This window comes from Rhamphochromis longiceps, linkage group LG23, assembly GCF_057381845.1.
Source record: "Rhamphochromis longiceps isolate RC_006_pf linkage group LG23, R_longiceps_female_GT1.1, whole genome shotgun sequence".
Taxonomy (NCBI): domain Eukaryota; kingdom Metazoa; phylum Chordata; class Actinopteri; order Cichliformes; family Cichlidae; genus Rhamphochromis; species Rhamphochromis longiceps.
The window spans coordinates 45,260,133-45,332,221 of NC_140578.1; the positions used below are offsets into that span (position 1 = coordinate 45,260,133).

General features: G+C 37.4%; 1 protein-coding gene and 1 long non-coding RNA gene across 2 annotated transcripts in view; one reads left to right on the forward strand and one right to left on the reverse strand.

Annotated features, from left to right (window-relative positions):
- Nucleotides 1–7,635: 7,635 nt before the first annotated feature.
- LOC146642823 (uncharacterized) lies at nucleotides 7,636–16,153 on the reverse strand. The gene is made up of 5 exons (XR_014909671.1): nucleotides 15,685–16,153; nucleotides 14,060–14,091; nucleotides 13,038–13,069; nucleotides 11,247–11,273; nucleotides 7,636–8,649 (listed from the first exon to the last, which is right to left on the reverse strand). It is a non-coding gene; the product is annotated as an uncharacterized LOC146642823 (long non-coding RNA).
- Nucleotides 16,154–65,200: 49,047 nt separating this feature from the next.
- The window catches only part of LOC146642824 (ribonuclease inhibitor-like), a 17,583-nt gene continuing 10,694 nt past the window's right edge, over nucleotides 65,201–72,089 (forward strand). Inside the window, exons 1-2 of the mRNA XM_085399326.1 lie at nucleotides 65,201–65,214; nucleotides 66,661–66,840. Of these exons, the coding sequence (XP_085255452.1) occupies nucleotides 65,201–65,214; nucleotides 66,661–66,840 (194 nt within the window). The remainder of the gene's footprint in view (nucleotides 65,215–66,660; nucleotides 66,841–72,089) is intronic.

Sequence of the window (72,089 nt, forward strand, 5' to 3'; positions counted from 1 at the left end):
CATTTCTGTGGCTGAGAAATAAAAATGAGGTCAAGCAGGGTGTTCTTGTCTGTAGTGCCAGAAGTGATCAGCTGTGAATACCCTCTCGACTGAAACTGCTCCAGAATCTGTTTTCTTCCACTCTGCAACTGGTTCTCATTAAAATCTCCACACACAATTATTGGGTGACAGTCCATTATTTCAAGTGAATCTAAAAGACTTACCAGGTTTTGCATGAATGGTGTCAAACTGTAGTCAGGGGGTCTGTACACAACAGCAATGAGTGCAGGGAATGGAGCCTGAACCTTCAACACTAAAAACTCAAGATCAGTGACATTATGCAGATACTGTTTTACCTGAACCTGAAAATGATTCCTCAAATACACAACAACTCCACCACCACTTCTGCTGGCCATGTGAGGAAAGTTTGTGTAGGACACATGTCTGTTGCGTTTGAACATGGTGTAGCCATCCAAATGAAGACTGTCTGCAACAAAGGAGCCTTGAAGGTGAGACTCAGTGAGACACAAAACATCTGCTAAACACATTTCATGATGACTCTTGATGTCACTGATGTGAGATGGCAAACCCTCTGTATTGTGATGGATCAGTGTAAGAGTGTCAAGTCTGCTGGCTGTTTCTCTGACCTGAAGAAGAGGCATCATTTCCTCAACACTGGCTTGTCTCATGGTTTGGAGCGCTGCAGTTACCTCGGGATTGGCGTAAATCTTTTTCTCATCCAAGTCCTGCAAATAGAGTCCACTGAGAGACGTCACCCTGCTGAGAGCAACGTAAGCCATACCTGGTTCAAAAATGTTCTTCATTGAAACTACAGCTGTCTGTGTTGTAAGACCCTGAGTTTTGTGAATTGTGCAAGCGAATGCTAGCTTTACAGGAAACTGTCTGCGTACTGCTCCTTTAAACTTCAGACTCTCCTCTGCTCTCTCAATGTAAACCAGATCATCAGAAGCTGCATTAGCACTGCGGTTGTGTCTCATAGGCTGCCGGTTGTCCATCCTGAGCCCCAGTTTAATTATGTGTCCATCATTTTCAGATCTCACCACCTTTACCAGTATACCAAAAGCACCGTTGACCAAACCGTTTAGTGTGTCCAAGTTTCTGGTCAGCATGACTCGAGCTCCTTCAGCAACATTCAGAGTGTCAGGTAAATCATTTCTCCCACCTGTAAATGGTTTGTCTCTTCGTTCCATTCTGCCTGTACATTTATCCTTCTGGAAATCGTCTGCATTGATGATTATGATGTTTGAATGAAGCTTCTTCAGGGTATCTGCGTTATGGGATTCCACATTCTTGTTGGTGGCATAAATGTGTAAGACCTCAGTTGGACATTCTTCTGGTGCAGTCACAGCCTGTGACAACAAATCTCTGTCGCACTGAGAAAGCTCATCTGTCTTTTCTTTGACTCTAATCCTGTTCAGCATCTCTGCAAAGGCCACATCATCTTTCTGACGCATGATCTCGGTTAGAGTGATCATCTGAAAATGTTCCTGCCATAGGTCAATCTGTTCTGGATCGTAAACACAGAGAGGTTTAGACTGTCGCACTGGTGGCAGCTGGTAAAAATCTCCAACAGCTAAAACTGACATTCCACCAAAAGGTCTCTGAGTGCCTTTGATTTGTTTCAGTCTTGCATCCACATAAGCAAAAAGGGGTTTTGAAACCATTGAAATCTCATCAATAACAATAATTTCAGCATTCATCAGCTCAGATCTGACTTCATCCAGTTGGTTACCAAGTCCTTGAATGGGTGGTTTCAGACTCCTGGGTAGTTTCAGTAGAGAATGTAATGTAGAGCCATTGATAGAAAAAGCTGCTGTACCGGTAAATGAAGTCAGTAAAACAGTTGGATTTGATATGTCAGCTTCTTCTGCATTAGCAGGCAGTCTGCTCAGGATCTTTGATGCTTCAGAGTGAATACACTTAATCAGATGTGACTTTCCAGTTCCTGCACCACCATTGATATAGAAGAAAAATGGATCTGGGTTCAAACCACAAACTCGCTGAATACACCAGTCTCTTATGGCATAGAACACGCAGGCCTGCTTCTGGTTCAGATTCTGATACATTACACGTACCACGGCTGGATCTACTGCAGGTTGTTCTCTGACGGCTCTGATCTTTGTTACAGCATCAGACTGACGACTGTAGTCGGGGACATTCTCCTGTTCGTTCTCATCATCAGAATGTCTCTCAGGAAGATTCTCATCACATTGCAGCCTCACAACTTCAGATTCAGGAGCAAGATTACACCATTCATCAATCACAACATCCCTATTTTGTTCAAACTCTTCCAGTGCACTCTCAATATCCTCAGAGTTCTTCTCATACTTGTCTTTATTTCTTTTCACAACCCTTTTCACAGACTCACTGTGGTCTGAACATGGAAGTCGTACAAAACCTGAGTTGTAGAAGGACTGATAGGTTTGGAACCCTTGTGGTTTCAGTTCCTGCTCTGATCTGTGTGGAAGGTAAAGTCTCAACAGTCGACCATAATATTGCTCAGGATCTTTTTCCTGTGAACAGTGGTAATATCTGATTATAGCTGGTTTATCATTCTTTCGCCTTTGTACAAATCCAAGCTGGTTTAGAAGAGGAAACACATCTTTTCCTTCATTTGGACCACTCACCAACCTGCACAAGGCAGCAAAATCAGCCAGTGACATTTCCTCATATTCTGGGGTCTCAGGTCTGCATTTGTATTTATCACTCAAACTTGTCATCCAAATATTACAACTGTCGTGTGTTGTGCTTTCCAGGAAGCTCATGGGCCGACTCATTTTTACTGGGTTATCATCTGTTGGTACAAATACAACACTGCGGGAACATTTTTTCATTTTTAGGCCACAGACTCGAGTCACACACTCCTGTGCGCTGATTTCTCTCTTTTTTGAGTAAGCCTGCATCACAGCTCTCATTTCATCACACTCATTGACGGTGTTCTTATCAGAGTTGTCAATAACTGTCTTCAGGTATTCAGAGAGGCCAGATTCTTTCTTTGTTATATATTTACAAAGGTATTCTATACATGAATAGGCATTCAAAATGAATGAGACATCTAAATTAGAGTTCCAGGCTTCAAGCAGGTCTGGGTTGTAATTGTTGATCCAACACTCATTTGGGTCACGTTTCAGAATCAGAGCTGTTTTCTTGTTTATGTCTTGGAGGCATTGTTCATACTCATTCATTGTCAAGTTGCATCGTGACAAAATCTGCTCTATGGTGAGGGAAGCAGCTTCAGGTTCCTTCAGCAGGTTCAACAAAGGTCTGAGTTTGGCTTTTGCAGCTTCAGTGTCTGAATCCTCATCCTGTCTCACAATCATTGTTCTTGTGGCTGGTGGTTTGGGAAACCCAAATCTACAACCAGAGTTCACACTCTTAAAGCATGTCTTTGTGTGGTTTTTGCTGTGCTTTTGTAGCTCAGTGACTTTTTTGTGCAGTTCAGGTTGTTTTTCTGGATCAGGGAGTTGAGCTGAGATGTATCTGTCAACAAAGTCACAGACAGTTTGGTCGTCATCCACATCTGCTTCTACCTTTTCTCGAATCCACAGCAACATGTGTATATGTGGACTACCTCTGTGCTGGAACTCAACTCTGTAAAAGTAATCAATGATCTCACCAAGGGGCTGTGCAGGAGAAAAAAGCAAATCTCTGAACAAAGCCTCAACACGTTTATCAAACATTCGCATGGTGGTTACTGGATTTGATCTTAGAATTTCACACTTTTCTGACCAGTCCAGGGCTTCAAAATCAACCTCTTCACCTTGCTGTCTCTTTATTGCTTGAATCACTTCAGGCCATCTCATCTCAGCAGCAGAGAAAGTGACAAAGAACTGAGGTGTTCCTATTTGGCGAACCATGCTGAATAGATCTCTGGTAGTTTTCTGCCAGTAAGCTGGAGTTCCTCTGAGTGGCTGCATAAATCTGATTGCATCTTTATTTCTTACCAGCTTCTCTACTTCTGTCTTACTTTGTAACATTCCTGATGTGATTTTGCGTCCATCTTTGGTCATAGTTTTACCTTTCCTTAGCTGTATTGTCATGCTGGAATTAGCCAAGTGTATTTCAGTGACAAACTGTGAGAAAAACAGGTAATTTGTGTCTTTAGCAAATCTTGCATCAATGTTGAAAAGCCTTGACTTGAAGTAAGCACTTGGTGTGAGTTTAAGACGTCTCTTTTCATCCAGTGTATTCTGACCAGTAGGAAACTGCACAGGAAATGCCATGGCTTCCAAATGAGGAGTTCTGAAGAAGCTAACAGGATTGTTTCTTTCTGCAGGAGCCACACAATATGTGTTATCAGTGAAACAGAGAATCTCTTCTGAAATGTCTACAGGCTGCAGACAACTTTCTAGAGCAAAACCTCCATTGTTCAAATCACTTTCTGGTTCATCTGGATTTTGTTCCTCTGGTTGTTCATCACAGGATTGCATATTAATATCTTGGTCACTTTGAGACTCACTTTCACACAAAAGGGCATCTTTTTCATAGTTGTCAATTTCCATTAAATCTGCTTCATTATAATCATCACTTGCCATGCTGGCTTCATCACTGCTGTCATCATCAGGTAACGTTGGATCACAAAGCAATGCATCATCTCTGATAATAATATCTGTGTACTGTGGATGAATTTGTTTCAGTTTACGCAGAGCTTGAATGAGTTTAGACCAGGTGACAGTCTGGAACAGCTGATGGCCTTTGTAGCACAGTCGTCTTTTCAGCTTTATCCTCATGATCTGTGATTGGCTTCTGATCCTCGGTAAACTGTCAACTGTTTGTTGGACCTCAGATGGTACACACACCACATTACCACGTATGAGTCTCTGTCTCCCCTTTGGAAGAGGAATAATCTTAGCAAATGGTATGCATTTGGCAATCAGATGTCTCTCCAGAATGTTGAGATCACAAAGTTCAGCTGGAATATCCTGCAGTTCTAAACCATTAACAGCAGCAAGCCTGGGCATGCATCCACTTTTGAGGGAACTGTGACACGTGTGACAGATATACTCTTTTTTTCTCTCAACAGGAAAGCTGCAGTGATCATGACATGCTTCATCACACACATGAACAAATTTACCAGTTAGGCACTGATGAGCTACAGTCTGGTGTTTTGAGTAATTTTCTCTTTTGCAGATTTTCACCTGATTAGGAAAAGAAGCTTTTAGACAAACAGTACAAACATAAGATGGTGCTGACTTAATGTTTGATCTGAAACGAGATATGGCCTCATTCATTAAAGTGTTCTCTGGATGACACTGTAAAGTCTCAGCTGGTCGATGCATCTGGCGATATTTCCGTTTTATATTCATTGCACATCTGATATTATGCATCTGTCTGAAAGAAAAACCGTTCCAATATTTTACTCTCATTCGTTCTCTCATATTGTCCTTGTGTTGTTGCTGAAATTGTTTTTCTTCTCCATAACGCTTAGTCAGATAAGATCGTTTTTTCTGTTTAAAATCTTCGCTTTTTTTATATAGGTTATATACATATGACCTCATGTAAGCTTTATGTTTTTCTCTGAATTCAGCACAAGTTCTGTAATTTCTTCTTATACGTTCCTTCTGCTGTTCTCTAAACATAGGAAATTGTCTATAAGATTCTTTATATGTTTTTCTCATACGTTCCTTCTGCTTTTCTCGGAACACGGGAGATTCTCTATATGTTCTTGTTATCTGTTCCTTCTGCTTTTCTCTGAATAAAGAATCGTCTTTATACATCCTTATGACACATTCTCTTTTTTTCTCTCTTATTTTAGCACTTTCTCTATAGGTTCTTCTGAAATGTTCTCTCTGTTTCTCTCTATATGTAGCATTTAGTTTATACAGATATTTTTTGTACACACTCTTCTTCTGTCTGTGATCAGGATCATTAGACTTTCTACTACAACCTTTTTTCTTTGCCTTAAAACTTTCATCAAAAGTGTACATCTGCCTTTCTTTCTTTTTCTGATTTTCCTTTCTCTGTGGTAGTTTTTCTTGGGCTAATAATCTTCTCCTCATTTTTTGCCTTTCCTGTTTATTACGTTTCAGCAGTTTATCTGAGAGTTCCTCTGTTGTCTTAGTTAAACAGGAGGCACTGTTTGAATCATTCTGAGGAACAGAATCTGATGTTACCTGCGTTTCTCTCACAGAAGATGCAGATGTTTCTTTTTCTAAATACTCAGAAGGAAGATGGTTGTTTTCAGTAGCAGCTGTCTCATTTGAATAATCCACTCTGGATGATGTCACTTCAGTCGTTAAAGTGTCTCTCACAGTCTTCTGTGTCTGGTCAGTAGATGTTTGGGAGTTTATTTCATGAACAACTTCATTAAAAGCTGGTGCTGTAACAGTTGTAGCTGTTTGTCTGTATTCGGTGGTTTGATTAGCATCTCTTTGGTCAGCAGCGTTTTCACTGTGAAACTCGATGGGCTGTAGCTCATAAGTGCAGCTTGGTGCGATGCTGAACATTCTGTACAAACGTTTGATCCTGTCAATCATGTCATTAAGACGTGTGAACTTCAACATAACTGCAGTTCCACCACTTACACTTGGCGATAATGGCATACCAGTAGACTTACGTGGGTGAGGGTCAAAATATGCATATTCACCTGAAGTCAGCCTGCTAACAGCGATGACTGTTCCTCCCATGACTAGCAAAGCATAGCGAACGTCTGAAGCCAAACACTGTAATCCCTGTTCAAGGCTCGGAAAGTGATCTGTACCATCAAATGTGCCGTAATGAGCAAACTGAGACATGTCGACTTGATACTCGTGTCTGCGGCTGGTAACAACTGAAGGAAGTTCATCGCAGGCTAGAAACACACTGTTCACAAACCTCAGTCTGGCATCTGAATAGACAGCATGGCCTTTGTCCAACACACGGTTTAGATCTGCTCTGGTAATAAATTCATCCTCGTGTAAGAATGACAGGAAAACCAAACTGTTAGCCATGCATTGCTGATTTCGGTACTTTCCATACCTAGGAGCGGCCTGGCTTCGGGAAGCACAGACGCTACTCACTCGTGGACGACTTTCACTGTTTGTAACCTGTACATGAGACTGTACTGGAGCGTGTCCATCATGCTGTGTTTGTACAGTTAGCTGGGGTTCAGTCTGGATTAGCTGCATAACTTCAGGCTCTGGGACAGACACTGAGGGAACACCTCTCTTTACCACATCTGCATAAGACACTGTGGCTGTCTCTTCATCATGCTGTGTTTGTACAGTTAGCTGGGGTTCAGTCTGGATTAGCTGCATAACTTCAGGCTCTGGGACAGACACTGAGGGAACACCTTTCTTTACCACATCTGCATAAGACACTGTGGCTGTCTGAACACTGCTCTGCACTTCAGTGCTGGGAAAAGTTGAAACACACACCTTTACCTGCTCACTGCTCTGAGAAACATTCAGCTGTTCTTTCTCCTTCTGACGTCTAAGCTTCTGAGACTGAGACCTTTGACCTTTTCTTGGCATTTTGCTGAAGTACAACCTGGAGCTTATATGTGGTTATACACAAATGTAAACAAAACTGAACCTTGAAACACAGAAAAACGTATAACTCCTCAAATTACTGTTAAATCTGAGAAATGTACTATTATATATAAAAAGCTGATTTTCTACTCCAAACTCAAAATAAAGGAAATTCAAAGTTCTCTGGAAACAATTTGATCCGTTTTATTGTAGCTCTTTTTGAAACTGTATAATTTTACTTATATTTTTTTAACCAGACTGGTAAATAATTACAACTTCTGTAAAATGATATGCAGAATAAATCTCAACAATCAACAGGCTATATTAAAAGTCTTAGCTCTTAGGGGAGTTTATGTAAATCTTTCAGATATCTAAAATTGAAATCAAATATATGGAGCTTTGGTGGTGTGGTGATAAGATGACTGGTGATGAGGATTCTCCAGCTGGATTTTCTGCAGCAGTCAGGAAACAGGAAGTCCTCAGGCGCTTCTCGATGACAATACTAACTGAATACTTACACTGAGTGACAAAATGGGTTTGTCCTTAAATAATAGTACTATAAACTTGCAGTCAAATGTTATAGCCAATGAAACAGACTAACAGACTGGATCTAATTTATTATTTATCTGAATGTATGTATTACAAAATAACCAGATTATCTTATTACAAATAAACTTATAAAAAGGTGATATTTTATACAATTGATCAAAGTAAGCCAAACTAGCAGTCCAAACTAAAGTCTAATGCAAAATTAAAATGACAAATGTAGGGCTGTGTAAGTAGTTTCTACTAAAAGTTCTACTGTACTGTAATTCTACTACTGTATATTCAACTTGTAATTTCCAGCAAAATGACTGAATGTGAGAGAGTTTAAAGACAGGAAAGAAAGAGCAGTGAGAGCAGAGATCTCTCAGAATTCTGTAACAGATAGATTGGATTCTGAAAAGGATTTCTGAAAACTTGGATTCTCAAATTAGATAGAGCAGTAGAGATAGAGGGATACAAGATGGAATGGCTTTCAAATTAGATAGAGCGGTAGAGAGAGGGATACAAGATAGAATGGCTTTCAAATTAGATAGAGCGGTAGAGAGAGGGATACAAGATAGAATGGCTTTCAAATTAGATAGAGTTGGGAGAGTGATAGGATAGACAGAATTGCTTATAATGATAGAGAGAGAGAGGATCTTCTGCAGCAGGTCACCTGTAAGACACAAAAGGCCTGGAATTAGTCATATTTCCAACATGCTTGGATTTACCATATTCTTCAGACTATAGTGCACACCTAAAATCCTGTCATTATCTCAAAAATATACAATGTGCCTAGCGTATCGATTCTGGTTATGCTTACTGACCTCAAACGGGATTTCTGTGGTACACAGCGCTCAAAATTCTGTCAAATATTTTAGTAATACTTCGGTAAGCTACAAAGCTGCGCTGCTTGATGTATTGTCAGAGCATTATGGCTACCATAGTCAGGACCCTCGCAGAGTAATTCGTACGGTGCTTCAACATAACATTATGGTGTGTGTACAAGGACCTGGCACGTGCTAAGAGACATGCTTATGAAGCAGATTTCAAACTGATCAACCCATGAAGAGTTTGATGAATTTGTGGATGAGGAATGAACTGAAAAAGTGAGTGTATTGTTCTGTATTTTATGTGTTACAACTGAACAGTGTTGAGAGTTGTTTATGAATGACTTGAATAAAGTTTGACTTATCTGACTGTTTGTTTGGCTTAATCTGCCTTAAAAACAGGCTTGTTTATTGACATTATGCCTTATAATCTCAAAAATACAGTACATGTAGGGCTTTAAATACTAAAGACTTCTACAGTAAATTATTGGAGTGAACAGAATGACAATGTTTAACAAATGATGGTGGAACTGTTATAAGGACATTTTTACATTCTATTAAAACAATAAACTAAGTCTATAAACTCAAACTAAGACGTGCTGCTACAGTAACTTACTGTAAATATTATATGGTCCAACAAAACCAACACACTGAGGTTACAGCAGACAGTTTCAGGCCACTCTGTATGAATTTTGGCAAAATGAGAAATTTGGAGACAGCTAGTTTCTACACAGCAGTTTCTACATATTTCAGTCACATTTGGGGCATGTTTGATACACAGCAATAAGCACTACACTAAATCTATAATAAACGTATCATAGCTGATAAAGGCCTAATTAGCAAAATTTAGTATGATGATAATTTCTTTGTAGATCATTTCATGATAAAAAAAAGAACAGAAGTGAGTGCTGTATCTGAGCTGTTGCATGTAAGATCTTTGCTGGAGATTCCCACATTTCTTAAACAAACAAACAAACAAACAAACAAACATGACTTTCAGACACAGTTCATCTTTTGTAAATTAGGGCAGGATTATTTTCAAAAAACAGCCTTGATAAAAATATCAGGCCACTATAAAATGTCTTATGTTTATGTTTTCATCCCACCTATACTTTGCAAGTCATTATGACAAATTACAAAAAGCAGTTTCTAGGCAGTGATTTAAGGGAAGAAGCTTTTGAAATCCACAATGCCCTACCACCAGTGGTCTCAAACTCTGGTCCTTAAGGCCTGGTGTCCAGAAACTTTTCTATGTGTCCCTGTTGCAACACACCTGAATAACATTAGTAGGTCATTAGCAAAACTCTACAGAACCTGACTGCATGCTGAGGTGGTAATTCAGCCATTTGATTCATGTTATAGCAGCTCATGAGTGAATGAACATGATGCAATGAAAGTACTTTTAGAAGTACATTTTTCCAAACACTTAAATTACTTAAATTTGAACAGTCTTAGGGGATGCCACTTCAGCACACAGTGAAATTCTATCCTCTCACTAATGACCTACAAATGTTATTCAGGTGTTTTGTAACAGGGACGCATGGAAAAGCTTCAGGACACCGGCCCTTGAAGAGTGGAGTTTGAGACCCCTGTCCTATGTGAATATTTAATTGTCCCTAAACTGCTAGTCGTGAGCTGCTCTAATGTGAAACAAACACATATAGTTCTGTAAAGGTTTACAAAGAGATTTCTAAGGATCTGGAGACCCCAGAAAACAGAAACCCTCCCAGACGTTGTAGCTGAACAGGCAAAAACAAGTTGCCTAATAATATCTCGATGATAACCAAGAGCTGTGCTGACTAACTGCACTAAACTGAATCATCTATAGTGAGAGAAAAACACCAGCATTAAAGTCAAACATGGTGCTGTTACTGTGATGTCCCAGAGTTCCTTTACTACTTCAGGACCTACATCAACTCATCAGGTCCTGGGCTTAAGTTTAATCACACTTAGGATCTGAAGCACACAAACAAGTCCAATTGAATGAATGAAACAAAACACTTGGTGTAAACGAATCAGTCTGGACTTTAATGAAATTAAGATTCTTGGTATGACTTGAAAACCCTATATTGGGCCTTAATTAAGACTTTTTTCTTTTCTTTTTTTGCCTGTCCTGTTTGGATCTAATTATGACAATTCTGAAATTATAGTGGACCAAAATCAACCAGTGATGTAAACCAGTCATTACCAGTTACTGTAAATGCTTGATGGTAATTGTTGCTATCAGGGCATCCACAGCTGGGTATTAGAGACCAACATGTTTTTACATTAGACCAGGTTGTTCTGGTTCAAAAATGAAATCATCACTTTAAAACAGCTTTTTGTATTTATCCAGGTCATCCTTGTTAGATGATTTGAAACGTGAAAAAAGCATAAACAAAATAAATCTGGAAGGAAGAAAGACCTTTCTCAGCACTGTACCGCAGACAAAACCTTTACTTACCAGACTTGAGACGATCAGATCAGTATCCTAGAGAAAGGAAACAACACATCAGATCACTGTTTAATGACTTAGACTGTTGAACCTCTTCGCACACAATCCAATTTACTGTGACATGAAATAACTAGTAAAATCCTCAATTTCTCCAAGCCTTTATGAACTCACTGTAGTCTGAAGAGGACAAACTTCAGTTACAGAGTCTCACATGGTGATAACATGTGTAATAAAGGCATGCATACTACAGAAGTGCAAAGAAGAGGCACCAATATTTGTTGGTACAGATTATGGCTTTTTAGCTCCATCATTTTCTATCACAAGTCAGTGCTTAATAAAGTGTGAAAAAACCACAACTGTTAGAATCAACGGAAAACCTCATTAGGTTTTAGTTCTGATCTGAATATGTAAATCCTAAAATACATGTAAATTCTGACATGTTATAGTAACAACAGTGGCACACCATTTTGCAATTACAAAAATTATAATAAAGAGTCCTTCCATTGTACCTGTTGGCAGGAATCTTTTTGTATTTTGCAATATTTCCCTTTTATATAAAATTTTAAACACATTGTATCAAGCAAATTATTAAGAAACTGATTTAAACTTATTGTATATAAATTACACACAGGCTTTAACATACACAACATTGCCTACTCACAACTCTGGTTCTCTGAGTTTTTTTATTATTGCTTAACCCTCCTGCCATCCTTTAAAAAACTCACACCCATCACCCTAGGGACCATTCTCAGCCACGCCATAAAAAGACCATATATCCATATTTTATTCCACTTTAAATTAGCCAACCTTGTAAAACTACTTCTCCCTGAAATATTCATGTAAAGTTTTAATTATATTTTCGTTGTTTTAACCCTTCAAATCCCAGTGTTATTACATGAGCGCCCTGTGTTATAAGCCCCAAAAACCAAAAAACGAAACTAAATATTTCCACAAAAAACCAGTTGAAGTAATATGTGATTGTCATTATAAGTAGGCCTTTAGATGGACCAAAGATTGGCACCAACATACATTTTGACCTGCCATTATTTTTTTTGCATTTTTTTTGCAATTTAAAAATTAAAACTTCAAGGCCCTGAGTCTTCATTGACATCCAAGAAAAGAAGAAAAAATAAAATCATATGATGATAATTTGGGGTTGAAAAATAGCGTTTATAATGGAAGTCAATGGGCAGAAAATGGTCCCCAGGGTGATGGGTGTGGGGATTTCTGCTGCTCAGGCATTTTAGGCTGATTTAAGGAATTCACACTGGAATATTAACATTGACAGGTAAAAACTATCCTGTGGCAAGTTTGGTTATATTCCACTGAACACAGTGGAAATGGCAGCCATTTAACACATAGCAGTGGCACAAAAAGGTCCCAAGAAGGCAGGAGGGTTAAATGTTTAACCTACCACTTCTGTTCACTCAGGCAAAAATACTTCTATAGTGGTCTGACTTTAATGTAATACATAAGCAGAATATGAGTGAAGATATAAATCAACAACTGTGGTGCTCTGCTACGTAAATCCACAAACAAACGGAGAACACAAACAACTGTATAAAAACAGTTGTTTGTGTTCAAACATAAAAATCAGACACAAATGGCCTGTTAAACTTCAGGGACAGTCAGAGGTCATGTGTGGGGCCTTTGCTGCTACAAGGTATAAATTCTGACCATTTGATTTTGCCCATCAATAAATGGTAATGTCACAAAAACCAAACTACGTTAGGTAAGTTGCTAAACATGTTACACAGTGACAATGTCATATTACTGCAGTTACAATTGCTGCTTACTTACCAGCAAACGCAAAACCAAAGTTCTGTTTCACTCTGTAACAAAAGAACAAAAATACAGAATCAGACAACTGAAATCAGCATCAGAGTCAATACTGCATCACAATCTGTAGTGAAAAAAAAAATCTGTTAAATTCTTTGTTTACAACAGCTTTACTATAAACACCCGATCTTCTCTTTCTGCACCTTATTAAAGATTTCTGTCTTTATTAAGGTGATGTGTCGTTTTATCAATCTGCAATAAGCCACAGAAATTCCTCATTAACGTAAAGCTCTAATACTTTGGTGCTATTACATAACACAGCAGATACCACAAGCAATGATTTGCTCGCATTGCACACTTGATCAAATGATAACATCACAGTTTCAAAGCATGCAACAATCACAAATAATACTTGATACTATAAATGCTTGATGGTAGTTCTTCGTATCAGGGCTTCCACAACTGGGTATTAGAGACCAGCATGTTCTCACATTAGAACAGATAGCTCTGGTTTGGTTTTCTCTGCTTCATACGTGAAATCATCACTTTAAAATGCTTTTTTGTATTTATCATATCATCCCTGTTAGATGATTTGAAACATGTGACAAAAAAGCATGAACAAAATAAATCTGCAAGGAAAAAAAAGAATTTTCCCAGCACTTTACCTCAGACAAAATGAACTCACTTTAGTCTAAAGAGGGCAAAATTTAATTGCAGAGTCTCAAATGGCCTTAACATGTGTAATAAAAACAATAATTACTAGAGAAATGCTTTGATAAGCCTTTAAAATTAAAATTAGACATAAATGGCCTATTAAACTTCAGGGACATTTTTAGGGACACTCAGAGATCTAGTCGGGGTGGGGGCGGGGGGGGGGGGGGGGGGGGGGGGGGGGGCTTTACTGATTATAAATCCTAAATGTGTTTTTGCCCATGAGCAAATGGCAAGATATCACAGAAAGCCAAACTATTGTATATAAATTGCTAAACATGTTACACAATCCCAATTTCATATTGCTTCAGTTACAATCACTGTTTACTTACCAGCAAAGGCAAAACCAAGCTTCTAGTTCACTCTGTGTAACAAAAGACAAAGAACAAAAGTACAGGATCAGAAAACGCAAATCAGCATCAATACTGCATCACTCTCTGTTGTCAAAAAGATTCACTAAACTTCTTTGTTTACTACAGCTGGAATACAAACAACAACTCTCCTCTGTTTTCTTTGGTCTACATCTCATTTAAGATTGCAAAACACTCATACATGAAAAACTGCACGATGTATATTTTTAAGGCTTTAATATTTGAGGTGGTCTGCATTCAAATTCTACTTCCTAAAATATTACCAACTGCACATAGTATCATTAAATATGCTGTAGTTTTAAAATAAATATCTATGTACCATACTACTAATAATATACTGCCATATTTTATTTATGTGAAGGTGGGCTGTTGTTTATTTCATTAATTTTCCACAAAGTGAGAATTTAAACTGTGCTGCAGATTTAGGTTGGCACAAACAAGCCTTGTTAAACAGTTCTTAAAAATTAAAGTCTACAAATTAGGAGTTCTTAATATTCTTGGGCTATGTCCACACGTACTTTTGAAAATGGAGATTTTTCTATCCGTTTGCACCTTTCGTCCACACTTAAACGGCGTTTTCGGTCACTGAAAAACTAAAAACGCTTGCCAGGATATTTTTGAAAACTCCGTTTTTGCATTTATGTGTGGACAGGGACACGGAGAAAACGCAGCGCCTTTTTTGACGTCACACTGTGCGCCACGTTATTGTTTCAATGAAATGCATTTCTACAATACGGTTACTGTTAATTGTTCTCTCTGCAGTGTTTAAATGCTTACATATACGCACACAGTTACTGTCCCCCCACACATATGACTCTGTTCTGCTTTTATGCCCCATCTTTGTTTGCTATTTCCCACCGAGGCTTCTAGACTTCTGATTGGCCAACATTTCTACACTTTAGGAATATATCGCCACCTGTTGCTTTGGTAGGTTCCTAGCAGAGTTTTCCTTCATTTCTGCGTTTATGTGTGGACGGGATTGTTTTTTAAAACGAAAACGTAAAGTCTCAGTTTTCAAAAATACCCGTGTATGTGGGGACATAGCCTATGTTTAATCCTCAGTTTCTCCCCCCCTCCTTTCTCTTAATTAATCCACAAGACCTGGACAAACGTGACTCTTTTTCTCCCGTGTTCGGTCAGAGGCGGTAAAATGGCTCCTTTGATCTTGCCGACAGCTGACACTGAATCTAAGATGGCGGTTCGTTAAAATCTTTACAGCATAAAGAATGAGGCTGTTTTAACCAACTGATTTGTGAAGAGAACTAACTGCACCTTATGTAACAGACTGACAAACACACCAAATGTAATTAATAAAACAACACATCAACCGTGGTTCACAGTCAAATTTTCATTTCACACTGGGCTCAAAGGAGCGCTAGGCATTAGCATCGGGTTGTTAGCTCATCAAACACTCCTTTTACATACAAAAATGACAAAGTTTCACTAAGAAAAAGCAACCACTGTGTTACTCTAATATGAGTTATACCTCGGTTGGCTTTATAAATCACTAAAAGAACTCGTTAAATCGCACAAACAGACTATAAACATTTAGGAGAAAAGAAGAGAAGCAGAGCAGCGGCACTCACCCAGAGCGGACTCAGCGAAGTGTGCGGAAAGGCGGATGTCCGGCAGTCAGGTAAAAGATGAGGCGTTCACGGGTAGTAGGAAATTCCAGTATTACACACAATGGGCATTGTAAACATCAAAAATGTAGGTGATTTTAAATATTCTATACAATATTTATTTGCTTCAGAAAAAACTCGCAGAACTTTAAATCTATAACTTGAATAAATATTATTAGAAGGCTCTACTCCTGAACACCAACACCAAAGAGCTGAGTTCACCAGACCTGAAAAAAAAACAACAACAACCAGTCCAGGACAGTCAGTCTGCAAAGATGTTTTAAAGACAAATATATATATATAAACATTATCCATTAAGGATTCCCCTCAAAACAAATGACTATAATTTCCTAACCGTAAGGGCTAGAACGGTCACTGCACCGTTTTGTTCAGAAGAGATGGGGGAATCTTCAAGTGTTGACAATTTATCATTAAAATGTGAATTTTTAGAGATATATGACATGGATGACTTGTTGACTTAGAAGCCACGAATTCCCCAATATGCAAATAGTATGATTAAGCATAAATACTACATTTAGTAGAAATACTATGTTTTAGCACAAATAGTATAAAAAGCAGAAATACTGTAATTTAGCAGAAATACTATATTAGGCACAAATTCTATGAAAAGCAGAAATAGTATGATTTAGCAGAATAGTAATATATAGAAATAGTATGATTAAGCATAAATACTACATTTAGTAGAAATACTATGTTTTAGCACAAATCCTATAAAAAGCAGAAATACTATAATTTAGCAGAAATACTATATTAAAATTAAAAATGCAAAAGACAATAAATGTCCCTAAGGACCTCTGAAGGTTAAACACAAATCCTATAAAAAGCAGAAATACTATATTAGGCACAAACAGTATAAAAAGCAGAAATACTATAATTTAGCAGAAATACTATGTTAGGCACAAATAGTATAAAAAGCAGAAATACAATTATATAGCAGAAATGCTGTATTTAGAAAGAAAAATATAACATAGTAGAAATAGTATGATTTGGCAGAAATACTATATTTAGCACATATACTGTAACATGACAGAAATTCCTCCAATTAGTAGTAATACTTTAACATAACACAAATGTTATGATTTGGCACAAAAATCATGATTTGGCAAAAATACTATGATTTAGCAGAAATACTATGATTGAGCAGAAGTACTAAGATGTAGTAAAAGTACTTTGATTGAACAGAAATACAATTATGGAGGAGTAATACTTTAAAATGGGAGAAATATTGATACACACACACACATACACAGAGCCTAAAGGGAAGAGTATTTGTGCCATGGAGTGTTAACAAGAATGTGAGGTCCATATTATCAAAAGCTGGTAAAATCATAAAAGTTTGCAGAATTGTAATAAATGATGAATATGAATTACTGGTCTGTGACAGTGTATTAATTTGTAGGGAAAAAAAACATGTTGACCAACGTGGAATCGAACCCACGATCTTTGGCTTGCAGAGCCGTGTCATTACCAACTGCGCCACTGGGAAAGAGAGCGGCCGCTTTGGAAAAACAGGCTGATGAGGAGTCAGAATTAGATCGCGGTGAGAGGCGAAAAACACCGTTTTTTGGAGTTACAAAACGTTGTGTAACTAAAAAACTAGGTGGACTAGAAGCATAATTCTTCTACTGGCTGAATCAGCGGACTTTGGTGTACTTTGACTGCGATTTTCATTGCTCTCTGTACATCTGTCGCTGAGATATGACGAGAGAGGAAACGGGAGACCTCAGATATGATTGGCTGGCTGGGAGGCCGTGCAGGCTGTGATCTGTATACTTGAATGTCTGAGTCCTCACAGAGGATTGGCTGCCTGGGGACCTGGCAGAAATATATAGAAATAGTATGATTAAGCATAAATCCTATAAAAAGCAGAAATAGTATATTAAGCACAAATCCTATAAAAAGCAGAAATAGTATATTAAGCAGAAATCTTATGAAATAGCAGAAATTGTATGATTTAGCACAATAGTAATAAGTTAAACAGAAAAATTGGAAAAGCAAAATGGACAGCTGAAAAAATGCTGAACATGCTGAGGGTCCCTCAAATATACTTGTTAAATGAAAAAAATCGGCAAAAAAATATAACAGCCACACAATCACAAATATGGACACATAAGGAAACACACAGTCACCCAGTCACCCAGTCTAAATATATTGAATTTGAATCTTAGAATGAGATCATCCGATTAAAAGCCTTTCTCTCTCTCTCTCTCTCTCTCTCTCTCACTCTCTCTCTCACACACACACACACACACACACACACACACACACACACACACATACACACAGGGAGAGAGAAGTAAGTTTCTAGGTCAGCCTGGGAGCTGCTGAATTTGAATCCACCAATCAGAGAGCCTGTGCACTTTTTCCCACCAAAACAGGTGCTTCTGTTTACACACGCAGCACAGAGAGGCACAGGATTTTTGCAGTCTATTTCTCATAATGACGACTCACCTCAAACAAATGACCATAATTTCCTAACCGTAGGGGCTAGAACGGTCATTCTTACACCGTTTTGTTCAGAAGAGATGGGGGAATCTTCAAGTGTTGACAATTTATCATTAAAATATGAATTTTTAGAGATATATGACATGGATGACTTGTTGACTTAGAAGCCACGAATTCCCCAATATGCAAATTTGAATGCCTGAGGCCACATATATGATTGGCTGCCTGGGAAGCCGTGCAGGCCCTGATTTGTGGATTTGAATTCCTCAGCCCTCAGATATGATTGGCTGGCTTAGAAGCCATGAAGGCCCCAATATGCAAATTTGAATGCCTCAGGACACATATATGATTGGCTGGGAAGCCGTGCAGGCCCTGATTTGAAAATTTGAATGTCTCAGTCCTCACAGAGGATTGGCTGCCTGGGGACCTGGCAGAAATATATAGAAATACTATGATTAAGCATAAATACTACATTTAGTAGAAATACTATGTTTTAGCACAAATCCTATAAAAAGCAGAAATACTATAATTTAGCAGAAATACTATATTAAGCACAAATCCTATAAAAAGCAGAAATACTATATTAGGCACAAATAGTATAAAAAGCAGAAATACTATAATTTAGCAGAAATACTATGTTAGGCACAAATCCTATAAAAAGAATAAATACTATAATTTAGCAGAAATACTATATTAGGCACAAATCTTATGAAAAGCAGAAATAGTATGATTTAGCAGAAATACTATATTTAGCACAAGTACCGAAAAGTACCAGAAATACTATGATTTAGCAGAATAGTAATAACTTACAAAATTACAAAAATGGAGGCATATTGAAACACAAATCCACAGAGGGACAAACAAACACAGGCTCTAATCCAGTCAACCAGTCTAACTATATTCAATTTAAATCCTACAATGACATGCTGCCAAATAAGGGCAGGGTCCTCTCTCTCCCACTAAACACACACACACACACACACACACACACACACACACACACACACACACACACACACACACACACAGAGGGAGAGAGCTGCCGAATTTAAATCCACCAATCAGAGTGGCTGTTTACGTTTTCCCGCCAAAACAGGTGCATCTGTTTACACACGCAGCAGCACAGAGAGGCACAGGATTATTGCAGTCTATTTCTCATAGTGAGGACTCCCCTCAAACAAATGACCATAATTTCCTAACTGTAGGGGCTAGAACGGTCATTCTTACACCGTTTTGTTCAGAAGTGATTGGGGAATCTTCAAGTGTTGACAATTTATCATTAAAATATGAATTTTTAGAGATATATGACATGGATGACTTATTGACTTAGAAGCCACGAATTCCCCAATATGCAAATTTGAATGCCTGAGGCCACATATATGATTGGCTGGCTGGGAAGCCGTGCAGGCCCTGATTTGTGGATTTGAATTCCTCAGCCCTGATATGATTGGCTGGCTTAGAAGCCATGAAGGCCCCAATATGCAAATTTGAATGCCTCAGGACACATATATGATTGGCTGGGAAGCCGTGCAGGCCCTGATTTGAAAATTTGAATGTCTCAGTCCTCACAGAGGATTGGCTGCCTGGGGACCTGGCAGAAATATATAGAAATACTATGATTAAGCATAAATACTACATTTAGTAGAAATAGTATGTTTTAGCACAAATACTATAAAAAGCAGAAATACTATAATTTAGCAGAAATACTATATTAAGCACAAATCCTATAAAAAGCAGAAATAGGATGATTAAGCATAAACACTACATTTAGTAGAAATACTATGTTTTAGCACAAATCCTATAAAAAGCAGAAATACTATAATTTAGCAGAAATACTATATTAAGCACAAATCCTATAAAAAGCAGAAATACTATATTAGGTACAAATCCTATAAAAAGCAGAAATACTATATTAGGCACAAATAGTATAAAAAGCAGAAATACTATAATTTAGCAGAAATACTATGTTAGGCACAAATCCTATAAAAAGAATAAATACTATAATTTAGCAGAAATACTATATTAGGCACAAATCTTATGAAAAGCAGAAATAGTATGATTTAGCAGAAATACTGTATTTAGCACAAGTACCGAAAAGTACCAGAAATACTATGATTTAGCAGAATAGTAATAACTTACAAAATTACAAATATGGAGGCATATTGAAACACAAATGCACAGAGGGACACACAAACACAGGCTCTAATCCAGTCAACCAGTCTAACTATATTCAATTTAAATCCTACAATGACATGCTGCCAAATAAGGGCAGGGTCCTCTCTCTCCCACTAAACACACACACACACACACACACACACAGAGGGAGAGAGCTGCCGAATTTAAATCCACCAATCAGAGTGGCTGTTTACGTTTTCCCGCCAAAACAGGTGCATCCTTTTTACACACGCAGGACAGAGAGGCACAGGATTATTGCAGCCTATTTCTCATAGTGATGACTCCCCTCAAACAAATGACCATAATTTCCTAACCGTAGGGGCTAGAGCCGTCATTCTTACACCGTTTTGTTCAGAAGAGATGGGGGAATCTTCCAGTGTTAACAATTTATCATTAAAATATGAATTATTAAAGATATTTGACTTGTAATGCACCATAACTGAGTAGAGCGAAGCAAAAACTGCCTTGACTTGCCCTCAAACAACGCTTTCTAACTCGAAATCTATTTGGAGTATCGATATCATTCTTTCACCGTAAGAGACAGCAGGCTTTGGTGAACAATCATGGAAATTTTCAGGTCTCTGTGGAAATCCAACAAAAAGTTATGACGAGAGAAAAAAGTTCATTTCCACAGTTTGAAATCTGAAGAAATCTGAGCGAAGGACGAATTTCCTACCCTCAAACAAGTCCAACTCATTTCAGAACGGTAATAGGTGAGAAAGAAATTCTTGAATTGTGAGCGTCAGGAGTGTCTGAAGATATACCGGGACAAGCCTCATGTCTTAAAGTCGCTTCGTTAAGGAGATATGACGATTCGAATATGCCTCTCATTACAGAAATCCAGCGATGATTTTGAACAAGCTCTCCATTGACTTTCTATGCAGAGTTTTGAGACCTTGTGTTGGTCTGAGGAGATTTGCCAAAATTCTATAAATCCCACAACAATGATAGTGACATTTTCTGAAAGCCAGCAAAAATACCTACGGTTTGATGTATAATTTGTGGAAGTTGAGTGAAAATTGAGCAAGTAGCAAACAGTTGTTCGGACATGAAGATAAGGCTGCAAAAGCTTCAGTGTCACACTGGAAGCCAAGAGCATAGCAACCATAACAACGCATGTATTTTGTGAAAAATCACAATTTTGCAACTCAAAACTTTAAGAGGCATAAAAGTAAAACGGTAAAATATTTGAAAAAGCTGAAACATACATGAATAGCCCAATAATTTGTGAACATTTTAAAGTTTGAATGGTTGTTCTAGGTGAAAATTTGAGGAAGTAGTTAAGTTTCAAAAACAAGCAAAATTTAGCAGAATTGCTGAAGTTTCCCATTAATTTCAATGGGACAAATTAAAGGAAAAAAGTGGAATATTTTAAAAAGTATAATAGTTAAAAATACCAAAAGATATAGCCGGAAAGAGCAAAAATAGCTGAATAGTTTAAAATTTGAACGGTGAAAATCGGCTGAAAATTGTGGAAGTAGTTCTACGGCGAAAAGTGTACGGAAGCAACTAGAATAACTAGAAAAATTTGCATTTCCTGCGAAAATGCAGTGTGGATGCTTAAAGCTGAAGCTGTATGCAAAAAGTAGCTGAAAAAGCTGAAAAGTTGCAGAAATTGTAAAAACTTTGCAGAAGCAAAAGAAGTTTGCTAAAATGGAATAACTTAGCAGAACTGCAATATCTTAGAGGAAACATAATACTTGGCAGAAATACAATAGCATAGCAGAATTTAGCAGAAATATTGTAACTTACCAGAAACATGATAACTTCTCAAAAATACAAGAATTTAGGAGAAATAGTATAAGATAACAGAAAGAATATATTTAGCCAAAAATACTTAAACATTACAGAAACACTATGATTTAGAAAAATAGTACAACAGAGCAGAAATATTGTGATTTACCAGAGACACTGTGATGAACTATGAATATTGTAATTTTAAATTGAGACTATGTTTTAGCACAAATATTATAATTTGGCAGAAATACTATAATTTAGCACAAATACTATATTAAGCACAAATCCTATAAAAGCAGAAATGGTATGATTTAGCAGAAATACTGTATTTAGCACAAGTACCGAAAAGTACCAGAAATACTATGATTTAGCAGAATAGTAATAACTTATTGAAACACAAATGCACAGAGGGACACACAAACACAGGCTCTAATCCAGTCAACCAGTCTAACTATGTTCAATTTAAATCCTACAAAGACATGCTGTCAAATAAGGGCAGGGTCCTCTCTCTCCCACTAAACACACACACACACACACACACAGGGAGAGAGGACTAAGTTTCTAGGTCAGCCTGGGAGCTGCTGAATTTGAATCCACCAATCAGAGTGGCTGTTTACGTTTTCCCGCCAAAACAGGTGCATCTTTTTACACACGCAGCAGCACAGAGAGGCACAGGATTATTGCAGCCTATTTCTCATAGTGAGGACTCCCCTCAAACAAATGACCATAATTTCCTAACCGTAGGGGCTAGAGCGGTCATTCTTACACTGTTTTGTTCAGAAGAGATGGGGGAATCTTCCAGTGTTAACAATTTATCATTAAAATGCGAATTTTTAGAGATATATGACATGGATGACTTGTTGACTTAGAAGCCACGAATTCCCCAATATGCAAATATGAATGCCTGAGGCCACATATATGATTGGCTGGCTGGGAAGCCGTGCAGGCCCTGATTTGTGGATTTGAATTCCTCAGCCCTCAGATATGATTGGCTGGCTTAGAAGCCATGAAGGCCCCAATATGCAAATTTGAATGCCTCAGGACACATATATGATTGGCTGGGAAGCCGTGCAGGCCCTGATTTGAAAATTTGAATTTCTCAGTCCTCACAGAGGATTGGCTGCCTGGGGACCTGGCAGAAATATATAGAAATACTATGATTAAGCATAAATACTACATTTAGTAGAAATACTATGTTTTAGCACAAATACTATAAAAAGCAGAAATACTATAATTTAGCAGAAATACTATATTAAGCACAAATCCTATAAAAAGCAGAAATAGGATGATTAAGCATAAACACTACATTTAGTAGAAATACTATGTTTGAGCAAAAATCCTATAAAAAGCAGAAATACTATATTAGGCACAAATCCCATAAAAAGCAGAAATAGTATGATTAAGCATAAATACTACATTTAGTAGAAATACTATGTTTTAGCACAAATAGTATAAAAAGCAGAAATACTATAATTTAGCAGAAATACTATATTAGGCACAAATCATATAAAAAGCAGAAATACTATAATTTAGAACAAATAGTATAAAAAGCAGAAATACTATAATTTAGCAGAAATACTATGTTAGGCACAAATCCTATAAAAAGCAGAAATACTATAATTTAGCAGAAATACTATGTTAGGCACAAATCCTATAAAAAGCAGAAATAGTATGATTTAGCAGAATAGTAATAACTTATTGAAACACAAATGCACAGAGGGACACACAAACACAGGCTCTAATCCAGTCAACCAGTCTAACTATGTTCAATTTAAATCCTACAATGACATGCTGTCAAATAAGGGCAGGGTCCTCTCTCTCCCACTAAACACACACATACACACACACACACACACACACACACACACACACACACACACACACACACACAGGGAGAGAGGACTAAGTTTCTAGGTCAGCCTGGGAGCTGCTGAATTTGAATCCACCAATCAGAGAGGCTGTTTACGTTTTCCCGCCAAAACAGGTGCATCTTTTTACACACGCAGCACAGAGACATAGACCTGCTTCTTTCAGTTTATTTCACATAGTGAGGATTCCCCTCAAACAAATGACCATAATTTCCTAACCATAGGGGCTAGAGCGGTCATTCTTACACCGTTTTGTTCAGAAGAGATGGGGGAATCTTCAAGTGTTGACAATTTATCATTAAAATATGAATTTTTAGAGATATATGACATGGATGACTTGTTGACTTAGAAGCCACGAATTCCCCAATATGCAAATTTGAATACCTGGAGCCCACATACATGATTGGCTGGCTGGGAAGCTGTGCAGGCCCTGATTTGTGGATTTGAATTCCTCAGCCCTCAGATATGATTGGCTGGCTTAGAAGCCATGAAGGCCCCAATATGCAAATTTGAATGCCTCAGGACACATATATGATTGGCTGGGAAGCCGTGCAGGCCCTGATTTGAAAATTTGAATTTCTCAGTCCTCACAGAGGATTGGCTGCCTGGGGACCTGGCAGAAATATATAGAAATACTATGATTAAGCATAAATACTACATTTAGTAGAAATACTATGTTTTAGCACAAATACTATAAAAAGCAGAAATAGGATGATTAAGCATAAACACTACATTTAGTAGAAATATTATGTTTGAGCAAAAATCCTATAAAAAGCAGAAATACTATATTAGGCACAAATCCCATAAAAAGCAGAAATAGTATGATTAAGCATAAATACTACATTTAGTAGAAATACTATGTTTTAGCACAAATAGTATAAAAAGCAGAAATACTGTAATTTAGCAGAAATACTATATTAGGCACAAATCTTATAAAATAGCAGAAATAGTATGATTTAGCACAATAGTAATCAGTTAAACAGAAAAATTGGAAAAGCAAAATGGACAGCTGAAAAAATGCTGAACATGCTGAGGGTCCCTCAAATATACTTGTTAAATGAAAAAATCAGCAAAAAAATGCACAGGGAGAGAGAAGTAAGTTTCTAGGTCAGCCAGGGAGCTGCTGAATTTGAATCCACCAATCAGAGAGCCTGTGTACTTTTTCCCGCCAAAACATGTGCCTCTTTTTACACACGCAGCACAGAGAGGCACAGGATTATTGCAGCCTATTTCTCATAGTGAGGACTCCCCTCAAACAAATGACCATAATTCCCAAACCGTAGGGGCTAGAGCGGTCATTCTTACACCGTTTTGTTCAGAAGAGATGGGGGAATCTTCCAGTGTTTACAATTTATCATTAAAATATGAATTATTAAAGATATTTGACTTCTAATGCACCATAACTGAGTAGAGCGAAGCAAAAACTGCCTTGACTTGCCCTCAAACAACGCTTTCTAACTCGAAATCTATTTGGAGTATCGATATCATTCTTTCACCGTAAGAGACAGCAGGCTTTGGTGAACAATCATGGAAATTTTCAGGTCTCTGTGGAAATCCAACAAAAAGTTATGACGAGAGAAAAAAGTGGTTCATTTCCACAGTTTGAAATCTGAAGAAATCTGAGCGAAGGACGAATTTCCTACCCTCAAACAAGTCCAACTCATTTCAGAACGGTAATAGGTGAGAAAGAAATTCTTGAATTGTGAGCGTAAGGAGTGTCTGAAGATATACCGGGACAAGCCTCATGTCTTAACTTTGCTTCGTTAAGGAGATATGACGATTCGAATATGCCTCTCATTACAGAAATCCAGCGATGATTTTGAACAAGCTCTCCATTGACTTTCTATGCAGAGTTTTGAGACCTTGTGTTGGTCTGAGGAGATTTGCCAAAATTCTATAAATCCCACAACAATGATAGTGACATTTTCTGAAAGCCAGCAAAAATACCTACGTTTTGATGTATAATTTGTGGAAGTTGAGTGAAAATTGAGGAAGTAGCAAACAGTTGTTCGGACATGAAGAGAAGGCTGCAAAAGCTTCAGTGTCACACTGGAAGCCAAGAGCATAGCAACCATAACAACGCATGTATTTTGTGAAAAATCACAATTTTGCAACTCAAAACTTTAAGAGGCATAAAAGTAAAACGGTAAAATATTTGAAAAAGCTGAAACATACATGAATAGCCCAATAATTTGTGAACATTTTAAAGTTTGAATGGTTGTTCTAGGTGAAAATTTGAGGAAGTAGTTAAGTTTCAAAAACAAGCAAAATTTAGCAGAATTGCTGAAGTTTCCCATTAATTTCAATGGGACAAATTAAAGGAAAAAAGTGGAATATTTTAAAAAGTATAATAGTTAAAAATACCAAAAGATATAGCCGGAAAGAGCAAAAATAGCAGAATAGTTTAAAATTTGAATGGTGAAAATCGGCTGAAAATTGTGGAAGTAGTTCTACGGCGAAAAGTGTACGGAAACACCCGGAATAATAATAATAACTAGAAAAATTTGCATTTCCTGCGAAAATGCAGTGTGGATGCTTAAAGCTGAAGCTGTATGCAAAAAGTAGCTGAAAAAGCTGAAAAGTTGCAGAAATTGTAAAAACTTTGCAGAAGCAAAAGAAGTTTGCTAAAATGGAATAACTTAGCAGAACTGCAATATCTTAGAGGAAACATAATACTTGGCAGAAATACAATAGCATAGCAGAATTTAGCAGAAATATTGTAACTTACCAGAAACATGATAACTTCTCAAAAATACAAGAATTTAGGAGAAATAGTATAAGATAACAGAAAGAATATATTTAGCCAAAAATACTTAAACATTACAGAAACACTATGATTTAGAAAAATAGTACAACAGAGCAGAAATATTGTGATTTACCAGAGACACTGTGATGAACTATGAATATTGTAATTTTAAATTAAGACTATGTTTTAGCACAAATATTATAATTTGGCAGAAATACTATAATTTAGCAGAAATACTATATTAAGCACAAATCCTATAAAAAGCAGAAATGGTATGATTAAGCATAAATACTACATTTAGTAGAAATACTTTGTTTTAGCACAAATCCCATAAAAAGCAGAAATACTGTACTATGATTTAGTAGAAAAACTACAATTAATCAGAAATACTACATTTAGCAGAAATACTATATTAAGCACAAATCTTATAAAAAGCAGAAATACTATATTAAGCACAAATCCTATAAAAGCAGAAATAGTTTATTTAGCACAAATCTTATAAAATAGCAGAAATAGTATGATTTAGCACAATAGTAATAAGTTAAACAGAAAAATTGGAAAAGCAAAATGGACAGCTGAAAAAATGCTGAACATGCTGAGGGTCCCTCAAATATACTTGTTAAATGACAAAAATCTGAAAAAAAATTTATGACAGCCACACAATTACAAATATGTACACATGAGGAAACACACATGCACAGAGAGACACACACACAAGATCCAATTCAGTCAACCAGTCTAACTATATTCAATTTAAATCCTACAATGACATGCTGCCAAATAAGGGCAGGGTCCTCTCTCTCCCACTAAACACACACACACACACACACACACACACACACACACACACACACACACACACAGACACAGAGGGAGAGAGCTGCCGAATTTAAATCCACCAATCAGAGTGGCTGTTTACGTTTTCCCGCCAAAACAGGTGCATCTTTTTACACACGCAGCACAGAGAGGCACAGGATTATTGCAGTCTATTTCTCATAGTGAGGACTCCCCTCAAACAAATGACCATAATTTCCTAACTGTAGGGGCTAGAGCGGTCATTCTTACACCGTTTTGTTCAGAAGTGATTGGGGAATCTTCAAGTGTTGACAATTTATCATTCAAATATGAATTTTTAGAGATATATGACATGGATGACTTATTGACTTAGAAGCCACGAATTCCCCAATATGCAAATTTGAATGGCTCAGGCCACATATATGATTGGCTGGCTGGGAAGCCATGCAGGCCCTGATTTGTGGATTTGAATTCCTCAGCCCTGATATGATTGGCTGGCTTAGAAGCCATGAAGGCCCCAATATGCAAATTTGAATGCCTCAGGACACATATATGATTGGCTGGGAAGCCGTGCAGGCCCTGATTTGAAAATTTGAATGTCTCAGTCCTCAGAGAGGATTGGCTGCCTGGGGACCTGGCAGAAATATATAGAAATACTATGATTAAGCATAAATACTACATTTAGTAGAAATACTATGTTTTCGCACAAATACTATAAAAAGCAGAAATACTATAATTTAGCAGAAATACTATATTAGGCACAAATAGTATAAAAAGCAGAAATACTATATTAGGTACAAATCCTATAAAAAGCAGAAATACTATATTAGGCACAAATCCTATAAAAAGCAGAAATACTATATTAGGCACAAATCTTATAAAATAGCAGAAATAGTATGATTTAGCACAATAGTAATAAGTTAAACAGAAAAATTGGAAAAGCAAAATGGACAGCTGAAAAAATGCTGAACATGCTGAGGGTCCCTCAAATATACTTGTTAAATGAAAAAATCAGCAAAAAAATGCACAGGGAGAGAGAAGTAAGTTTCTAGGTCAGCCTGGGAGCTGCTGAATTTGAATCCACCAATCAGAGAGCCTGTGTACTTTTTCCCGCCAAAACATGTGCCTCTTTTTACACACGCAGCACAGAGAGGCACAGGATTATTGCAGCCTATTTCTCATAGTGAGGACTCCCCTCAAACAAATGACCATAATTTCCAAACCGTAGGGGCTAGAGCAGTCATTCTTACACTGTTTTGTTCAGAAGAGATGGGGGAATCTTCCAGTGTTTACAATTTATCATTAAAATATGAATTATTAAAGATATTTGACTTCTAATGCACCATAACTGAGTAGAGCGAAGCAAAAACTGCCTTGACTTGCCCTCAAACAACGCTTTGTGACTTGAAATCTATTTGGAGTATCGATATCATTCTTTCACCGTAAGAGACAGCAGGCTTTGGTGAACAATCATGGAAATTTTCACGTCTCTGTGGAAATCCAACAAAAAGTTATGACGAGAGAAAAAAGTGGTTCATTTCCACAGTTTGAAATCTGAAGAAATCTGAGCGAAGGACGAATTTCCTACCCTCAAACAAGTCTAACTCATTTCAGAACGGTAATAGGTGAGAAAGAAATTCTTGAATTGTGAGCGTCAGGGGTGTCTGAAGATATTCGGGGACAAGCCTCATGTCTTAACTTTGCTTCGTTAAGGAGATATGACGATTCGAATATGCCTCTCATTACAGAAATCCAGCGGTGATTTTGAACAAGCTCTCCATTGACTTTATATGGAGAGTTTTCTGACATTGTGTTAGTCTGAGGAGATTTGCGAAAATTCTATAAATCCCACAACAATGATAGTGACATTTCCTGAAAGCCAGCAAAAATACCTACGTTTTGATGTATAATTTGTGGAAGTTGAGTGAAAATTGAGGAAGTAGCAAACAGTTGTTCGGACATGAAGAGAAGGCTGCAAAACCTTCAGTGTCACACTGGAAGCCAAGAGCATAGCAACCATAACAACGCATGTATTTTGTGAAAAATCACAATTTTGCAACTCAAAACTTTAAGAGGCATAAAAGTAAAACGGTAAAATATTTGAAAAAGCTGAAACGTACATGAATAGCCCAATAATTTGTGAACATTTTAAAGTTTGAATGGTTGTTCTAGGTGAAAATTTGAGGAAGTAGTTAAGTTTCAAAAACAAGAAAAATTTAGCAGAATTGCTGAAGTTTCCCATTAATTTCAATGGGACAAATTAAAGGAAAAAAGTGGAATATTTTAAAAAGTATAATAGTTAAAAATACCAAAAGATATAGCCGGAAAGAGCAAAAATAGCAGAATAGTTTAAAATTTGAATGGTGAAAATCGGCTGAAAATTGTGGAAGTAGTTCTACGGCGAAAAGTGTACGGAAGCAACTAGAATAATAAAGTATAAAGAATAAAGAGAAACAGGAACTCAATAGTGTGGATGCTTAAAGCATCCACACAACTAGAAAAATTTGCATTTCCTGCGAAAATGCAGTGTGGATGCTTAAAGCTGAAGCTGTATGCAAAAACTAGCTGAAAAAGCTGAAAAGTTGCAGAAATTGTAAAAACTTTGCAGAAGCAAAAGAAGTTTGCTAAAATGGAATAACTTAGCAGAACTGCAATATCTTAGAGGAAACATAATACTTGGCAGAAATACAATAGCATAGCAGAATTTAGCAGAAATATTGTAACTTACCAGAAACATGATAACTTCTCAAAAATACAAGAATTTAGGAGAAATAGTATAAGATAACAGAAAGAATATATTTAGCCAAAAATACTTAAACATTACAGAAACACTATGATTTAGAAAAATAGTACAACAGAGCAGAAATATTGTGATTTACCAGAGACACTGTGATGAACTATGAATATTGTAATTTTAAATTAAGACTATGTTTTAGCACAAATATTATAATTTGGCAGAAATACTATAATTAATCAGAAATACTACATTTAGCAGAAATACTATATTAAGCACAAATCCTATGAAAAGCAGAAATAGTATGATTAAGCATGAATACTACATTTAGCAGAAATACTATATTAAGCACAAATCTTATAAAAAGCAGAAATACTATATTAAGCACAAATCCTATAAAAGCAGAAATAGTATGATTAAGCATGAATACTACATTTAGCAGAAATACTATATTAAGCACAAATCTTATTAAAAGCAGAAATACTATATTAAACACAAATCTTATAAAATAGCAGAAATAGTATGATTTAGCACAATAGTAATAAGTTAAACAGAAAAATTGGAAAAGCAAAATGGACAGCTGAAAAAATGCTGAACATGCTGAGGGTCCCTCAAATATACTAGTTAAATGACAAAAATCTGCAAAAAAATTTATGACAGCCACACAATTACAAATATGCACACATGAGGAAACACACATGCACAGAGAGACACACACACAAGATCCAATTCAGTCAACCAGTCTAACTATATTCAATTTAAATCCTACAATGACATGCTGCCAAATAAGGGCAGGGTCCTCTCTCTCCCACTAAACACACACACACACACACACACACACACACACACAGACAGACACAGAGGGAGAGAGCTGCCGAATTTAAATCCACCAATCAGAGTGGCTGTTTACGTTTTCCCGCCAAAACAGGTGCATCTTTTTACACACGCAGCACAGAGAGGCACAGGATTATTGCAGCCTATTTCTCATAGTGAGGACTCCCCACAAACAAATGACCATAATTTCCTAACCGTAGGGGCTAGAGCGGTCATTCTTACACTGTTTTGTTCAGAAGAGATGGGGGAATCTTCCAGTGTTAACAATTTATCATTAAAATGTGAATTTTTAGAGATATACGACATGGATGACTTGTTGACTTAGAAGCCACGAATTCCCCAATATGCAAATTTGAATGCCTGAGGCCACATATATGATTGGCTGCCTGGGAAGCCGTGCAGGCCCTGATTTGTGGATTTGAATTCCTCAGCCCTCAGATATGATTGGCTGGCTTAGAAGCCTTGAAGGCCCCAATATGCAAATTTGAATGCCTCAGGACACATATATGATTGGCTGGAAAACCGTGCAGGCCCTGATTTGAAAATTTGAATGTCTAAGTCCTCACAGAGGATTGGCTGCCTGGGCACCTGGCAGAAATATATAGAAATACTATGATTAAGCATAAATACTACATTTAGTAGAAATACTATGTTTTAGCACAAGTACTATAAAAAGCAGAAATACTATAATTTAGCAGAAATACTATATTAAGCACAAATCCTATAAAAAGCAGAAATAGGATGATTAAGCATAAACACTACATTTAGTAGAAATATTATGTTTGAGCAAAAATCCTATAAAAAGCAGAAATACTATATTAGGCACAAATCCCATAAAAAGCAGAAATAGTATGATTAAGCATAAATACTACATTTAGTAGAAATACTATGTTTTAGCACAAATAGTATAAAAAGCAGAAATACTGTAATTTAGCAGAAATACTATATTAGGCACAAATCTTATAAAATAGCAGAAATAGTATGATTTAGCACAATAGTAATCAGTTAAACAGAAAAATTGGAAAAGCAAAATGGACAGCTGAAAAAATGCTGAACATGCTGAGGGTCCCTCAAATATACTTGTTAAATGAAAAAATCAGCAAAAAAATGCACAGGGAGAGAGAAGTAAGTTTCTAGGTCAGCCTGGGAGCTGCTGAATTTGAATCCACCAATCAGAGAGCCTGTGTACTTTTTCCCGCCAAAACATGTGCCTCTTTTTACACACGCAGCACAGAGAGGCACAGGATTATTGCAGCCTATTTCTCATAGTGAGGACTCCCCTCAAACAAATGACCATAATTTCCAAACCGTAGGGGCTAGAGCGGTCATTCTTACACCGTTTTGTTCAGAAGAGATGGGGGAATCTTCCAGTGTTTACAATTTATCATTAAAATATGAATTATTAAAGATATTTGACTTCTAATGCACCATAACTGAGTAGAGCGAAGCAAAAACTGCCTTGACTTGCCCTCAAACAACGCTTTGTAACTCGAAATCTATTTGGAGTATCGATATCATTCTTTCACCGTAAGAGACAGCAGGCTTTGGTGAACAGTCATGGAAATTTTCAGGTCTCTGTGGAAATCCAAAAAAAAGTTATGACGAGAGAAAAAAGTGGTTCATTTCCAGAGTTTTAAATCTGAAGAAATCTGAGCGAAGGACGAATTTCCTACCCTCAAACAAGTCCAACTCATTTCAGAACGGTAATAGGTGAGAAAGAAATTCTTGAATTGTGAGCGTCAGGGGTGTCTGAAGATATTCGGGGACAAGCCTCATGTATTAAAGTCGCTTCGTTAAGGAGATATGACGATTCGAATATGCCTCTCATTACAGAAATCCAGCGATGATTTTGAACAAGCTCTCCATTGACTTTATATGGAGAGTTTTGAGACCTTGTGTTGGTCTGAGGAGATTTGCAAAAATTCTATAAATCCCACAACAATGATAGTGACATTTTCTGAAAGCCAGCAAAAATACCTACGTTTTGATGTATAATTTGTGGAAGTTGAGTGAAAATTGAGCAAGTAGCAAGAAGTTGTTCGGACATGAAGTGAAAATTGCAAAACCTTCAGTGACACACTGGAAGCCAAGAGCATAGCAACCATAACAACGCATGTATTTTGTGAAAAATCACAATTTTGCAACTCAAAACTTTAAGAGGCATAAAAGTAAAACAGTAAAAGATTTCAAAAAGCTGAATCATACCTGAATAGCCCAATAATTTATGAACATTTTAAAGTTTGAATGGTTGTTCTAGGTGAAAATATGAGGAAGTAGTTAAGTTTCAAAAACAAGCAAATTTTAGCAGAATTGCAGAAGTTTCCCATTCATTTCAATGGGACAAATTAAAGGAAAAAAGTGGAATATTTTAAAAAGTATAATAGTTAAAAATAGCAAAAGTCATAGCCGGCATTAGCAAAAATAGCTAAATAGTTTAAAGTTTGAACGGTGAAAATAGCACAAAAATTGTGGAAGTAGTTCCACGGCGAAAAGTGTACGGAAGTCCTAAGAATAATAAAGAACTAGAAAAATTTGCATTTCCTGCGAAAATGCAGTGTGGATGCTTAAAGCTGAAGCTGTATGCAAAAACTAGCTGAAAAAGCTGAAAAGTTGCAGAAATTGTAAAAACTTTGCAGAAGCAAAAGAAGTTTGCTAAAATGGAATAACTTAGCAGAACTGCAATATCTTAGAGGAAACATAATACTTGGCAGAAATACAATAGCATAGCAGAATTTAGCAGAAATATTGTAACTTACCAGAAACATGATAACTTCTCAAAAATACAAGAATTTAGGAGAAATAGTATAAGATAACAGAAAGAATATATTTAGCCAAAAATACTTAAACATTACAGAAACACTATGATTTAGAAAAATAGTACAACAGAGCAGAAATATTGTGATTTACCAGAGACACTGTGATGAACTATGAATATTGTAATTTTAAATTAAGACTATGTTTTAGCACAAATATTATAATTTGGCAGAAATACTATAATTAATCAGAAATACTACATTTAGCAGAAATACTATATTAAGCACAAATCCTATGAAAAGCAGAAATAGTATGATTAAGCATGAATACTACATTTAGCAGAAATACTATATTAAGCACAAATCTTATAAAAAGCAGAAATACTATATTAAGCACAAATCCTATAAAAGCAGAAATAGTATGATTAAGCATGAATACTACATTTAGCAGAAATACTATATTAAGCACAAATCTTATTAAAAGCAGAAATACTATATTAAACACAAATCTTATAAAATAGCAGAAATAGTATGATTTAGCACAATAGTAATAAGTTAAACAGAAAAATTGGAAAAGCAAAATGGACAGCTGAAAAAATGCTGAACATGCTGAGGGTCCCTCAAATATACTAGTTAAATGACAAAAATCTGCAAAAAAATTTATGACAGCCACACAATTACAAATATGCACACATGAGGAAACACACATGCACAGAGAGACACACACACAAGATCCAATTCAGTCAACCAGTCTAACTATATTCAATTTAAATCCTACAATGACATGCTGCCAAATAAGGGCAGGGTCCTCTCTCTCCCACTAAACACACACACACACACACACACACACAGACAGACACAGAGGGAGAGAGCTGCCGAATTTAAATCCACCAATCAGAGTGGCTGTTTACGTTTTCCCGCCAAAACAGGTGCATCTTTTTACACACGCAGCACAGAGAGGCACAGGATTATTGCAGCCTATTTCTCATAGTGAGGACTCCCCACAAACAAATGACCATAATTTCCTAACCGTAGGGGCTAGAGCGGTCATTCTTACACTGTTTTGTTCAGAAGAGATGGGGGAATCTTCCAGTGTTAACAATTTATCATTAAAATGTGAATTTTTAGAGATATACGACATGGATGACTTGTTGACTTAGAAGCCACGAATTCCCCAATATGCAAATTTGAATGCCTGAGGCCACATATATGATTGGCTGCCTGGGAAGCCGTGCAGGCCCTGATTTGTGGATTTGAATTCCTCAGCCCTCAGATATGATTGGCTGGCTTAGAAGCCTTGAAGGCCCCAATATGCAAATTTGAATGCCTCAGGACACATATATGATTGGCTGGAAAACCGTGCAGGCCCTGATTTGAAAATTTGAATGTCTAAGTCCTCACAGAGGATTGGCTGCCTGGGCACCTGGCAGAAATATATAGAAATACTATGATTAAGCATAAATACTACATTTAGTAGAAATACTATGTTTTAGCACAAGTACTATAAAAAGCAGAAATACTATAATTTAGCAGAAATACTATATTAAGCACAAATCCTATAAAAAGCAGAAATAGGATGATTAAGCATAAACACTACATTTAGTAGAAATACTATGTTTGAGCAAAAATCCTATAAAAAGCAGAAATACTATATTAGGCACAAATCCCATAAAAAGCAGAAATAGTATGATTAAGCATAAATACTACATTTAGTAGAAATACTATGTTTTAGCACAAATAGTATAAAAAGCAGAAATACTGTAATTTAGCAGAAATACTATATTAGGCACAAATCTTATAAAATAGCAGAAATAGTATGATTTAGCACAATAGTAATCAGTTAAACAGAAAAATTGGAAAAGCAAAATGGACAGCTGAAAAAATGCTGACCATGCTGAGGGTCCCTCAAATATACTTGTTAAATGAAAAAATCAGCAAAAAAATGCACAGGGAGAGAGAAGTAAGTTTCTAGGTCAGCCTGGGAGCTGCTGAATTTGAATCCACCAATCAGAGAGCCTGTGTACTTTTTCCCGCCAAAACATGTGCCTCTTTTTACACACGCAGCACAGAGAGGCACAGGATTATTGCAGCCTATTTCTCATAGTGAGGACTCCCCTCAAACAAATGACCATAATTTCCAAACCGTAGGGGCTAGAGCGGTCATTCTTACACCGTTTTGTTCAGAAGAGATGGGGGAATCTTCCAGTGTTTACAATTTATCATTAAAATATGAATTATTAAAGATATTTGACTTCTAATGCACCATAACTGAGTAGAGCGAAGCAAAAACTGCCTTGACTTGCCCTCAAACAACGCTTTGTAACTCGAAATCTATTTGGAGTATCGATATCATTCTTTCACCGTAAGAGACAGCAGGCTTTGGTGAACAGTCATGGAAATTTTCAGGTCTCTGTGGAAATCCAAAAAAAAGTTATGACGAGAGAAAAAAGTGGTTCATTTCCAGAGTTTTAAATCTGAAGAAATCTGAGCGAAGGACGAATTTCCTACCCTCAAACAAGTCCAACTCATTTCAGAACGGTAATAGGTGAGAAAGAAATTCTTGAATTGTGAGCGTCAGGGGTGTCTGAAGATATTCGGGGACAAGCCTCATGTATTAAAGTCGCTTCGTTAAGGAGATATGACGATTCGAATATGCCTCTCATTACAGAAATCCAGCGATGATTTTGAACAAGCTCTCCATTGACTTTATATGGAGAGTTTTGAGACCTTGTGTTGGTCTGAGGAGATTTGCAAAAATTCTATAAATCCCACAACAATGATAGTGACATTTTCTGAAAGCCAGCAAAAATACCTACGTTTTGATGTATAATTTGTGGAAGTTGAGTGAAAATTGAGCAAGTAGCAAGAAGTTGTTCGGACATGAAGTGAAAATTGCAAAACCTTCAGTGACACACTGGAAGCCAAGAGCATAGCAACCATAACAACGCATGTATTTTGTGAAAAATCACAATTTTGCAACTCAAAACTTTAAGAGGCATAAAAGTAAAACAGTAAAAGATTTCAAAAAGCTGAATCATACCTGAATAGCCCAATAATTTATGAACATTTTAAAGTTTGAATGGTTGTTCTAGGTGAAAATATGAGGAAGTAGTTAAGTTTCAAAAACAAGCAAATTTTAGCAGAATTGCAGAAGTTTCCCATTCATTTCAATGGGACAAATTAAAGGAAAAAAGTGGAATATTTTAAAAAGTATAATAGTTAAAAATAGCAAAAGTCATAGCCGGCATTAGCAAAAATAGCTAAATAGTTTAAAGTTTGAACGGTGAAAATAGCACAAAAATTGTGGAAGTAGTTCCACGGCGAAAAGTGTACGGAAGTCCTAAGAATAATAAAGAACTAGAAAAATTTGCATTTCCTGCGAAAATGCAGTGTGGATGCTTAAAGCTGAAGCTGTATGCAAAAACTAGCTGAAAAAGCTGAAAAGTTGCAGAAATTGTAAAAACTTTGCAGAAGCAAAAGAAGTTTGCTAAAATGGAATAACTTAGCAGAACTGCAATATCTTAGAGGAAACATAATACTTGGCAGAAATACAATAGCATAGCAGAATTTAGCAGAAATATTGTAACTTACCAGAAACATGATAACTTCTCAAAAATACAAGAATTTAGGAGAAATAGTATAAGATAACAGAAAGAATATATTTAGCCAAAAATACTTAAACATTACAGAAACACTATGATTTAGAAAAATAGTACAACAGAGCAGAAATATTGTGATTTACCAGAGACACTGTGATGAACTATGAATATTGTAATTTTAAATTAAGACTATGTTTTAGCACAAATATTATAATTTGGCAGAAATACTATAATTTAGCAGAAATACTATAATTAATCAGAAATACTACATTTAGCAGAAATACTATATTAAGCACAAATCCTATGAAAAGCAGAAATAGTATGATTAAGCATGAATACTACATTTAGCAGAAATACTATATTAAGCACAAATCTTATAAAAAGCAGAAATACTATATTAAGCACAAATCCTATAAAAGCAGAAATAGTATGATTAAGCATGAATACTACATTTAGCAGAAATACTATATTAAGCACAAATCTTATTAAAAGCAGAAATACTATATTAAGCACAAATCTTATAAAATAGCAGAAATAGTATGATTTAGCACAATAGTAATAAGTTAAACAGAAAAATTGGAAACGCAAAATGGACAGCTGAAAAAATGCTGAACATGCTGAGGGTCCCTCAAATATACTAGTTAAATGACAAAAATCTGCAAAAAAATTTATGACAGCCACACAATTACAAATATGCACACATGAGGAAACACACATGCACAGAGAGACACACACACAAGATCCAATTCAGTCAACCAGTCTAACTATATTCAATTTAAATCCTACAATGACATGCTGCCAAATAAGGGCAGGGTCCTCTCTCTCCCACTAAACACACACACACACACACACACACACACACACACACACACACACACACACACACACACACACACACAGAGGGAGAGAGCTGCCGAATTTAAATCCACCAATCAGAGTGGCTGTTTACGTTTTCCCGCCAAAACAGGTGCATCTTTTTACACACGCAGCACAGAGAGGCACAGGATTATTGCAGCCTATTTCTCATAGTGAGGACTCCCCACAAACAAATGACCATAATTTCCTAACCGTAGGGGCTAGAACGGTCATTCTTAAACCGTTTTGTTCAGAAGAGATGGGGGAATCTTCCAGTGTTAACAATTTATCATTAAAATGTGAATTTTTAGAGATATACGACATGGATGACTTGTTGACTTAGAAGCCACGAATTCCCCAATATGCAAATTTGAATGCCTGAGGCCACATATATGATTGGCTGCCTGGGAAGCCGTGCAGGCCCTGATTTGTGGATTTGAATTCCTCAGCCCTCAGATATGATTGGCTGGCTTAGAAGCCTTGAAGGCCCCAATATGCAAATTTGAATGCCTCAGGACACATATATGATTGGCTGGAAAACCGTGCAGGCCCTGATTTGAAAATTTGAATGTCTCAGTCCTCACAGAGGATTGGCTGCCTGGGCACCTGGCAGAAATATATAGAAATACTATGATTAAGCATAAATACTACATTTAGTAGAAATACTATGTTTTAGCACAAATACTATAAAAAGCAGAAATACTATAATTTAGCAGAAATACTATATTAAGCACAAATCCTATAAAAAGCAGAAATAGGATGATTAAGCATAAACACTACATTTAGTAGAAATATTATGTTTGAGCAAAAATCCTATAAAAAGCAGAAATACTATATTAGGCACAAATCCCATAAAAAGCAGAAATAGTATGATTAAGCATAAATACTACATTTAGTAGAAATACTATGTTTTAGCACAAATAGTATAAAAAGCAGAAATACTGTAATTTAGCAGAAATACTATATTAGGCACAAATCTTATAAAATAGCAGAAATAGTATGATTTAGCACAATAGTAATCAGTTAAACAGAAAAATTGGAAAAGCAAAATGGACAGCTGAAAAAATGCTGAACATGCTGAGGGTCCCTCAAATATACTTGTTAAATGAAAAAATCAGCAAAAAAATGCACAGGGAGAGAGAAGTAAGTTTCTAGGTCAGCCTGGGAGCTGCTGAATTTGAATCCACCAATCAGAGAGCCTGTGTACTTTTTCCCGCCAAAACATGTGCCTCTTTTTACACACGCAGCACAGAGAGGCACAGGATTATTGCAGCCTATTTCTCATAGTGAGGACTCCCCTCAAACAAATGACCATAATTTCCAAACCGTAGGGGCTAGAGCGGTCATTCTTACACCGTTTTGTTCAGAAGAGATGGGGGAATCTTCCAGTGTTTACAATTTATCATTAAAATATGAATTATTAAAGATATTTGACTTCTAATGCACCATAACTGAGTAGAGCGAAGCAAAAACTGCCTTGACTTGCCCTCAAACAACGCTTTGTAACTCGAAATCTATTTGGAGTATCGATATCATTCTTTCACCGTAAGAGACAGCAGGCTTTGGTGAACAGTCATGGAAATTTTCAGGTCTCTGTGGAAATCCAAAAAAAAGTTATGACGAGAGAAAAAAGTGGTTCATTTCCACAGTTTGAAATCTGAAGAAATCTGAGCGAAGGACGAATTTCCTACCCTCAAACAAGTCCAACTCATTTCAGAACGGTAATAGGTGAGAAAGAAATTCTTGAATTGTGAGCGTCAGGGGTGTCTGAAGATATTCGGGGACAAGCCTCATGTATTAAAGTCGCTTCGTTAAGGAGATATGACGATTCGAATATGCCTCTCATTACAGAAATCCAGCGATGATTTTGAACAAGCTCTCCATTGACTTTATATGGAGAGTTTTGAGACCTTGTGTTGGTCTGAGGAGATTTGCAAAAATTCTATAAATCCCACAACAATGATAGTGACATTTTCTGAAAGCCAGCAAAAATACCTACGTTTTGATGTATAATTTGTGGAAGTTGAGTGAAAATTGAGCAAGTAGCAAGAAGTTGTTCGGACATGAAGTGAAAATTGCAAAACCTTCAGTGACACACTGGAAGCCAAGAGCATAGCAACCATAACAACGCATGTATTTTGTGAAAAATCACAATTTTGCAACTCAAAACTTTAAGAGGCATAAAAGTAAAACAGTAAAAGATTTCAAAAAGCTGAATCATACCTGAATAGCCCAATAATTTATGAACATTTTAAAGTTTGAATGGTTGTTCTAGGTGAAAATATGAGGAAGTAGTTAAGTTTCAAAAACAAGCAAATTTTAGCAGAATTGCAGAAGTTTCCCATTCATTTCAATGGGACAAATTAAAGGAAAAAAGTGGAATATTTTAAAAAGTATAATAGTTAAAAATAGCAAAAGTCATAGCCGGCATTAGCAAAAATAGCTGAATAGTTTAAAGTTTGAACGGTGAAAATAGCACAAAAATTGTGGAAGTAGTTCCACGGCGAAAAGTGTACGGAAGTCCTAAGAATAATAAAGAATAAAGAGAAACAGGAACTCAATAGTGTGGATGCTTAAAGCATCCACACAATAAAGAGAAACAGGAACTCAATAGTGTGGATGCTTAAAGCATCCACACAATAAAGAATAAAGAGAAACAGGAACTCAATAGTGTGGATGCTTAAAGCATCCACACAATAAAGTATAAAGAACTAGAAAAATTTGCATTTCCTGCGAAAATGCAGTGTGGATGCTTAAAGCTGAAGCTGTATGCAAAAAGTAGCTGAAAAAGCTGAAAAGTTGCAGAAATTGTAAAAACTTTGCAGAAGCAAAAGAAGTTTGCTAAAATGGAATAACTTAGCAGAACTGCAATATCTTAGAGGAAACATAATACTTGGCAGAAATACAATAGCATAGCAGAATTTAGCAGAAATATTGTAACTTACCAGAAACATGATAACTTCTCAAAAATACAAGAATTTAGGAGAAATAGTATAAGATAACAGAAAGAATATATTTAGCCAAAAATACTTAAACATTACAGAAACACTATGATTTAGAAAAATAGTACAACAGAGCAGAAATATTGTGATTTACCAGAGACACTGTGATGAACTATGAATATTGTAATTTTAAATTGAGACTATGTTTTAGCACAAATATTATAATTTGGCAGAAATACTATAATTTAGCAGAAATACTATATTAAGCACAAATCCTATAAAAAGCAGAAATGGTATGATTAAGCATAAATACTACATTTAGTAGAAATACTTTGTTTTAGCACAAATCCCATAAAAAGCAGAAATACTGTACTATGATTTAGTAGAAAAACTATAATTAATCAGAAATACTAAATTTAGCAGAAATACTATATTAAGCACAAATCCTATGAAAAGCAGAAATAATATGATTAAGCATAAATACTACATTTAGCAGAAATACTATATTAAGCACAAATCTTATAAAAAGCAGAAATACTATATTAAGCACAAATCCTATAAAAGCAGAAGTAGTATATTAAGCACAAATCTTATAAAATAGCAGAAATAGTATGATTTAGCACAATAGTAATAAGTTAAACAGAAAAATTGGAAAAGCAAAATGGACAGCTGAAAAAATGCTGAACATGCTGAGGGTCCCTCAAATATACTTGTTAAATGACAAAAATCTGAAAAAAATTTTATGACAGCCACACAATTACAAATATGTACACATGAGGAAACACACATGCACAGAGAGACACACACACAAGATCCAATTCAGTCAACCAGTCTAACTATATTCAATTTAAATCCTTCAATGACATGCTGCCAAATAAGGGCAGGGTCCTCTCTCTCCCACTAAACACACACACACACACACACACACACACACACACACACACACACAGAGGGAGAGAGCTGCCGAATTTAAATCCACCAATCAGAGTGGCTGTTTACGTTTTCCCGCCAAAACAGGTGCATCTTTTTACACACGCAGCACAGAGAGGCACAGGATTATTGCAGCCTATTTCTCATAGTGAGGACTCCCCTCAAACAAATGACCATAATTTCCTAACTGTAGGGGCTAGAGCGGTCATTCTTACACCGTTTTGTTCAGAAGTGATTGGGGAATCTTCAAGTGTTGACAATTTATCATTCAAATATGAATTTTTAGAGATATATGACATGGATGACTTATTGACTTAGAAGCCACGAATTCCCCAATATGCAAATTTGAATGGCTGAGACCACATATATGATTGGCTGGCTGGGAAGCCATGCAGGCCCTGATTTGTGGATTTGAATTCCTCAGCCCTGATATGATTGGCTGGCTTAGAAGCCATGAAGGCCCCAATATGCAAATTTGAATGCCTCAGGACACATATATGATTGGCTGGGAAACCGTGCAGGCCCTGATTTGAAAATTTGAATGTCTAAGTCCTCACAGAGGATTGGCTGCCTGGGGACCTGGCAGAAATATATAGAAATACTATGATTAAGCATAAATACTACATTTAGTAGAAATACTATGTTTTAGCACAAATACTATAAAAAGCAGAAATACTATAATTTAGCAGAAATACTATATTAAGCACAAATCCTATAAAAAGCAGAAATAGGATGATTAAGCATAAATACTACATTTAGTAGAAATACTATGTTTTAGCACAAATAGTATAAAAAGCAGAAATACTGTAATTTAGCAGAAATACTATATTAGGCACAAATCTTATAAAATAGCAGAAATGGTATGATTTAGCACAATAGTAATCAGTTAAACAGAAAAATTGGAAAAGCAAAATGGACAGCTGAAAAAATGCTGAACATGCTGAGGGTCCCTCAAATATACTTGTTAAATGAAAAAATCAGCAAAAAAATGCACAGGGAGAGAGAAGTAAGTTTCTAGGTCAGCCTGGGAGCTGCTGAATTTGAAGCCACCAATCAGAGAGCCTGTGTACTTTTTCCCGCCAAAACATGTGCCTCTTTTTACACACGCAGCACAGAGAGGCACAGGATTATTGCAGCCTATTTCTCATAGTGATGACTCCCCTCAAACAAATGACCATAATTTCCTAACCGTAGGGGCTAGAGCCGTCATTCTTACACCGTTTTGTTCAGAAGAGATGGGGGAATCTTCCAGTGTTTACAATTTATCATTAAAATATGAATTATTAAAGATATTTGACTTGTAATGCACCATAACTGAGTAGAGCGAAGCAAAAACTGCCTTGACTTGCCCTCAAACAACGCTTTCTAACTCGAAATCTATTTGGAGTATCGATATCATTCTTTCACCGTAAGAGACAGCAGGCTTTGGTGAACAATCATGGAAATTTTCAGGTCTCTGTGGAAATCCAACAAAAAGTTATGACGAGAGAAAAAAGTGCTTCATTTCCACAGTTTGAAATCTGAAGAAATCTGAGCGAAGGACGAATTTCCTACCCTCAAACAAGTCCAACTCATTTCAGAACGGTAATAGGTGAGAAAGAAATTCTTGAATTGTGAGCGTCAGGAGTGTCTGAAGATATACCGGGACAAGCCTCATGTCTTAACTTTGCTTCGTTAAGGAGATATGACGATTCGAATATGCCTCTCATTACAGAAATCCAGCGATGATTTTGAACAAGCTCTCCATTGACTTTCTATGCAGAGTTTTGAGACCTTGTGTTGGTCTGAGGAGATTTGCCAAAATTCTATAAATCCCACAACAATGATAGTGACATTTTCTGAAAGCCAGCAAAAATACCTACGTTTTGATGTATAATTTGTGGAAGTTGAGTGAAAATTGAGGAAGTAGCAAACAGTTGTTCGGACATGAAGAGAAGGCTGCAAAAGCTTCAGTGTCACACTGGAAGCCAAGAGCATAGCAACCATAACAACGCATGTATTTTGTGAGAAATCACAATTTTGCAACTGAAAACTTTAAGAGGCATAAAAGTAAAACGGTAAAATATTTGAAAAAGCTGAAACATACATGAATAGCCCAATAATTTGTGAACATTTTAAAGTTTGAATGGTTGTTCTAGGTGAAAATTTGAGGAAGTAGTTAAGTTTCAAAAACAAGCAAAATTTAGCAGAATTGCTGAAGTTTCCCATTAATTTCAATGGGACAAATTAAAGGAAAAAAGTGGAATATTTTAAAAAGTATAATAGTTAAAAATACCAAAAGATATAGCCGGAAAGAGCAAAAATAGCAGAATAGTTTAAAATTTGAATGGTGAAAATCGGCTGAAAATTGTGGAAGTAGTTCTACGGCGAAAAGTGTACGGAAACACCCGGAATAATAATAATAACTAGAAAAAATTGCATTTCCTGCGAAAATGCTGTGTGGATGCCTTACGCTGAAGATTTCTGCTGAAAAAAGCAGAAAAAGTTGAAAAAACAAAAAACATTGCCCTGAGCGAGATTCGAACCTGGCCTTTCTGATCTATAGGCGGCGTCTCACCTTACTGGACCAAACTGATTCTTACAAAGAAGAGGTGGAGAGACTGACAATTCTGGTGAAATTAGCAGAAGCTGCTTAGTATTGTGCTAATAAGAGGTGAAAAGGCTAAACATTTAGCAGAAAAGAGGTGAATCAGAAGAAGTTCTGCTGAAAAGAGGTAAAGAAGCAAAAAGATGAGTTGAAAAGAGGTGTAGAAGTGCTTGCTGAAGATGGCTGTATGTGTAATGACACACTGGAGAGTGTCAAGAAAGCAGAGCGCATGCAAGCAGGGAACATGTGTAGCAACTGTCACAGGTAGGATTCGAAACTCTGCCCCCGGGTCTCACGGCAGCTGCCCTACCCTCTGAGCCAAATGAGTTCTGGTCTCAAACAAATATATGATGAGAGAGAAAATGTGCACTGTGGAGCAGAAGCTCAAATTAGCAGAAAAGAGGTGAAGAGGAAGAACTTTGTTGTGAAATGAGGTAAAGAAACTGAAATTTGTGCTTAAAACAAGTGAAAAAGCTGAACTCTGAAATCCTGCTAAAACAGTAGTAGAGGCTGATATTTTTCAGCTACTCACTGAGCCAAACTGGTTCTCACGTAACTGAAAAAAGGTGGAAAAGCTTAAAATTCTAATGAAAACAGCAGAAGAGGCTAAGTGCACTGTGGAGCAGGAGCTCTAATTAGCAGAAAAGAGGTGAAGAGGAATAATTTCTGCTGAAAAGAGGTAAAGAAGCAAAAAGCCGAGTTGAAAAGAAGTGTAGAAGCAGAAGTGCTTGCTGAAGATGGCTGTATGTGTAATGACACACTGGAGAGTGTCAAGAAAGCAGAGCGCATGCAAGCAGTGAACATGTGTAGCAGCTGTCACAGGTAGGATTCGAACCTCTGCCACCGGGTCTCACGACAGATGCCCTACCCTCTGAGCCAAATGAGTTCTGGTCACAAGCAAAGATATGATGAGAGGGAAAATGTGCACTGTGGAGCAGCAGCTCAAATTAGCAGAAAAGAGGTGAAGAGGAAGAACTTTGTTGTGAAATGAGGTAAAGAAACTGAAATTTGTGCTTAAAACAAGTGAAAAAGCTGAACTCTGAAATCCTGCTAAAACAGCAGAAGAGGCTGATATTTTTCAGCTACTCATTGAGCCAAACTGGTTCTCACGTAACTGAAAAAAGGTGGAAAAGCTTAAAATTCTAATGAAAACAGCAGAAGAGGCTGAGTGCACTGTGGAACAGAAGCTCAAATTAGCAGAAAAGAGGTGAAAACAGCAGAAGAGGGTGAGATTTGTGCTGATAAGAGGTGAAACTGCGGAACCAATCAGAGGTACTGCTTCTGTCTGCTTCATCAGGCTGTGTACTTGTATGTATTTCTGCCATAGACTGTTAACCAGAATCTGAGGTCCATATTAGAAAAGCTGCTAAAATCATTAAACTTTGCAGAATTGTAATAAATTATCAATATGAATTACCGGTCTGTGATAGTGTATAAATTTGTAGTTAAAAAAAAAACATGTGGGCCAAGGTGGAATCGAACCCACGACCTCTGGTCTGAAGAGCGGTGTCATTACCAATCGCGCCACCTCTAAGGGGGCGGGCGCTTTGAAAAAAAGGGTGATGAGGAGTCAGAATTAGATCGCGGTGAGACGCGAAAAACGCCGTTTTTTGGAGTTACAAAACGTCGTGTAACTCAAAAACTAGGTGGGATAGAAGCATAATTCTTGCACTGGGTGAATCAGCGGACTTTGGTGTACTTTGACTGCGATTTACATAGCTCTTTGTATCTCCGTCGCGGAGATATGACGAGAGAAGAAACGGCTTCATTTTCGGAATTTGAAAAATGAGAGGAGGACAGATTTCCACCCCTCAAACAAGTCTAACTCATCTCAGAACGGTAATAGGTGAGAAAATAATTCTTGAATTGTGAGTGTCAGGAGTGTCTGAAGATATACAGGGACAAGCCTCATGTCTTAACTTTGCTTCGTTAAGGAGATATGACGATTTGAAAATGCCTTCAGTTTCAGTATTTCAGCTCTGAGTTTCACAACCTCCCCATAGACTTTGAATGGGGAGTTTTTAGACCATGTGTCACTTCGAGGCAAATTGTGAAAAAAACGTAACTCTCACAATAATTATAGTGACACTGTCTTAAAGCCAGCAAAAATACCTACGTTTTGATGTATAATTTGTGGAAGTTGAGTGGAAATTGAGCGAGTAGCAAGGAGTTGTTCAGACATGAAGAGAAAATTCAGAACGGACGAGTGTGCAGTGGGAGTTAATTGCATAGCAACCATAGCAACACATGTATTTTCTGAAAAATCACAAAGTTGTAACTGAAAACTTAAAGAGTCATTACATGAAAACGGTAACAGATATGAAAAAGCTGAATCACACAGGAATAGCCCAATCATCTGAGAACGTTTTAAAGTTTGAATGGAGTTTCTAGGTGAAAGTATGAGGAAGTAGTTAAGTTTCAAAGACAAGCAAGTTTTAGCAGAATTGTAGAAGTTTCCCATTCATTTCAATGGGACAAATTAAAGGAAAAAAGTGTAATATTTTAAAAAGTATAATAGTAATAAGTACCAAAAGATATAGCAGTCGAAAGCAGAAATAGCAGAACAGTTTAGAGTTTGAATGGTAAAAATCGGCTGAAAACTGAGGGAGTAGTTAAGCGGCAAAGAAACGGAGCAACTAGAATAATAAAGGATAAAGAATAAAGAGAAACAGGATCTCAATAGTGTGGATGCCTACGGCATCCACCCAATTTGCATTTCCTGCGAAAATGCAGTGTGGATGCTTAAAGCTGAAGCTGTATGCAAAAAGTAGCTGAAAAAGCTGAAAAGTTGCAGAAATTGTAAAAACTTTGCAGAAGCAAAAGAAGTTTGCTAAAATGGAATAACTTAGCAGAACTGCAATATCTTAGAGGAAACATAATACTTGGCAGAGATACAATAGCATAGCAGAATTTAGCAGAAATATTGTAACTTACCAGAAACATGATAACTTCTCAAAAATACAAGAATTTAGGAGAAATAGTATAAGATAACAGAAAGAATATATTTAGCCAAAAATACTTAAACATTGCAGAAACACTATGATTTAGAAAAATAGTACAACAGAGCAGAAATATTGTGATTTACCAGAGACACTGTGATGAACTATGAATATTGTAATTTTAAATTAAGACTATGTTTTAGCACAAATATTATAATTTGGCAGACATACTAAATTTAGCAGAAATACTATATTAAGCACAAATCCTATGAAAAGCAGAAATAATATGATTAAGCATAAATACTACATTTAGCAGAAATACTATATTAAGCACAAATCTTATAAAATAGCAGAAATAGTATGATTTAGCACAATAGTAATAAGTTAAACAGAAAAATTGGAAAAGCAAAATGGACAGCTGAAAAAATGCTGAACATGCTGAGGGTCCCTCAAATATACTTGTTAAATGACAAAAATCTGAAAAAAAATTTATGACAGCCACACAATTACAAATATGTACACATGAGGAAACACACATGCACAGAGAGACACACACACAAGATCCAATTCAGTCAACCAGTCTAACTATATTCAATTTAAATCCTACAATGACATGCTGCCAAATAAGGGCAGGGTCCTCTCTCTCTCCCACTAAACACACACACACACACACACACACACACACACACACACACACACACACACAGAGGGAGAGAGCTGCCGAATTTAAATCCACCAATCAGAGTGGCTGTTTACGTTTTCCCGCCAAAACATGTGCATCTTTTTACACACGCAGCACAGAGAGGCACAGGATTATTGCAGCCTATTTCTCATAGTGAGGACTCCCCACAAACAAATGACCATAATTTCCTAACCGTAGGGGCTAGAGCGGTCATTCTTACACCGTTTTGTTCAGAAGAGATGGGGGAATCTTCCAGTGTTAACAATTTATCATTAAAATGTGAATTTTTAGAGATATACGACATGGATGACTTGTTGACTTAGAAGCCACGAATTCCCCAATATGCAAATTTGAATGCCTGAGGCCACATATATGATTGGCTGCCTGGGAAGCCGTGCAGGCCCTGATTTGTGGATTTGAATTCCTCAGCCCTCAGATATGATTGGCTGGCTTAGAAGCCATGAAGGCCCCAATATGCAAATTTGAATGCCTCAGGACACATATATGATTGGCTGGGAAACCGTGCAGGCCCTGATTTGAAAATTTGAATGTCTAAGTCCTCACAGAGGATTGGCTGCCTGGGGACCTGGCAGAAATATATAGAAATACTATGATTAAGCATAAATACTACATTTAGTAGAAATACTATGTTTTAGCACAAATAGTATAAAAAGCAGAAATACTGTAATTTAGCAGAAATACTATATTAGGCACAAATCTTATAAAATAGCAGAAATAGTATGATTTAGCACAATAGTAATCAGTTAAACAGAAAAATTGGAAAAGCAAAATGGACAGCTGAAAAAATGCTGAACATGCTGAGGGTCCCTCAAATATACTTGTTAAATGAAAAAATCAGCAAAAAAATGCACAGGGAGAGAGAAGTAAGTTTCTAGGTCAGCCTGGGAGCTGCTGAATTTGAATCCACCAATCAGAGAGCCTGTGTACTTTTTCCCGCCAAAACATGTGCCTCTTTTTACACACGCAGCACAGAGAGGCACAGGATTATTGCAGCCTATTTCTCATAGTGATGACTCCCCTCAAACAAATGACCATAATTTCCTAACCGTAGGGGCTAGAGCCGTCATTCTTACACCGTTTTGTTCAGAAGAGATGGGGGAATCTTCCAGTGTTTACAATTTATCATTAAAATATGAATTATTAAAGATATTTGACTTGTAATGCACCATAACTGAGTAGAGCGAAGCAAAAACTGCCTTGACTTGCCCTCAAACAACGCTTTGTAACTCTAAATCTATTTGGAGTATCGATATCATTCTTTCACCGTAAGAGACAGCAGGCTTTGGTGAACAATCATGGAAATTTTCAGGTCTCTGTGGAAATCCAACAAAAAGTTATGACGAGAGAAAAAAGTGGTTCATTTCCACAGTTTGAAATCTGAAGAAATCTGAGCGAAGGACGAATTTCCTACCCTCAAACAAGTCCAACTCATTTCAGAACGGTAATAGGTGAGAAAGAAATTCTTGAATTGTGAGTGTCAGGAGTGTCTGAAGATATACCGGGACAAGCCTCATGTCTTAACTTTGCTTTGTTAAGGAGATATGACGATTCGAATATGCCTCTCATTACAGAAATCCAGCGATGATTTTGAACAAGCTCTCCATTGACTTTCTATGCAGAGTTTTGAGACCTTGTGTTGGTCTGAGGAGATTTGCCAAAATTCTATAAATCCCACAACAATGATAGTGACATTTTCTGAAAGCCAGCAAAAATACCTACGTTTTGATGTATAATTTGTGGAAGTTGAGTGAAAATTGAGGAAGTAGCAAACAGTTGTTCGGACATGAAGAGAAGGCTGCAAAAGCTTCAGTGTCACACTGGAAGCCAAGAGCATAGCAACCATAACAACGCATGTATTTTGTGAAAAATCACAATTTTGCAACTCAAAACTTTAAGAGGCATAAAAGTAAAACGGTAAAATATTTGAAAAAGCTGAAACATACATGAATAGCCCAATAATTTGTGAACATTTTAAAGTTTGAATGGTTGTTCTAGGTGAAAATTTGAGGAAGTAGTTAAGTTTCAAAAACAAGCAAAATTTAGCAGAATTGCTGAAGTTTCCCATTAATTTCAATGGGACAAATTAAAGGAAAAAAGTGGAATATTTTAAAAAGTATAATAGTTAAAAATACCAAAAGATATAGCCGGAAAGAGCAAAAATAGCAGAATAGTTTAAAATTTGAATGGTGAAAATCGGCTGAAAATTGTGGAAGTAGTTCTACGGCGAAAAGTGTACGGAAACACCCGGAATAATAATAATAACTAGAAAAATTTGCATTTCCTGCGAAAATGCAGTGTGGATGCTTAAAGCTGAAGCTGTATGCAAAAACTAGCTGAAAAAGCTGAAAAGTTGCAGAAATTGTAAAAACTTTGCAGAAGCAAAAGAAGTTTGCTAAAATGGAATAACTTAGCAGAACTGCAATATCTTAGAGGAAACATAATACTTGGCAGAAATACAATAGCATAGCAGAATTTAGCAGAAATATTGTAACTTACCAGAAACATGATAACTTCTCAAAAATACAAGAATTTAGGAGAAATAGTATAAGATAACAGAAAGAATATATTTAGCCAAAAATACTTAAACATTACAGAAACACTATGATTTAGAAAAATAGTACAACAGAGCAGAAATATTGTGATTTACCAGAGACACTGTGATGAAGTATGAATATTGTAATTTTAAATTGAGACTATGTTTTAGCACAAATATTATAATTTGGCAGAAATACTATAATTTAGCAGAAATACTATATTAAGCACAAATCCTATAAAAAGCAGAAATGGTATGATTAAGCACAAATACTACATTTAGTAGAAATACTTTGTTTTAGCACAAATCCCATAAAAAGCAGAAATACTGTACTATGATTTAGTAGAAAAACTATAATTAATCAGAAATACTAAATTTAGCAGAAATACTATATTAAGCACAAATACTATGAAAAGCAGAAATAGTATGATTAAGCATAAATACTACATTTAGCAGAAATACTATATTAAGCACAAATCCTATAAAAGCAGAAATACTATATTAAGCACAAATCCTATAAAAGCAGAAATAGTATATTAAGCACAAATCTTATAAAATAGCAGAAATAGTATGATTTAGCACAATAGTAATAAGTTAAACAGAAAAATTGGAAAAGCAAAATGGACAGCTGAAAAAATGCTGAACATGCTGAGGGTCCCTCAAATATACTTGTTAAATGACAAAAATCTGCAAAAAAATTTATTACAGCCACACAATCACAAATATGTACACATGAGGAAACACACATGCACAGAGAGACACACACACAAGATCCAATTCAGTCAACCAGTCTAAATATATTGAATTTAAATCTTAGAATGAGATCATCCCATTAAAAGCCTTTCTCTCTCTCTCTCTCTCTCTCTCTCTCTCTCTGTCACACACACACACACACACACACACACACACACACACACACACAGGGAGAGAGAAGTAAGTTTCTAGGTCAGCCTGGGAGCTGGTGAATTTGAATCCACCAATCAGAGAGGCTGTGCACTTTTCCCCACCAAAACAGGTGCATCTGTTTACACACGCAGCAGCACAGAGAGACACAGGATTTTTGCAGTCTATTTCTCATAGTGACGACTCCCCTCAAACAAATGACCGTAATTTCCTAACCGTAGGGGCTAGAACGGTCATTCTTACACCGTTTTGTTCAGAAGAGATGGGGGAATCTTCAAGTGTTGACAATTTAATATTAAAATATGAATTTTTAGAGATATATGACATGGATGACTTGTTGACTTAGAAGCCACGAATTCCCCAATATGCAAATTTGAATGCCTGAGACCACATATGTGATTGGCTGGCTGGGAAGCCGTGCAGGCCCTGATTTGTGGATTTGAATTCCTCAGCCCTCAGATATGATTGGCTGGCTTAGAAGCCACGAAGGCCCCAATATGCAAATTTGAATGCCTCAGGACACTTATTTGATTGGCTGGGAAACTGTGCAGGCCCTGATTTGAAAATTTGAATGTCTCAGTCCTCACAGAGGATTGGCTGCCTGGGGACCTGGCAGAAATATATAGAAATACTATTATTAAGCATAAATACTACATTTAGTAGAAATACTATGTTTTAGCACAAATATTATCAAAAGAAGAAAAACTATAATTTAGCAGAAATACTATATTAAGCACAAATCCTATAAAAAGCAGAAATACTATAATTTAGCAGAAATACTATGTTAGGCACAAATCCTATAAAAAGCAGAAATACTATAATTTAGCAGAAATACTATGTTAGGCACAAATCCTATAAAAAGCAGAAATACTATAATTTAGCAGAAATACTATATTAGGCATAAATCCTATGAAAAGCAGAAATAGTATGATTTAGCAGAAATACTGTATTTAGCACAAGTACCGAAAAGTACCAGAAATACTATGATTTAGCAGAATAGTAATAACTTATTGAAACACAAATGCACAGAGGGACACACAAACACAGGCTCTAATCCAGTCAACCAGTCTAACTATGTTCAATTTAAATCCTACAATGACATGCTGTCAAATAAGGGCAGGGTCCTCTCTCTCCCACTAAACACACACACACACACACACACACACACACACACACACACACACACACACACACACACACACACACACACAGGGAGAGAGGACTAAGTTTCTAGGTCAGCCTGGGAGCTGCTGAATTTGAATCCACCAATCAGAGAGGCTGTTTACGTTTTCCCGCCAAAACAGGTGCATCTTTTTACACACGCAGCACAGAGACATAGACCTGCTTCTTTCAGTTTATTTCACATAGTGAGGATTCCCCTCAAACAAATGACCATAATTTCCTAACCATAGGGGCTAGAGCGGTCATTCTTACACCGTTTTGTTCAGAAGAGATGGGGGAATCTTCAAGTGTTGACAATTTATCATTAAAATATGAATTTTTAGAGATATATGACATGGATGACTTGTTGACTTAGAAGCCACGAATTCCCCAATATGCAAATTTGAATACCTGGAGCCCACATACATGATTGGCTGGCTGGGAAGCTGTGCAGGCCCTGATTTGTGGATTTGAATTCCTCAGCCCTCAGATATGATTGGCTGGCTTAGAAGCCATGAAGGCCCCAATATGCAAATTTGAATGCCTCAGGACACATATATGATTGGCTGGGAAGCCGTGCAGGCCCTGATTTGAAAATTTGAATTTCTCAGTCCTCACAGAGGATTGGCTGCCTGGGGACCTGGCAGAAATATATAGAAATACTATGATTAAGCATAAATACTACATTTAGTAGAAATACTATGTTTTAGCACAAATACTATAAAAAGCAGAAATACTATAATTTAGCAGAAATACTATATTAAGCACAAATCCTATAAAAAGCAGAAATAGGATGATTAAGCATAAACACTACATTTAGTAGAAATACTATGTTTGAGCAAAAATCCTATAAAAAGCAGAAATACTATATTAGGCACAAATCCCATAAAAAGCAGAAATAGTATGATTAAGCATAAATACTACATTTAGTAGAAATACTATGTTTTAGCACAAATAGTATAAAAAGCAGAAATATTGTAATTTAGCAGAAATACTATATTAGGCACAAATCTTATAAAATAGCAGAAATAGTATTATTTAGCACAATAGTAATAAGTTAAACAGAAAAATTGGAAAAGCAAAATGGACAGCTGAAAAAATGCTGAACATGCTGAGGGTCCCTCAAATATACTTGTTAAATGAAAAAAATCAGCAATAAAATGCACAGGGAGAGAGAAGTAAGTTTCTAGGTCAGCCTGGGAGCTGCTGAATTTGAATCCACCAATCAGAGAGCCTGTGTACTTTTTCCCGCCAAAACATGTGCCTCTTTTTACACACGCAGCACAGAGAGGCACAGGATTATTGCAGCCTATTTCTCATAGTGAGGACTCCCCTCAAACAAATGACCATAATTTCCAAACCGTAGGGGCTAGAGCGGTCATTCTTACACCGTTTTGTTCAGAAGAGATGGGGGAATCTTTCAGTGTTTACAATTTATCATTAAAATATGAATTATTAAAGATATTTGACTTGTAATGCACCATAACTGAGTAGAGCGAAGCAAAAACTGCCTTGACTTGCCCTCAAACAACGCTTTCTAACTCGAAATCTATTTGGAGTATCGATATCATTCTTTCACCGTAAGAGACAGCAGGCTTTGGTGAACAATCATGGAAATTCTCAGGTCTCTGTGGAAATCCAACAAAAAGTTATGACGAGAGAAAAAAGTGGTTCATTTCCACAGTTTGAAATCTGAAGAAATCTGAGCGAAGGACGAATTTCCTACCCTCAAACAAGTCCAACTCATTTCAGAACGGTAATAGGTGAGAAAGAAATTCTTGAATTGTGAGCGTCAGGGGTGTCTGAAGATATTCGGGGACAAGCCTCATGTCTTAACTTTGCTTCGTTAAGGAGATATGACGATTCGAATATGCCTCTCATTACAGAAATCCAGCAGTGATTTTGAACAAGCTCTCCATTCACTTTATATGGAGAGTTTTCTGACCTTGTGTTAGTCTGAGGAGATTTGCAAAAATTCTATAAATCCCACAACAATGATAGTGACATTTTCTGAAAGCCAGCAAAAATACCTACGTTTTGATGTATAATTTGTGGAAGTTGAGTGAAAATTGAGCAAGTAGCAAGAAGTTGTTCGGACATGAAGAGAAGACTGCAAAACCTTCAGTGACACACTGGAAGCCAAGAGCATAGCAACCATAACAACGCATGTATTTTGTGAAAAATCACAATTTTGCAACTCAAAACTTTAAGAGGCATAAAAGTAAAACAGTAGAAGATTTGAAAAAGCTGAATCATACCTGAATAGCCCAATAATTTGTGAACATTTTAAAATTTGAATGGTTGTTCTAGGTGAAAATATGAGGAAGTAGTTAAGTTTCAAAAACAAGCAAAATTTAGCAGAATTGCAGAAGTTTCCCATTCATTTCAATGGGACAAATTAAAGGAAAAAAGTGGAATATTTTAAAAAGTATAATAGTTAAAAATAGCAAAAGATATAGCCGGAAAGAGCAAAAATAGCTGAATAGTTTAAAATTTGAACGGTGAAAATCGGCTGAAAATTGTGGAAGTAGTTCTACGGCGAAAAGTGTACGGAAGCAACTAGAATAAAGTATAAAGAATAAAGAGAAACAGGAACTCAATAGTGTGGATGCTTAAAGCATCCACACAATAAAGAATAAAGAGAAACAGGAACTCAATAGTGTGGATGCTTAAAGCATCCACACAACTAGAAAAATTTGCATTTCCTGCGAAAATGCAGTGTGGATGCTTTAAGCTGAAGCTGTCTGCAAAAACTAGCTGAAAAAGCTGAAAAGTTGCAGAAATTGTAAAAACTTTGCAGAAGCAAAAGAAGTTTGCTAAAATGTAATAACTTAGCAGAACTGCAATATCTTAGAGGAAACATAATACTTGGCAGAAATACAATAGCATAGTAGAACTTAGCAGAAATATTGTGATTTACCAGAGACACTGTGATGAACTATAAATATTGTAATTTTAAATTAATACTATGTTTTAGCACAAATACTATAATTTGACAGAAATACTATCATTTGGCAGAAATACTATGTTTCAGCACAAATACTCTGGTTTAGCACAAATATTATAACATAGCATAAATACAATTATATAGCAGAAATGCTATATTTAGAAAGAAAAATATAATATAGTAGAAATAGTATGATTTAGCAGAAATACTGTATTTAGCACAAGTACCAAAAAGTAGCAGAAATACTATGATTTAGCAGAAATACTATGATTGAGCAGAAGTACTAAGATGTAGTAAAAGTACTTTGATTTAACAGAAATACAATTATAGAGGAGTAATACTTTAAAATGGGAGAAATATTGATACACACACACATACACAGAGCCTAAAGGGAAGAGTATTTGTGCCATGGAGTGTTAAGAATGTGAGGTCCATATTAGAAAAGCTGGTAAAATCATAACAGTTTGCAGAATTGTAATAAATGATGAATATGAATTACTGGTCTGTGACAGTGTATTAATTTGTAGGGAAAAAAACATGTTGACCAAGGTGGAATCGAACCCACGATCTTTGGCTTGCAGACCCGTGTCATTACCAACTGCGCCACTGGGAAAGAGAGGAGCCGTCTTGAAAAACAGGGTGATGAGGAGTCAGAATTAGATCGCGGTGAGAGGCGAAAAACGCCGTTTTTTGGAGTTACAAAACGTTGTGTAACTCAAAAACTAGGTGGACTAGAGGCATATTTCTTGTGCTGGGTGAATCAGCGGACTTTGGTGTACTTTGACTGCGATTTTCATTGCTCTTTGTACAACTGTCGCTGAGATATGACGAGAGAGGAAACGGAAGACCTCAGACATGATTGGCTGGCTGGGAAGCCGTGCAGGCCCTGATATGTGATATGTGTCTGAGTTCGCACAGAGGATTGGCTGCCTGGCAGAAATATATAGAAATAGTATGATTAAGCATAAATACTACATTTAGCAGAAATACTATATTAAGCACAAATCCTATAAAAAGCAGAAATAGTATATTAAGCACAAATCCTATAAAAAGCAGAAATACTATATTAAGCACAAATCCTATTAAAAGCAGAAATAGTATATTAAGCACAAATCTTATAAAATAGCAGAAATAGTTTGATTTAGCATAATAGTAATAAGTTAAACAGAAAAATTGGAAAAGCAAAATGGACAGCTGAAAAAATGCTGAACATGCTGAGAGTCCCTCAAATATACTTGTTAAATGAAAAAAATCAGCAAAAAAAATATATAACAGCCACACAATCAGAAATATGTACACAGAAGGAAACACACATGCACAGAGAGACACACACACAAGATCCAATTCAGTCAACCAGTCTAAATATATTGAATTTGAATCTTAGAATGAGATCATCCCATTAAAAGCCTTTCTCTCTCTCTCTCTCTCTCACACACACACACACACACACACACACACACACACACACACACACACACACACACACACACACACACACACAGGGAGAGAGAAGTAAGTTTCTAGGTCAGCCTGGGAGCTGCTGAATTTGAATCCACCAATCAGAGTGGCTGTTTACGTTTTCCCGCCAAAACAGGTGCATCTGTTTACACAGGCAGCACAGAGAGGCACAGGATTATTGCAGTCTATTTCTCATAGTGACGACTCCCCTCAAACAAATGACCATAATTTCCTAACCGTAGGGGCTAGAGCGGTCATTCTTACACCGTTTTGTTCAGAAGAGATGGGGGAATCTTCCAGTGTTAACAATTTATCATTAAAATATGAATTATTAAAGATATTTGACTTGTAATGCACCATAACTGAGTAGAGTGAAGCAAAAACTGCCTTGACTTGCCCTCAAACAACGCTTTGTAACTCAAAATCTATTTGGAGCATTGATATCATTCTTTCACCGTAAGAGACAGCAGGCTTTGGTGAACAGTCATGGAAATTTTCAGGTCTCTGTGGAAATCCAACAAAAAGTTATGACGAGAGAAAAAAGTGGTTCATTTCCAGAGTTTGAAATCTGAAGAAATCTGTGCGACGGACGAATTTCCTACCCTCAAACAAGTCCAACTCATTTCAGAACGGTAATAGGTGAGAAAGAAATTCTTGAATTGTGAGCGTCAGGAGTGTCTGAAGATATACCGGGACAAGCCTCATGTCTTAAAGTCGCTTCGTTAAGGAGATATGACGATTCAAATATGCCTCTCATTACAGAAATCCAGCGATGATTTTGAACAAGCTCTCCATTGACTTTCTATGCAGAGTTTTGAGAGTTTGTGTTGGTCTGAGGAGATTTGCCAAAATTCTATAAATCCCACAACAATGATAGTGACATTTCCTGAAAGCCAGCAAAAATACCTACGTTTTGATGTATAATTTGTGGAAATTGAGTGAAAATTGAGCAAGTAGCAAACAGTTGTTCGGACATGAAGAGAAGACTGCAAAAGCTTCAGTGGCACACTGGAAGCCAAGAGCATAGCAACCATAACAACGCATGTATTTTGTGAAAAATCACAATTGTGCAACTCAAAACTTTAAGAGGCATAAAAGTAAAACGGTAAAAGATTTGAAAAAGCTGAATCACACATGAATAGCCCAATATTTTGTGAACATTTTAAAGTTTGAATGCTTGTTCTACGTGAAAATATGAGGAAGTAGTTAAGTTTCAGAAACAAGCAAATTTTAGCAGAATTGCAGAAGTTTCCCATTCATTTCAATGGGACAAATTAAGCTTAATATTTTAAAAAGTATAATAGTGAAAAATACCAAAAGACATAGCAGGAATTAGCAGAAATAGCAGAATAGTTTAAAATTTGAACGGTGAAAATCGGCTGAAAATTGCGGAAGTAGTTAAGTGCCAAAAAGTGTACGGAAGTCCCAAGAGGAACTCAATAGTGTGGATGCTTAAAGCATCCACACAACTAGAAAAATTTGCATTTCCTGCGAAAATGCAGTGTGGATGCTTTAAAGCTGAAGCTGTATGCAAAAAGTAGCTGAAAAATCTGAAAAGTTGCAGAAATTGTAAAAACTTTGCAGAAGCAAAGGAACTTTGCTAAAATGGAATAACTTAGCAGAACTGCAATATCTTAGAGGAAACATAATACTTGGCAGAAATACAATAGCATAGCAGAACTTAGCAGAAATATTGTAACTTACCAGAAACATGATAACTTCTCAAAAATACAAGAACTTAGGAGAAATAGTATAAGATAACAGAAAGAATATATTTAGCCAAAAATACTTAAACATTACAGAAACACTATGATTTAGAAAAATAGTACAACATAGCAGAAATACTGTGATTTACCAGAGACACTGTGATGAACTATGAATATTGTAATTTTAAATTAAGACTATGTTTTAGCACAAATATTATAATTTGGCAGAAATACTATGATACAGCACAAATACTCTGGTTTAGCATAAATATTATAACATAGCAGAAATACAATTATATAGCAGAAATGCTATATTTAGAAAGAAAAATATAATATAGTAGAAATAGTATGATTGAGCAGAAATACTACAATATAGCATAATAACAATGATTTAGCAGAAATACTATGATTGAGCAGAAGTACTAAGATGTAGTAAAAGTACTTTGATTTAACAGAAATACAATTATGGAGGAGTAATACTTTAAAATGGGAGAAATATTGATACACACACACACATACACAGAGCCTAAAGGGAAGAGTATTTGTGCCATGGAGTGTTAAGAATGTGAGGTCCATATTAGAAAAGCTGGTAAAATCATAAAAGTTTGCAGAATTGTAATAAATGATGAATATGAATTACTGGTCTGTGACAGTGTATTAATTTGTAGGGAAAAAAACATGTTGACCAAGGTGGAATCGAACCCACGATCTTTGGCTTGCAGACCCGTGTCATTACCAACTGCGCCACTGGGAAAGAGAGGAGCCGTTTTGAAAAACAGGGTGATGAGCAGTCAGAATTAGATCCCGGTGAGAGGCGAAAAACGCCGTTTTTTGGAGTTACAAAACGTTGTGTAACTCAAAAACTAGGTGGACTAGAAGCATAATTCTTGTACTGGGTGAATCAGCGGACTTTGGTGTACTTTGACTGCGATTTTCATTGCTCTTTGTACAACCGTCGCTGAGATATGACGAGAGAGGAAACGGAAGACCTCAGACATGATTGGCTGGCTGGGAAGCCGTGCAGGCCCTGATATGTGATATGTGTCTGAGTCCGCACAGAGGATTGGCTGCCTGGCAGAAATATATAGAAATAGTATGATTAAGCATAAATACTACATTTAGCAGAAATACTATATTAAGCACAAATCCTATAAAAAGCAGAAATAGTATATTAAGCACAAATCCTATAAAAAGCAGAAATACTATATTAAGCACAAATCCTATTAAAAGCAGAAATAGTATATTAAGCACAAATCTTATAAAATAGCAGAAATAGTATGATTTAGCACAATAGTAATAAGTTAAACAGAAAAATTGGAAAAGCAAAATGGACAGCTGAAAAAATGCTGAACATGCTGAGGGTCCCTCAAATATACTTGTTAAATGAAAAAAAATCAGCAAAAAAATATATAACAGCCACACAATCACAAATATGTACACATAAGGAAACACACATGCACAGAGAGACACACACACAAGATCCAATTCAGTCAACCAGTCTAAATATATTGAATTTGAATCTTAGAATGAGATCATCCCATTAAAAGGCCTTCTCTCTCTCTCTCTCTGTCACACACACACACACACACACACACACACACACACACACACACACACACACACACACACACACACACAGGGAGAGAGAAGTAAGTTTCTAGCTCAGTCAGCCTGGGAGCTGCTGAATTTGAATCCACCAATCAGAGAGCCTGTGCACTTTTTCCCGCCAAAACAGGTGCATCTATTTACACACGCAGCACAGAGAGACACAGGATTATCCGGTTGTTCAGTCTGACGTCACTAGCCGTGTCTGGGTCTAAACTCCGCTGCAGGTCCATATATCAAACGATCACTATGGCATTACTGTGAGTTGAAAAACTGTCTAAAGTCTTTCATCTTTAATAAAATGATCAGCGTTCTGCTCTACCAGGTGTAACAATTGAGTTTAACATCCAGGCATCCATGAAAACAGAATTTATGACATTTAACGGAGTTAGAAGTTAGCAGGGAGTTAGCTCGCTAGCTTCTATCTAAATACAATATAGCATGTCCTGACTGCGGGGTTTTGGAAACAAATTAAAACGTACAGCTCTGTTATCACTTCCAACATAAATGAAGACAGAAAGCTAAACAGCAGTGACGTTTGTAGGGTTACTGAAGTTTGGCTAGCTGGTATATAATGATGTGCTACGTGACCGCTAGCGACACAGCTATGTTAGCATAATATAAACAAGCTAACTTTTTTTCCACTTGATAAAAGTTACCGTGAGTGTTCTCGGTGGTCAGGAACAAATGTAATTGCATGGCAGGATGCTGTAAACGGACCAAACTTCAGCCAGGAGAACAACTGAGATAATCCATCCACAATACGAGGTTAGTCATTCATATACTGCTGCATGGGCTGGGCTGTAGTTACATCCTAAGGTTTTAAAAACTGAGCTTAAATAAATGATTAGCGGTAATAAAGGGAGGTCAACAGGGATCACTGACTGTTTTAGGAGCTTTTTGAGATCAAATAGAAGAAAATACATAACATTAAACATGTTAACAACACAAATGCCATATTAAACGCAGACTACTTTAGACCCGGAAGTAGGATTCGTCGCGTCATCACTGAACAACCGGATTGCAGTCTATTTCTCATAATGACGACTCCCCTCAAACAAATGACCATAATTTCCTAACCGTAGGGGCTAGAGCGGTCATTCTTACACCGTTTTGTTCAGAAGAGATGGGGGAATCTTCAAGTGTTGACAATTTATCATTAAAATATGAATTTTTAGAGATATATGACATGGATGACTTGTTGACTTAGAAGCCACGAATTCCCCAATATGCAAATTTGAATGCCTCAGACCACATATATGATTGGCTGGCTGGGAAGCCGTGCAGGCCCTGATTTGTGGATTTGAATTCCTCAGCCCTCAGATATGATTGGCTGGCTTAGAAGCCATGAAGGCCCCAATATGCAAATTTGAATGCCTCAGGACACATATATGATTGGCTGGGAAGCCGTGCAGGCCCTGATTTGAAAATTTGAATGTCTCAGTCCTCACAGAGGATTGGCTGCCTGGGGACCTGGCAGAAATATATAGAAATACTATGATTAAGCATAAATACTACATTTAGTAGAAATACTATGTTTTAGCACAAATACTATAAAAAGCAGAAATACTATAATTTAGCATTAATACTATATTAAGCACAAATCCTATAAAAAGCAGAAATAGTATGATTAAGCATAAACACTACATTTAGTAGAAATACTATGTTTTAGCACAAATACTATAAAAAGCAGAAATACTATAATTTAGCAGAAATACTATATTAAGCACAAATCCTATAAAAAGCAGAAATAGTATGATTAAGCATAAACACTACATTTAGTAGAAATACTATGTTTGAGCAAAAATCCTATAAAAAGCAGAAATACTATATTAGGCACAAATCCTATAAAAAGCAGAAATAGTATGATTAAGCATAAATACTACATTTAGTAGAAATACTATGTTTTAGCACAAATAGTATAAAAAGCATAAATACTGTAATTTAGCAGAAATACTATATTAGGCACAAATTCTATGAAAAGCAGAAATAGTATGATTAAGCATAAATACTACATTTAGTAGAAATACTATGTTTTAGCACAAATCCTATAAAAAGCAGAAATACTGTACTATGATTTAGTAGAAAAACTATAAATAATCAGAAATACTATATTTGGCAGAAATACTATATTTTGCACAAATCTTATAAAATAGCAGAAATAGTATGATTTAGCACAATAGTAATAAGTTAAACAGAAAAATTGGAAAAGCAAAATGGACAGCTGAAAAAATGCTGAACATGCTGAGGGTCCCTCAAATATACTTGTTAAATGAAAAAATCAACAAAAAGATGCACAGGGAGAGAGAAGTAAGTTTCTAGGTCAGCCTGGGAGCTGCTGAATTTGAATCCACCAATCAGAGAGCCTGTGTACTTTTTCCCGCCAAAACAGGTGCATCTATTTACACACGCAGCACAGAGAGGCACAGGATTATTGCAGCCTATTTCTCATAATGACGACTCCCCTCAAACAAATGACCATAATTTCCTAACCGTAGGGGCTAGAGCGGTCATTCTTACACCGTTTTGTTCAGAAGAGATGGGGGAATCTTCCAGTGTTGACAATTTATCATTAAAATGTGAATTATTAAAGATATTTGACTTCTAATGCACCATAACTGAGTAGAGCGAAGCAAAAACTGGCTTGACTTGCCCTCAAACAACGCTTTCTAACTCGAAATCTATTTGGAGTATCGATATCATTCTTTCACCGTAAGAGACAGCAGGCTTTGGTGAACAGTCATGGAAATTTTCAGGTCTCTGTGGAAATCCAACAAAAAGTTATGACGAGAGAAAAAAGTGGTTCATTTCCAGGGTTTGAAATTTGAAGAAATCTGAGCGACGGACGAATTTCCTACCCTCAAACAAGTCCAACTCATTTCAGAACGGTAATACGTGAGAAAGAAATTCTTGAATTGTGAGCGTCACGAGTGTCTGAAGATATACCGGGACAAGCCTCATGTCTTAACTTTGCTTCGTTAAGGAGATATGACGATTCGAATATGCCTCTCATTACAGAAATGCAGCGGTGATTTTGAACAAACTCTCCATTGACTTTATATGGAGAGTTTTCCGACATTGTGTTGGTCTGAGGAGATTTGCGAAAGTTCTATGAATACCACAACAATGATAGTGACATTTTCGGAAACCCAGCAAAAATACCTATGTTTTGATGTATAATTTGTGGAAGTTGAGTGAAGATTGAGCAAGTAGCAAGAAGTTGTTCGGACATGAAGAGAAGACTGCAAAACCTTCAGTGGCACACTGGAAGCCAAGTGCATAGCAACCATAACAACGCATGTATTTTGTGAAAAATCACAATTTTGCAACTGAAAACTTTAAGAGGCATAAAGGTAAAACGGTAAAAGATTTGAAAAAGCTGAATCATACCTGAATAGCCCAATAATTTGAGAACATTTTAAAGTTTGAATGGTTGTTCTACGTGAAAATATGAGGAAGTAGTTAAGTTTCAGAAACAAGCAAATTTTAGCAGAATTGCAGAAGTTTCCCATTCATTTCAATGGGACAAATTAAGCTTAATATTTTAAAAAGTATAATAGTGAAAAATACCAAAAGACATAGCAGGAATTAGCAGAAATAGCAGAATATTTTAAAATTTGAACGGTGAAAATCGGCTGAAAATTGTGGAAGTAGTTAAGTGCCAAAAAGTGTACGGAAGTCCCAAGAGGAACTCAATAGTGTGGATGCTTAAAGCATCCACACAATAAAGAATAAAGAGAAACAGGAACTCAATAGTGTGGATGCTTAAAGCATCCACACAATAAAGAGAAACAGGAACTCAATAGTGTGGATGCTTAAAGCATCCACACAATAAAGAGAAACAGGAACTCAATAGTGTGGATGCTTAAAGCATCCACACAATAATAATAAAGAATAAAGAGAAACAGGAACTCAATAGTGTGGATGCTTAAAGCATCCACACAATGAGGCTTTACTGTCAGAGGCCGACAGCACTGAACACAACAGCAGACTGGTGGCTAATAAACAGTGAATGATGCAGAAACAGATGTTTGAAGCTGTTCTTGGAGTACACTGAGAGAGAGAGAGCTGTGCAGGCAGGAACAGCCAAAGTCAGAGAGAATTCATGAGCATATTTATCAAACGTGAAGCAGAGTTTGGATCTTCTTTTGCTGCTGCTTCACTCAGTTTTGGTTGGAGACAGATGAAACCTGCAGCTTCAGGATCTGTGAGCTGTCCGCTTTCAGCCCCGACGGCGTGTCCGTCTACGTGCCGTCGAGTGAACGATCCACGCTCTGTGTTTCCATCTTTGTGTGTTTAGCTGCTCTCATTTACTGTTTTAGCTGTTTGCTGCTTGTTGAAATAGTTTGTGAGCTTTAACCTGAGATTCTGGCAAAATACATTTATATGAAACATCGATTCAGGATTGAATGAATCAACATCGTTTTATTCAAATTAAAACCATTTAAACGGGAACATGAATTTTTTACAGCCGCCTCTAATGCTGAGTAATGTCAGCTGGTCCATGTGCAGCTGGCTGTGAGGTTCAGGGAGCGTCTGCAAAGTGCAACACTGAAAGAACATCATCAGAATCAGAATCAGAATCAGAATGGGGTTTATTGCCAAATGTTGAGCAGGTTTACAACATTAGGAAATTGCTGCGGTGCTTCAGTGCAAACATAGTGTCATAAATAGCACTTAAATAGACATGGAAAAAAATAAAAGTAGGGATAAGAATTAAAAGTGCTACGTGGGAAGATATGTGCATGAGATATACATGAGATATATACATGAGAATAAGAATTAAGAGTGCTACGTTGAAAGATATATACATGAGTGCAGGTGGTGATCAGTGCCAAACATGGAATGATGCAGTGAACACAGCGTAGGGTCATGTGTTAGTGATGGGAACAGTCATATGGTTATTGTTCATGTGTCCGACAGCAGAGGGGAAGAAACTGTTCTTATGGCGAGAGGTTCTGGTGCGAATGGACCGGAGCCTCCTGCCTGAGGGGAGCAGGTCAAACAGACTGTGTCCAGGGTGAGAAGGGTCAGCTGAGATCCGAGCTGCACGCCGCAATGTCCTGGAGGTGTACAGGTCCTGCAAAGATGGGAGTCTGCAGCCAATCACCTTCTCAGCAGAGCGCACAACACGCTGCAGTCTCTGTTTGCTGCAGTCTCTGTTTCATTCATCCATAAATATTGAGTAAGAACTGGACTCTCATACAGCGAGACTCGAATGCCTTTAAACATCAGCTTATCCTGCTGATCCAAGTCCAACACTGAGTTTGTAAAAACATGTTTGTCAATCATTTTGTTTGGTTTCTGAGGAAAAAGATTCAATAAGTTGCTGCTAATACACAACATTTCATCATATTTCCTCATAACCCTCTTTTGTCTGACCATTTGATCCCATTTGAATTTGCAATAAAGGATCCACAGAGTTTGGTGACAATAATGACAGTAGATGTTTGTGTGAAAGTGCTGGAAGCAAATGAGTGTGTGATGTTCTTTCAGTGTTGCACTTTGTAGACGCTCCCTGAGCACTGGTCTCACAGCCAGCTGCACATAGAGACCAGTGTTGTTAGTCCAGGTCAGAAGATGACTTGTTGGAATGAAAATGAGCTTGTAGTTTGTCTGCTTTAATAATGTGACTGGAAAAAGGTGTTGGACTTCAAATATGTCCATTTCTGTCACACTTCACCTTTAAAAGTGAAGCCATGTGGTTCCTGGAAGGAAAAACACGACTTTTTCAAGTCTTTGTCCTGTTTTTATGAGAAATGTACGACTTTAATGTGAAACATTCAGAGTTTTTTCTCTTGTTGTGTTTGTTTGAAGCTGCTTCCTGTTGGCTTCAGCTGTTTGGAGTTTCCATTTTCTAAACTTCTACATTCTGAACCTTCTTCAGCTCTGAACAGATGATGAAACACTGAATGATTTCAAGCACTTTGTCTAATAAACTTACATCTTTCATTCTTTATACAGATTGAAGAGCTGTGGTTTGTCAGATATTGGCCTTGATTATCTGGCAGCAGCACTGAAGTCCAACCCCTCGTATCCCACAGAGCTGGACCTGAGTGGAACCTACAGCCACCTGCAGGATCCAGGAGTGAAGCATCTGTGTGGTTTCCTGGAGAATCCACGATGTCGATTTGAAACTCTGAGGTCAGTCAGCATGTTTTAGTTGTGCTGAGATGAATATGATGTGAAAGTTGTGCTGACACTAAACTGCAGACATCAGGCTGATATTATACTGATCCACACTGAGGATCTTCATGGTAAAGTCTGTTTTCTTCTCCTCTGGTTTAGTCCATTGACTGCAGCAGAACAATGTTCACATTTCAAACAGTGATACTCAACGTATGGCCCGCGGCCCACACGCGGCCTGCCCACCTTTCCTGATTCAGAGAGAGGGGACCCTGATTAACTGTGTAGCTTCTTCCTCACAGTTCTAAGTATCAGACACAACAATGAATAATCCACAGCTGACTGTCTTTAGCAGGTCAAAGGTCACGGCACACAGCACTCTGTGAAACAGTTTGGAGCAGGAATTCTTGCACATTTACAAACTGACACTGCTGCACGGCATGCTGGGTAATGGTAGCTGCTCAGGTATGGGCGTGCTAATGGCTGTGAGGCTCTGTGGCTGCAGAACACCGAAGAAGAGAAAAGAGAGGTGGAGGATGAAGAAAAGAGGCGGAGATGAAGCAGAAGTTTTGCTCCAGAGAGGAGCTGTGTCTGTGTGGGCAGGGCTCAGACAGCTCCGCCCACACAGTGACAGTGAAGCAGGTGAAGAGTAATAAATGAAGACAGCAGACAGGATTTGATAAGCTGATGTACAAACATGTAGGTCGTGTCCAAATTCATGGGCTGCATCCTCCTGAGGCCGCATTTGTAGACCGATTACGTCACAGCGACACGTCGAAGGCTGTCCAAATTCGTAGACTCCTCCGAATGCAGCCAACAAATATGTCCTCCTTTTCCCCGAATTTGAAGGATGGGTCGGGTGTGTCCTTCGTGGCCTACCATATCCCAGAATTCATAGCGCGGCCCAGCCAAACTCCAGTTTCCAACAATGGCGGCCGCTACTAAGTTTTAAAATTACTCATACTAATCTTTTTCGGTCACAAAATAAACTTTTAACATATTTTCAGGCGAGAAAGTAGCTGTGTAAACATCAAATATCTGCTCGGTTTATCAAGATACCGCATATTTCCAAAAGTGCTTCGACGTTTTCGGAGACGTCTGCTACCCACCAGCTCGATAGCTCGCCGGGAGCTCGAGGGTCACTGAAGCCGCCGAGAACGGCACAACTCCCGGCACATCATTTTCAGATCACCGCGGACTTTCGCTACTCAGGTTAAACGTGATATATAAGTCACTTAGACAACCTCAAAATGTTATTGTTGGGCTTCTTTCAGTGTTTTGTTTGTTCGTGAGTAAATCGGTTTGGCTGAGATTAAAGTTATTAGATTAGATTAGATAAAATAAAACTTTATTAATCCCCCAGGTGGGTTCCTCCTTGGTCTTTACAGAGCTGACTAAACGTCAAACAGAAAACTGATTAAACAGAAGTATGAGACGGTCGAGAATTTACGCCAGTGTCCTGTTATATTTTAGATAGCAAGGAGCAGACGGCTGAGTTTATTAAACTCCACCGAGACAGCGGTGACGCTAATCAGAAGGCTAGACCGTCCAATTTCCCCAGCCGTTTATTTCCAGCCTACCCGACCTTCTGAGGACCCAGCCCACGTAGACCGCAAAGGCCGGGTCCTCGGGAGGATGCAGCCCATGAATTTGGACACGACCGTAGAATGATGGTGGCAGCTACAGAAACAGGTCCATACAGACTGAAGCGTGTCTCAGTCTGAATGTACACTGCTGTTATAAGAGCTGTGGAAACTCAGGTCAAAAGGACGTAACCACACTGCTGACAGTTCCAGGACAGTCACAGAGTTACAGCATCATTTGTGAACATAAAGACAGAAAGCTCATCCAAATCCTGGGATTAAAAGTCTGTCCTGGTGGTGTCCAGTCAAACACGTCTCTGTGAAAGCTTCAATCCAACAGGCTCCAAAGTCCTTCTGCTCATTTCCTCGCCGGGTTCTTGATGCTCCTGTACCATCTCTCTGTCATCCTCCTCGCTCCCTCTTTGCACTCACAGTCTTTGTGCATCATTAACACTCACATGTGGAAAACCAAAGTTTTACTGGGCAGAAGATGATCATCAGTGACTCTGTCTTTAAAACACTCTTGTTAGAAATGTTCGACTTTAATGTGAAACATTCAGAGTTTTTTCTCTTGTTGTGTTTGTTTGAAGCTGCTTCCTGTTGGCTTCAGCTGTTTGGAGTTTCCATTTTCTAAACTTCTACATTCTGAACCTTCTTCAGCTCTGAACAGATGATGAAACACTGAATGATTTCAAGCACTTTGTCTAATAAACTTACATCTTTCATTCTCTATACAGATTGGAGAGCTGTGATTTGTCAGAGATCAGCTGTGATTATCTGGAAGCAGTGCTGAAGCTCAACCCTTCGTATCCCAGAGAGGTGGAGCTGAGCTACCACAAGCTGCAGGATTCAGGAGTGAAGCAGCTGTGTGTTCTTCTGGAGAATCCACAACATCAAATTGAAACTCTGAGGTCAGTCTCCACGTTTTAGTTGTGCTGACACTGTCAATCTGTGGAACTAAAACCTTTATACAGGAAGTCTGGTTCAGCTCTTTGTAGACCTTCTAATCTCTGATGCTCTGAGTCTTACTCAGTAGATGATGCAGAGTTGTGAAGCCGATGTGGGTGAGGACACTCGCCCAGCTCTAACTACTTTGACGTCCAGGCGGCTTCCCTGCTTGTCCTGATACAAACAAACCTGAGTAACCTTGCAGGTCAGATCTCATCAGTCACACCTGTTATGGCAGCTCTCCTCTAGATTGTAGTTCTTGTTAACCTGGGATGGTTTTAGAAGCCTGGACCACAGACTGCAAGGGAAGATATTACTGGGAAAGGCCAAAGCAACCTATTAGACCCATTAAACACTAACATAGATGAATACTCAGATTTAAACCTTTATTGTTTCACAAAGGGTTAAAAAGGGAACGTCCACAGTTTAGACGGCAGCAGATTTTATTAAAGCAGTTTGACAGGAGCAAAGCAAAAACACAAAGAATAAGTGTTTCACATATTAATACATATAACATAATAATAAAAGAAAAGCAAAATAATGATACAAAAGAATGAAAAAGTTGTCCAGAGCAGCAGGATGTCTGAGGTCTGCAGAAACACAAAAACACAGCAGCTAAAAATAGTTGTTGAAAGAAAACGAGGTGGGAGCTGCTGATTCCTGAGCTTTGATACTGGATTAGCTTCAGTAGTTATTCCCATCACTGCTGTAGGAGCTACATTTAGTCACAGCTGATTGTCTTTGACCAATCAGAAGACTACTGTTGTAAAAACAAGCAGACAAAGAACCAATGAGAGTGAAGAACAGGATAAAGAGCTCGTGTGATGGAGGCAAAGCAATAATCAGCAGACTGTAGCAGTTTCTATCTGGATGAAAGTAGAAGGAGCTCAGCGGAGCTCAGTCCCATATCTTTGTTTAGAAACAACATCAGTGATTTCCTGCTGCTCGAGATGATTCCAGCAGCTCTCATTACAGCAGCTGATGAGAGAAACAGCTGATGGCTCACAGCTCGTACACTGTTGGATCTCCAGATGTTCACGTGGTTGAAGTCTGTGAAGAAACTGTGGTCCACGTAGTTCACACGGCCTCAGATTGGACCGAGCTCCCTGGATCACTGCAGCATCCTCAGCTGGTACATGGACGTCTCTGCTCCTCAGTCTTGGAGCCCCTGCAGGTCCGTCCACTCCACCAGGGTCTTCTCACTCACCTTTCCTTTGTCCTCGTCCTTCATCGGCCGTGCTGTGTCTTTGTTCCTGCGGTGTTGTTCCCACAATGCAGCGCTGATGTTCCCTCCTTGAATGCACAACAAGTACGGTGCTGGTCTTTCTCGGGTGGAGCAGAGACAGATTGAAGTCTTTCAGGCTTTAGTGCCGACTTCCCTGACAGAGGCTGGACTCCATGGTCTGCACAGGAGGCTTCTACACTGTGTGGAGGTGACTCCTGGACTCGAAGACAGGCTGCAGGTACATGTGTGATGAAGAGGAGCTACAGCAGTGTGATGGAGCTGCAGGTGTGAAGGAAGTCCTGCTGTCCTGTCCCACCCTCATCTTTGCTTCCTCTGTCTTCTCTGGACTTGTCCTCCTGTTTCAGAAACAGCACTGCTTCATGCCGAGGGTGGACGGGAGCGTTGGCTCTGATTCTTTTACCGTCCACCACAAGGAGACACTGATGCTGACCTCCTGATTCATCTGCATGTGTTCTGCTTCACACTGCTCACCTCCACCAAAGACTTCACAAACATCTTCTTTCTTTGAGTCCAGTTTGTCCCACAAACACTTCCAAATCTCCTCCTCTGAGATTCTGCAGCTTCTTGCAGTGTGACTCAGCTGACTTCTGACAGACCACAGACTGGCACAGCATCCACATGTGTCTCCTTTCAAACAGGCTCTTGATGTTTCCTCCCACATCATTCTGGCCTCTCAGTCTCCTTTGTTCTCCAGCTCTGTAGCTCCAGCTGGTGAAGCTTCAGTTTTCCATGTTGGTAACAGTAAACTACAGCCTCTGCTGTCAGCTGGGTAACTAAACAGAGCTGCAGCACGTCTCTGCGGTGGTGCTACATCCAGCCTGCAGACGGCCGTCTACATGTTGTAGTGGTTTACAGTCACCAGGGGGCGCTGTCCCAGCCATGCAGGCAGTGGACTGCTCTGCTTGTGCTGTTGTTGGTGAAGCTGAAGTGAAAGTGATAGGTTTGTAGTTTGAACCTATCCACTGGAACGTTAAGGACAATCTGCTACGCAGCAAAAAGCAAGACACAAGGCACCAAAGTTCTCTGGTTTACTCATGCATGAGGGAGACCTGGCTGGAGCCAAGCGTCGTTCCACCACTTGACCACCATCAGACTCTCAGCCAGGCTCCTCATAGCACTCCTTTTATTGTGGTTACATGAATATGCATAGGGTCATTAACACATAGCATCTCACATAGGTATACATGTGAACAAAGAATACTGTGTGTGTGTGTGTGTGTGTGTGTGTGTGTGTGTGTGTGTGTGTGTGTGTGTGTGTGTGTGTGTGTGTGTGTGTGTGGTACTGCTGATCAAAGGGTCATATAACATCCTTGGTCAGGAAGAGGGTAGACCCCCCTTCACCCTAGATGGTTCACCCTAGATAACATGGTGAGGAAGTCCAGCAGTTCATCTAAACAAAAAGCACTTAGACTAGAACAGACGTAGCTACGTTAATCCTGCCATAAAACAATAAGAGAAGGTACGACCTCTCTCGTGCTCCCAGGATGTGG